Source organism: Cebus imitator, unplaced genomic scaffold (genome assembly GCF_001604975.1).
Source record: "Cebus imitator isolate Cc_AM_T3 unplaced genomic scaffold, Cebus_imitator-1.0 Scaffold227, whole genome shotgun sequence".
NCBI lineage: Eukaryota > Metazoa > Chordata > Mammalia > Primates > Cebidae > Cebus > Cebus imitator.
The window spans coordinates 423,734-495,822 of record NW_016107542.1 but is presented as its reverse complement, the minus strand read 5'-3'; the positions used below and the strand labels follow the sequence as shown (position 1 = coordinate 495,822).

Sequence of the window (72,089 nt, the reverse complement as noted above, 5' to 3'; positions counted from 1 at the left end):
AAAGAATAATTTCAGTATATCCATTAGTGAGTAAGTTACTTAACACGGATAGGAAAAAATAAGACTTATAGACTAACATACTAATTCACCAAGAAGAAAATACCTTCAACCCACAAATCACAGGATTTACTTGTCAGAACTGCATAGTCTATTTTAGTATTTTCAAAAGCTAACATCTGACCTTCAATGACTGGTACATCTGTAGCAATAAAAGTACCCCACATATGCGTTTTTAATACTATATGCGACAAGACAAAGATCTTGCTTGATTTTTCTTGTTAACAACAGTAGAAAGGGGGATGGGGTTATTAGGAGTATCAGCTATCCACTTAACAGAAGACGAATTTGAATGGGAGAACAAACTCTCACCTTATGCATTTGATGCATGCCTTCCTGTGGGAAGTCTGTGGACCCCATCGTGGGCATAGGATGGGAGACACTTGGAGGTCCAGGACTTGGCCCCATCATGCTGTGGACGGAACCTGGGGATGGTCCTGGTCCTGGACTAGGTCCAAGAATTGGCCCAGGGGAAGGCCCCGGCCCCGGCGACGGCCCTGGGTGGGGCATCGCACCAGGGTCTGTGGGCGTGGACATCTACTTCTCCTGTCTCTGCCAGTCAGTAGAGTAACGCTAAGTTGAAAAGCAGAAAAAAGAGAGGCATGTTTTAAACATGATGTTAAGATCAGAATAAAACAGTTGTTAGCATTTGATGGTGCCATTTCTGTAACAAACATCAAACAGAACTGCCCTGCCTGGTCCAGATGTTTGAGTGAGTGTGATATATATCCGTCTGCCCTAGTCTTTATGAAGACCACTTGTTTAAAAAAACACATACTCTAAATGATTCCCCAGAAAGATATAAATCATCTAAGATACAAAAAGACTCACTGGAGAAACTCAAATTTAACACATAAGCAGAATTCTAAACAAGTTTGAAATTTATTACTGCAGTCAACAGATGCTCTCCATTACTTACGGGTTTGGACACCTTACAAGTCATTAACCCCCCCAAAGCCATTAAAATACAGAACCCTTTAAAAAGTATCCAACCAAAACTCATTTTCATAAGTGAGTGGGCATTCAGAACTTCAAGGTAGTTAAACAGGGAAAAATACAATCTTCTAATTTGGGAATGGAAGAGGAGCCCCAATCGTGAAAAAAGCAAAAGCTATAGGAATCAAACAAATATGGGTTCAAATACTCATATATGTAGTTATTAGTTATGTCATTTAATGTTTCTTCTTTTGAGATTTCAATGCAAAGACACGTGTGGAAAACACAGCTGTATTCCCAGCACAACAAACAGCCACCCTTATTTAGCATTATTTCCCCCACAAACTACACTATACCAGAAGTGATCAGGAGGGACAGAGTTTAAAATGTGATCCTCCTGCCAGCTAATTAATTGAAGCAGAGACCCCTCAGACAGTTAAAACCAGGGATTTGTCCCAGACTTGGCTCTAGTCAAGAATCCTTGAGAGAAGTCATCCATGACTACTGGATCAGAGCTCACCACAGACGTGGTGTGGAAATTCTGGTTCTACAATTTCAGCAGAACAATATTCCACCACCCACACTCTAAGGCTTCTTGGCATCCCCACTGGAACTGCCTCATAGTGTGGGTACAACTGCATCTTGGATATGGGCCAGAATGAGTAAATAAGCTGTTTTTCAGATTCTGATAGAGATCAATGATCCCAGCCAGATCGCTGAATACCACTAGCAACAGCAATTGTTCTATATTATGTTGTTACCTTGGAGGCACACACCTGTACATGCAGGAACTTTTTGCTGTCAACCTCACAAAATACAGAACGAGATACCCTAAGTGACTTGCTTACCCATTGTTTAGTGGCAGAGATGGAATGAGACTGTGGTAGCCTTATCGCCATCGCAGGGCTCGTTACCCACAGTGGAATGACGGGGTGGAGGGCCAGTATAAAAAACACATTCTTTCCATTCCTGGCGACCCATCACTCTCCCTGAATCTCTAGAGTATGAGGGCCACAAAGGCAGGGCATGCTAAATTTCCCTTGCACGCTCCCAGCACATCAACCGGCATGTACTCATAGCTCAAAAACTATCTGATGAATCAACTGTAGAGGAAATTTCAAGGGCCAACTATTAATAAAATCAATTTTTTAAGTTTTAACCTTATTTTAATTGTTTATATTTTTAGAGACAGTCTCTCTCTATTACCTAGGCTGGAAGACAGTAGAGAGATCATGGCTCACCGCAACCTCAAACTCCTGAGCTCAAGTGATCCTCCCCCACCAGCCTCCCAAGTAGCTAGGACTACAGGCAGCGCCACCATGCCAAGCTAATTGTTTTATATTTTGTAAAGACAGAGTCTCACTATGTTGCCCAGGCTGGTCTTTAACTTCTAGCCTCAAGTGATCCTCCCACCTTGGCCTCCCAAACTGCTGGGATTACGGGTGTTAGCCACTGTGGCCGGCTCCAGTTAATTTTATAAATAAAAACCACAGAGTGAGTGTTTGAAGTGTGTTTCCATAAAGAAATCTTTAAAGTGTAGGCAAGAATTTAGGCCATTTTGACAAACAAATTAGAGCTAAAACAGGAAGCGGTCAAAGGCTACTTCAGAGTAATCATAAGCAGGGGAGCAAGACAGGACTCAGGGAACCCAGTACAAGTGGCTTTGAAACAACAGGGGAGCCTCAACAGTGAATCACAGCCTTGAATTCACTGCAGAGCCCAATGTTATTATTTATTCTTTGTGATGAATAAAGCAGACGGAAGTAACTTTTTTTTTTTTTTGCTTTCCCCCACCTCATGCAGGTTCAGTCAGCATTTTAAATTTAGGAACCTGACGTCAACTCAGGGGTACTACAAGTTATAATGCTCTTTCATGTATATCAGCACACTAACACACCCTTTTATTTTTTAGTGAATAAACGGAAATTGCTTACTTCCTGTTATGGTTTACATTGATATCAGCTTCAATAGGTATTAAATACCACGAGTTTGAACAATGAAGATACAAATACTGAAGTTAGTGAGGCTGATATTCCTACTTTTAATATAACTGACATGTATTAAATATGAAATTCTAATATATATTAGCCTATAACGCTACTTTCCACATGTATTATCACCTCCACCTGGGAATGTCAGAATGTTGTAATTACTCATATATGGTCCCATAAAAATGCTCTTCATTATTTTGTTAAAGGAAACTATTAAAAACGTCTTAGAGGCAGAAACATGTTAGAAGGGAAATGGAAAATTACGGGCATATAATTGGAATGTTAATATAGGAACATGTTATATAGGAAACTATTTAATAAGAAGAGAACCCTCGGATGCCTGGAATTCAATGAATGTGTGTGGCTCAGACTAACAGTACAGTTCAACAAATGAAGAAATGTGCCCTGTGCCCTATAACTAATGAATGGCAGAGATCTGGACTCTTCACGGAACTTGATGTGATATTCACTGATGTCCCACTGGGAGCTTAGAGAGCCAGGTTCTGGTCTCAGGGTCACCACCAACTCTGGGGCCCTGGGAAAAGTGCCTTTTCTCTGGGGTCTTGACTTCTCTAGGCTCAGGATAGGAGTATCTCAAAGGTCCCTTTCAGCTGTCCATCCATGACTTGATGTCTGCTGCCTCCAGAGCACCTTGAACGCTTCATCCAAACTTGTGTGTTGGAAAGTCCACTGACGGACTTCCAAGGCAAAATCAGGGCTGCCCTAGGATCTGCTGTGGCTACCATCACCCAAGTATGCCCAAGGGAGGACTCTTAAAGACGCGTCCTACAATCCTGGCCTCTTGTTCTTCCTCTTCATTTCAGGTGGCAACTTCATTTTACAGTTCAAATATATAGTTAAACTTTCCCATAGTATGAAGAAACCTGGGGAAATAAATTACAAAAAGGTGCTAGTCTCAAGTAGTCTCAAGTAGCACATCATTACTAAGTTAGTATGGTTAAGGTTTAAAGTACAGTACTGGCCAAATCTGCTTCTCCTTCACCAGCCCTGCCGGTATCCCCTGTGCTCTCTGCCCCTTTCTTCTCCAAAGCCCTAACTAGACAACAGAGATAGGGTGGTGATGATAGCAGTAAACACAGTGCGGCGGGCTGGAGGAGAGGGCTCAGATGGACTTCACAGGGCGGTGGTAGGTCTGCTCACATAGTAACACTCAAAATCTACTTTCATTTTGTGTTGGGGAAAGGAGGGAGTTTCACGTTGTCACAGAAAAGAACTGCCTGCTCCACTATTATGTGTATGTGTCTAACAACATAATGACAAATAAGTATCTGGGGAGAGGGGGACACAGCAACCTCCCCATACACATGCACTGCTGGTCCCCTATCCTCCCCCAGATCAGGACCCCCTGAGGGCCAAATCACGAGGTTCTTAGGCAAGAACTTCTCAGCGGTATACTCTGTCTTTATTTCATTCTTACTTCCCACATTCCTACCTTCACAACTAGAGAGTGTGTGTTTTTAAAAAGAAGAGGCCCCAGAAGAGCTTCCCAGACCTCCAAACACCACAGTCATCCTCCCTCAGCCCAAGTCTCCATCCTCTGCCTTAGCTGAAAGGCTCAGCCCAGCCATCTGCATATTAAAAGGAGTTCAACTTCATGGAATTTTAAGGGTCACTTCTCCAACCATGACAAAACTCATGTCTTACAGTCTGATTGTAATCAACAGAAACACCAAAGACCACCCCCCACATATGGAGTAATATTTGAACACACCTACATGTGCTTCCTAATAATTCTAGTGACTTGAACTGAAAAGACATTTTGCCACACCCCCATTGAAAAGATACGGGCAGTAAGACAGAAAGGGAAAACACGGCTTGCCCAAAGCAACATCCGCAACAGGAGAGAAACCTCAGGCAGAACCTTTTCTCCCTTGACTCCCAACCCAACACTGAGCTGTTATACGAATCAAGCAAGCCATCCACCAGGATAGAGTTTTCACCAATGTGCAGGGGTAGAAAGTAAAAGACAAAGAAAAAAAATCAGAAACAATGGGAGGGATATATTGCAAAGACTAGGCTTGGCTGTGATCATATATTAACTTACAACAGGCTAGACAAGTAAAGGGAAGCCCTGGAATATGAGATGAAGACAATGCCATAAACTTGTATGATGTTTTACTTACTTATTCCCGCCTATACCGAGTATCTACCAGGTACAAGGCATGCAGGGGGTACAAAAATGAATAGAGGGCTTACCCTGGAACTCTGAAAGTCTGATAGGGAAATAAGACTTGTGTCTAAGTAGCAACAAGAGAAAAATAATGAAATCCTGCAGGACATGGAGGGGTACAGCTAAACTATCCAACACAGTCATAGAGAGGGAAACATTACTTTTAGCTGAGAGGATAAAGGAGAGAAAGGAATTAGGGAAGGTGTAATGGAAAAGGTAGCATTTCAGCGAGGCCCTTAAGTTAAAAAAAAAAAAAAAGTTTCCTAGAAATTTTTGTTTTCTAGTCACAGTTTCGGGAAGCACACCGACCTTGACAATATCTCTTAAATTGCTCTTCACCAAACTTCTTAAGAAAACACAAGGAAATCTTGGATCTCCAGCATATCTTTTTTCACCACTCTCTTTACAGAAAAACTTTGAGGTCCAGGTTAAAGGTGGAATATCAGAAATAAAAGTTAGGTCCAGTCCACATCTCTAAGAATATCCCAGTCTTACTAAAGTATTCTGGCAGTTATGGGAGAACTGCAAGGCTTAGGAGACAGTTAAGGTAAGAGTTCTTTTTATGTCTGTTTGCTGACTCAGAACATCTCACCTGACCTGAAGGGCTGCCTCTTGTTTTCCATGTGGCTTTCTCTAAAAATGAATTGATAATTCACCCACAAGAAGTAGCAACATCTTTATAACTGGGCCTCAACTACTGTTATTCTTAATGGGGAAGCAGTGCAGGGGTAAGGAGAACAGCAATGCAGATAAAGGAAATAAATCTACCCAAAGTATCTTTTTTAGAGGCCAAGGTTGTCGGGATGAGCAGTGAAACATTACCAAGGCCCATGCTGCTTCTTGCTCTGAGCTGTGCAACTTTAAACAATGCACAATGTGATTTGTACCACAGATAAAAATCGCACTCGGTTTTAAAGTTAACATTATAAGTTGCTCCATCAAGACCCTAGAAAATTACTGAAAACATTTCTTCAGCATTCTTGTGATTATTCATGACACTTTGCCATTCGTTTCAAAGTCAAATATGTTTTTTAAAAGTTGTTGAATTAAAACTTTGCTTTCTTCCTTGGGCTTCTGTGAACTCTCCATCTTTCCAATTTTAGTATATGTGCTGCTGAAGTGAGCACCTCTCCATCTTTCAATGAGGGAAACAAATTAGGATGTGTGTGAGCTGCTGCCCTCACTCTAAATAAACTGCCTTGGGAACCGTCCTTGCCCAGAGTCAGACCTGGCAAGGGCTGTGAGGCAGCTTTGTGCACAAGAGAAGATAACAACAAACTCGGCAGCAGCTAATTAGTCCCCCATGAACCCCAGACACTGCCTTAATAGGATCCTGGCTCTTAACATTACCACCCCTACAGATACCATGAGTTGCCATCTCAAAAGAGTCTACCTGTGATACAATTTCATGGCCTCTTCCATGAGGACTGACAATGATCCCACAAAGGAAAAACTGTTTTAAAAGGGAATTCACGAGAAAACCCAAAGCGTTAGGAACCCTTTAGCAAAGCATCCTGTACTCTAGGACTCATGTCCATTGGTAGTTAGTTATAAAGGTAATCACAGATGACCATCACTTTTTAAATTCAGTGGAATCCAAGCTTCTGGGCAATTGGTCAAAACAAAAGCTAACGAACTGAACCAAAAAAAGCCAGTTTCAAATCATGGCACCCTGAAAGGTAGTGTGTCATGTATATTTACACGTACACCTGTCTCTCCTAGGCTAGGCCCTTTTGCAACTCATTTTGGATGTTGATAAGAATCAGCAATAGCCACTTCCTTTTCTGTCTGCCAAGATAAGTTTATTTATACATTAAACATATAAAAAGAAGAGTCTGAAATACATATTTTAAAAGCCTGTGGTTGAAATGGCACCTTTTTACTTAGCAGTAAAACTCAACCATCATAGAAGGAATGAACTAAAGTCATATCATAGGCACTCATTAATGTCAACTGGCCCTTACTTTCATAGCAGCAACAAAAATTCAACAATGAATTCCAAGTTCATTGCAGTTAAAATGGATAATAGCCATTAATGATGTTAAATGACTTTTTAAAAAAATCAACAAATGAGTTCACTTAACCTCTCCGAGTTTCAAGCTCCCTACCTATAAAAGAGGCATAATAGTAGGGGCCTACAACTGCAATTTTAATACGAATCAAATAAAATATGAGACATGAAGACACCCTGTGAGCTGTCATATGCTCGAATTCGTGCCAGGATCCTTCTAAAGCCTTCAATTCCCACTCTGGACTTGAATCCACAATTTGCCAGATTAACCTAAAATACTGCTTTGTTCATGTATTCCCTTGCTCAAAACTTCTGAGACAAGCCTCCAATACAGATTGGATAAAACATTCATGCTGTAGCCTGCAAGTCAAGTCTTTCCACAATCTCTGACTATATCTTCTGAAATTCTCCTCAACTGGAACTTCTTGCTCCAGGCAATCAGGTCAAAACAGGTACATTGGTCTTTCCACGTTCCTTCAGGCCGGGTCTCTGTGATCTGCTGGCTTTCTTCTGATCTGGGATGCTCAGAGGCCACCACCCCCACCTCTGCCCTCTTCCTACAGCCATCTTATCCCACCTCAAAGACCTTATCTATCTCATGTACTCAAGAAAGCTCAGGCTGAGCTGATCTCTCTCTCCGTATCACATGACCCATGCAGTTTAACATTCATTATTTGTATTAAATATGCTATTATAAATATACTATTAAACGTTCAGGTACATTCTTTAAAACACATAAATTCTCAATTACAAATCATCTATTTTTTACAGAATTTTGGACTTTGCTTAATTTTGGACTGTTGCTTTTAGTACAGCACAACAGCAAGCCACAAAATAACTGAATATGTGCAAAGCTATTTATTACATGTCCAGTTCAACAAAGCAAGGGGGAAGATGGGACAGGGCTTTCCTTCTGGACATGCAATTTCCGTGTGTGATAACTCATCTCCCAGTAGAATGGTAAAATCTGAAATATATCACATCAAGTAGGTAAAGAAATATATATAATTATCCTGAACCACAAAAATACATTTTAAGTGCAAACTGATATAGAATTTCCCTTGGATAACCTGTAAGCCAACATGTGACATCCCTTTTTGATTAGAGATTTTTACCATTTTTAAGTAATTTTGACTCCCAAATTCTGAATTTAGTTGTTTTTCTTTTTGTAAAGGAGGGAGTTTCAATTATATTTAATGGTTTTCAAACTTTAAATATTATTTCAACTTCAGTGGGTCCCATTCATCAACTTACAAAAGGGCCAGCCCATATTTAAATTAGGCCAGTTTCTGAAAAGTTTCTAAAACATTAGTGCTTGCATAGATGTAGATGACATATTGGCATAAGATTGATGCTTCAATTGATACTAATCCACGTAAAAATATTGTAGAATATTGTGACTTTTTAAATGTTTCAAATCTTACAGGTACATAGCCAGACTATAATTGTTCAAATATCCTAGAAGTCTTAGCTATGTAATAAAATATCCTAATTCATACTAGGCTTCAATTATATAATAATGTATTAAAAACCCAGAAGTCCAGAAGGCCATTATGTCAGCATTTCAGGGCAAAGTCGTGTATTCCATATCTAAAGCATTATTCCAAATGTATATATTAAGGAGGTGTTTATATCAAACATTCAAAAGACTAGCTATTTTGTTCCCGAATTTCATTGGCTCTATTGTATGTTTTACTGAGGTATAATTATTCAAGCATCTTTGATATCTTTACAAGTTTTATTACTCCTAGCCTCTTTCTAGGAAAAATGCTATACTAACATGGGTAATAAAGTCATAACAAACAGTAAGAAAACTGCAGTTTTGCAAACCCAGGTTGCAAGATTCCATTTAACTTGATAATAAATATCTTAGGCAAATAAATACGCTCTTTTATAATGACTCTGGCAGAACATAGTTTTAGACTCCCATACCCCCTAGAAAGTATAAAGTCACAACTTTCTATATATAAAAAAAAATCACTCCAGGCCTTCCTAAATAAGCTAACAAATAAATTACCACCATGTGTATTTTCTATTCACAACTACTTAGGGAATCACCCATGACTTTAACAATCGGCTAAAGATTAGAGTTCCCTAATAAGAACTCTTCCAAAAATGACAGAAAATTCACATCCTCTATTGGCCAAAAACATCGCCAAAACACAACATTTAAGGGAAAAAACAATTTAGAAGATAATTCTTTTACATTAAAAAGGAGAAATTAGAAATAGCCCCCAAATGTGGCTTTCTTACTAGGGAAATACTCTCAACTGTTCACAAGAAATATAAGAGAAGAGAAATGTAATTCACGTATAGTTTTCTAAGGTAACTCATGCTAAACAACCAATTTGTCCCTATCGTCCCTTAAAATCATCTTGACCAGCAACAGTGAGAATCAAATCTTAAAGTGGTTAAATCAGGACCTACCAACACTCCCTCCACTTGCAAATGCTGGGAAATAGTCCTTAGTATTACATTTGTGATAATTCAATTCTCCTCATGGCTGCATGTCAAGATGTCATAAATAGTGATTTATTATTTCTCTAGAGTATCAAAAAGCTGCTGACCTAGGAGAATTTGACAAAGGCCTTGTTTACAAAGGAAGACTTCTAAAGAGGAAAAAAAAAAAACACACACAGGAAAACACTGGAGAACAGCACCACTTTTATAAGTCTTTTTATCCTCTTGCTCCAATACATAATAAACGTCAAAATATTACAGTAATATAAAAAGTGTCACAATTACCTTTTAGAAAAGGATGAGATACGATTTTATACTGGCCTGTATAATGATTTATCTTAAACTTAAAGCAAAAATTTTTAAAGACTTATCTGCAAAAGTGTTACTTTCTAGTCATACCATGGTCAGGAATACTTTAAACAGAATTCAAGCATTAACAGAGGCACTTATTTTTTTTTTTTTTTTTTTTGGTCAATTCTAAGCCTCAGGTGTTTGTCAAAGCACTTTTCAAGAAACTTGACGAGAAACGCTCAAAAACCACTTTACAAACGAACAAAAGAAAAGATCTAAGGCTGCTTTGAACATGCTCTTGTGGTGAATATTTTCTGTGAAACACCACAGTGCAGTTAGTTCTGATGCTGGGCTGTAACTGATATAAGTCATAAGAGAAAGGCCGGATTGAAGGAAGCCCTCCCTCCTCCCACCCTCTTCAAGGTTTCTGATACCCCACATTCCTCATTCATTTTAAATGTTCTTTACCAAAATGACATCTCTCTGATGCCCCAAAGGTAGAAGGACCTCTGATCTACTGGGCTGTTTTTTATTTTTTATTTTTCCCCTCCTACCGAAATAAGTATCTTTTGGACCTAACAGGTGTCTCTAAATCCCCTCTTTACAATAGCAAACATTTGCACTGTAAGGAAGCATCTGAGGAAAAAAAAGTAAGTCCAGGAGAATAAAAGAGCAATTAGATTCCTAAAAGAAAAAGTGTGTCTCATTTTGCATAACAATGCAGCCACCAGGATTCAAACCTGCCACGCCTCTTAACACTTCACCAGTGTGCTAGAGGTAGCCTGGAAGCATAAAAGTCCAGTGCTGGCCAACAAGCTTCCAGTAGTGGCCCCCCAGGTAGCAGATGGAAAATATCACTGAAAATATTTGAATGCGAATATGTAAGTATACACATACATAGCATTGGGTATGGCTTTTTAAATTATTATTAGCGTTCTCAGTGGTTTCGGAGTCTTTGGTGTTTGGATAGAAATTTTCTGCTACTCAACAGCCAAGCAATGATCTCATTATTTATGCAAGCATTCTGTTCAGATAAGCAACGCACGCAACCAGGTGTAAATTTTAAGTCTTTTGAAATGGAAGTTTGAAATTTAACTCTGCTATTACAAATTTAACAGTTCTGCTATTCCGTAACGCAGAAATGTTAAAACACTCACACACACACACATTCAATGCAGCAAACAAACTGTATCCTTAATGTCTTCCTTGTACATGCCTACATAATGACCAGAAAAGAAACAATGATGACATCTCTCCAAAAAATTACTAGCCCGGGTCCCTTTGCTTTCTCCAAAGCACCAACCTCCATCAGGTCAGGGAGGAGGGAAAAAAAAAAAAAGAGACAACCTTGCAAAACTCACCCAAAAGTTATATAAACAAAGGAGGGGAGAAGCCCAGTCTAGGCTTTGCACCCATGTGCTACTAAAATTACATAACACCCGGTGCAGACATTGAATAAGGAACGGATTCTGCAAACACCCCCACTCCCTCGACTCCCAAGCCTTCCCCATTCCCTTAAAAAATCCAAACGCCTGGCAAAAGCGAGTGGACGACTTCGAATATTTATTTTATTACTGGAGTAAATCCTGCGAGAGTTGGAGGTACGTTTAGGCCCGAAGTTTGAATGTGCAACAGCCCCAGGGTGCAGCGACTCACTCTCCGGACCCGGAGGAGAAAGAACTGACAAGCAACAGCAGCCAGCAAGGCCTTCTCCCCCTCACGGTGCCTCCCGCTGGAAAGTTTTCCACGCAATCGATCGGAGGACAAGGAGCCCACTTCCCCCGCCTGCCTGACTTTGCAGGAAAGGCGAGCCGGGAGACCGGAGGGGGCTGGCAGGGAAAGAACTGGAAAGCTCCGCACACAGCGGGCGGCAGGGCGGCGCAGGCTCCTTACCTGGAGGACGCGGAACAAAAAGGGGCGCGGGGTTCGCGGCGCTTGGGGTGGCGGCGCGGCCAGCGGCCGGGAACCGGTCTCCGCGCCGCAGCCCTAGGCCCGCGCCACAGCCCGCGGCCCGGCCCCCGCCGCCGCCGCTTCCTCTCTCGCGCGCGTCATGTCACGGCGATCAAACATGTCTGTGTGCTGTGTGCGCTTCGCTGCTGTGACTTCCTGATTCTCCGCCGCTCGAGCGCGCACACACACACTCACAGCCACACGCACACGCCACCCCCACCAGCCCTCGCCACCAAACCTCGCCTTGTCCTCCCCGGGCTCCAGGGGAGGGTGCGGGCAGGAACGGCTACCCGAGCCGCTGCTCCAGACGCACTGGCCCCGGCGCGCACAACACACACTCACACTCACGCGCAGACACACTCGCGCGGGCCGGGAGGGCGCGGAGACTCGAGCCGCGGGAGCTCGCCGCCCCCTCCCACCCCTCCACCCTACTTAGCCGCCCTGCCAAACTTTTTTTTTTTTTCCTGCCTGATCCACGTCCAACTTCCCTCCACCCCACCCCACAAGCAGCCCAGCCAGCCCCGCGCTCACCACCATCCGCAGCAAACGGCAACCCAGATAAAAATAATAATGCAATCCAGGCGGCGGAGGCGGAGGCAGAGGCGAGCGATCAGACATTGGCAGAAGGCGATTTCCCCGCGTGTACCGGAAACCGGCCCAAGTGCCCCGGCCAAGGCGCGGGTGTCCCCCGGAGCCCGCACTGCCGGGCCCCGCCCAGCGCGCTGTAACTGCCCCCAGGCTGCGAGGCCTGGTGCGGTGCACCCGGGGCACTGTGCTCAGTGTGCGCCCTGCGGCCGAAGGGCGCCGAGGGGCTGGCGCGCCGGACCGGTTATTTAGGGAAGTGCATCGCGACACCTTTGCAGATGGCATGGCCATGTTTTGCAACGCAAACGGGAGGAGGGAAGACGGCCGGGTGGAGGGGGAAAGCAAAGGAAGGGGTAAACCAGGTTGGGATGGGAATAAAGCAAACTCCTAAGCAGGGAGCGAGAAGGCAGGAGTGCGTGTCATCGCTGGGAGGAGGCTCTTACCAGGTCTCCCCGCCTCCCGCCCTCGCCACCCCCTATTCCCTCCCCACCGCAGCCCTTCCCCTTCCCGGGCGAACGCCACCGCCGCTGCCCGGTGGTGCGCGGGTCCTGTTTGTGACAGTCAGGCAGAGAAGATTATCCGGATCATGGCCTCCCTTGGCCCACAGCCGCCGTAGCTCTCCCGGGTCCCAGCGCGCCCCTAGCACCCGGACGTTCGCAGGCGCCCCACGCCCGCAGCTCCCGCGCCCCTAGCCAGGGGAAGACGCGAGGCAAAAGAACCCAGACACAGGGAGAGGGAGGGCAGGGTCACGGAGCCCGGCAGGCATCTCCGACCTCCTTGGGGGCCTCCTCCTCCCCTCCAGCAGTGCGGCCCGGGCCGGACATCTCGAACTTCAGCACCCGAGCCTGCGCTGCCGCCAGTTACCAGGGGCAGGGACGTCCGCAGCGCCCAGGGCGCAGCGCCCCTGGCAGCCCCTTTGCCTAAAGGCCTGCCTACCAATCAGGGTCCCCATCCCCGCCGGAGGAAACGCAGAAAGTGGAGGTGACACCTCAGATCAGGCACGCACCGGCCCCGCGGCAGTGGCCGCCGCCTCCTCTGCGCGTCAGCTCAGGCTTCTCCCGCTGTGATCCGCTCACGTCTCCGCAGCCGGAGCCCTTTAAACAAGTCCCTGGGAAGCGGGTGGCAGCAGCGTTCGTTGGCGCCCTGCCGCCAGCCTGGGCTCCTCGCCCTCCTTTCCCGTTCCCCTTCCAACTCTTCCGGGGAGGGTCGCTCGGGATGAACAGTAGCGTTTCCATCCTCCTCCCCGGTCCCCCAGCCTTCCCCTCTCCTGCTCGCCACCCCCCACCCCGCCTCGCTTTTAAGGGGATGGGGGGATTGCCACCTGGCCGAATGTGTGTGTTGCAACCTTGAGTTGGCAGCGCATCTCTGACTACCTACTCAGGATCAAGGCTGTGGTGTTTTGGGATTTTTTTCCTCCTTTGCCCCTTGAAGTAGTAATTATTACTGTTATTATTAGAACAGCAAGGTTCGGTTGAAACTTTCTCGTTTCTTCCACCGCCGCCTGGGAGCTGTTAGAGCATTCCACCTGAGGCCCGCGGGGAGGAGGCGGGCTTTTTTTGTTGTGGCGGTTGGCCCGCCTGTTTGTTTTGGTCTCCGTGCATGCACAATAAATAATAATTAGGGTAATAATGAATAATCCCGGGCGAAGGCGGCGCGGAGCCGGAGGGGTTTGCGCGGCGGCTGCAGCGGGGCGGCCGAAGGGAGGGGAAAGAGGAGAAAAGAGTTGTAAGTTATATTTACCTTGCTCGCGAGGAGTGTGCTGGCTCAATCTCTTCCCTCTCTGAGTCACCCAGAGTACAGAAACGGAGGGAGAGAGGACTAGATTATGAATATGACTTCATTGATGACAGCCGTCCCCTCCTCTTCCTAAACTCGGGCTCCGCCCCGCGTCCCACCCTCGCCTCCTCCGCGGGCGCCGGAAGACGCGCCGCAGTTGGCCCCGCGCGCCGCTCCTCCCTGCCCGCCCGGGCGCGGGTTGGCGGGACGCGCCTGTCACTCGCCCAGCTCAGCGACTCCGGGAGCGCGGGGGGAAGAGGGGGCGGTGTGCAAGAATGTGGATCGAGACAGCTCTACTGTATGCGTGGATCCGTGTGTGTCTGCAAGGCGCCGGCTCTCGGGCCGTGTTTGTGCCTGGAGCAGGGAAACTGCGTAGGATGCAGAAAGCCCCAAACCCTGCTGGAGTTGGGCGCCCGCTGTCCCTTCCTGGCAGTCCTCTTCCTCGGGCGCTGCGGGGCTCCTCCGGGGAGGCTGGGGAAGGGGAGGAGGCGAAGCAAAAAGGGAGGGCAGCCGTAGTAATAGCGCGTAGTAGTTTGGGGGTATGTGGAGAAGGTGCTGGAATTTAACTGTGCCTCCGCCTGCCAGTGCGAGCCTGCAGAGAGAAAGGGAGGGGACTGGGGGGAGGGCTCCGAGTGGCACCAAAGCTGTTTGTGGCACAGTGTTGACTGTGGAAAAAACGGGCATTGTCGTGCCGGCTGAAACTTTTTCTCCCCCTTCCCCAAGGCTGTCACGATAAATCTGCCCCCTATCCCCCGTATAAAAGGGAGGCGGGCACAAAGAACATTCCTGCTAAATCTGTCTCTTCTCTGAAGGGACTGCAAGCTTCCAAATGCCAACGAGGGAGAAACGGCTGAGAGGCTGAACGCCTTATAAATAAGTAAACCCGCCCTAACCTCTCTGTTTACTTCGTGGACTAGACACAGCACTGTAACCTTCCCTCACCTGCCATCTAAGCTAAAATGTGTACAGAAATATGGGAAAACAATCCCGTGACAGCGGGGCTGGCGGGTTAGGGGGTGGCTGAAGCATGGAATCTGGTTTTAATTTAAGAAGGGGAATAAATCTCTTATTCTCTACAGACCGTGGTCTCTTCCCTCTAACCCCGAGTTTAAGACCAATTAAGGCTACAAATTGTAATCTGCTGGCAAGTCGCGGTTTTGAGACCTCTTTGCTCCAATTTTCCTTGAAATACAGTACTTTGGCCGGACCAATAGGTCAGTGTTTGGTGAGACAATTTTATTTTTAGTTTTATGAAGTGTGAAAGAATGTTAGGAGATTTTAAATCAGGGGCCTATTATTTTAGACTCAGATTAATGTAGGTGCTTGACTCTTAAAATTAAAACTGTTCCTATGCAGTAGTGTTATGAAAAGTATGATTTATCCCTTATTTCGTAATGTAATGGCTAAAATTAGTCATTCAAAGTGCACTGTGACTATCTGGTTGAGGATTTTTCCCCCAGAGTAAAATCTTATTTTAAGACCATTTTACTGTTGCAAAATTGGCTCCATTTGAGCAACTGGGTCTGAAATACAGTTCTAGGATGCTTAAAACTTCAGGCTGGATAAGTTGAAGACAGGAAGTAATGGAAAGAACACCAGATACTGCATGCAGTCATTAAGAAGCAAGAATTGTTTATGCCGCTGGTCCACTGCTGGCTGAAGCAGAGCCCACCAGGGCATCATTTTCATGATGGCTAGGAGTGTTGGTGACCATCCACCTTATAGCTTTCTAAAGTCATGTTACTTGCTTGTTAACTTTAGCGTCATCATTTTCTGTCTGTCTTGAAGTGAACCTCAAGACAACAAAAGATAACACAGCTAAGAGAAACAGAACATAGTATGCCCTGAAGGATCCATTGTGAGAACTTGCTTTTCTGCCTGAGGATATGCCAGTATAACTATTAACTGGGACATATATAGTGAAAGATTTTAAAACAAGATTAGTAGTGTAGTAAAAGTGTAACATAAATACTTTTAACTGCCTAAGAAGTTGCAACTAATAATATAGCCGGATAACCTGTCTCTAATAAAGAGCTTTAACCTAATGGCAATGCTTATTACATTGAGAGTATTAGGTATCAATCTTTTAGGGTCTGATGTCTTTCCCTGGTATGCCAACCTCACATGCCAATTTTCAGAAATTGATGACTTCACATTTATTCCCCTGCGAATAAATGCCTTTTATCCCCTTAAGGTTCTACCTCCACTTACCAGGCAAATCCTCAAAAAAACAAAAACAAAACCCAATTGACTAGTAAGTCACTGAAGAAAGAAACTGCCCATTCCTTCTGGCATTTTGTCAGAGGGAAAGTAAAGAAATGTTCCCTTTGTTGTGTGTGTATATTCTTCAGCTCATATAAAATTTTGATGTCGTACTTGGAGGGGTTGGTATCCACGTATTATATACACACAGCTATGGGAACTGAAAATAAAATATACCATTGGGAACAGAGATTATATATAGATATTGCATCTCCCTCTCCCATCACATTGGTCTAAGAAAGCCCCACCTTTCCCCATCACTCTTAAAGTCTTTCTTCTAAAGATTTGTCTTGCTTGTAGTTTGTACCCCAGCAGTTAGGAATTTTATAAAATAAGGCCTAAACTCAGGAGAAATGAAAAGGCAGCATCATTCATTTGGTACAAAAAGAAGATTGTAGAACATACAGCATGAGTTTCATGTCTGAGCTAAAATGAAATTTAACAATTGAAGTTAAGGAGGAAAATGATGGGTGTTTTTGGTTGTTGTTTTGTTTTGCAGAAAAGCATACAAAAGCAAATGCGGTTGGAGGGCAAAAGGACTCCAGGAGGCTGCACAGGGTGCCACATTCACACGAAGCTTTTCTTTTTCGGACTTTGATGAGTCATAATGTGTTCTCTGAACTTGCTTTTCCCTTTCTAGTTTGGTATCAAAAGATAGAAATCACTTTTTCATGTCTGTATGGCCACATTCACTAGTTATGTAAGTCTGCTTTGGTTGGCATTCTGTATAGATATTGGGTTTAAAGCTTAATATCTAGATACAGCACCCTCGTAAAGAAAAATTCCATGTACAAAGTTAGGAAGCTTCTAGTCCCAACAGAATACCACCATTCCTCCAAAATACCACTCAAATTCTCTTTATGATGATATCACTCTTCAGCTTAAAATCCTTTGTCTATTCCCAATCCATTTTACAATAAATTTCAAACTTATTTGCCTATTATCTTAGACTGGGCTGTACATAGACAGGTCCCTACAAGCCTTCTTGACTCCCCACCCCACCACCAGCCAAAATGCCTGGGGTCAGAGAAAACCCGCCTACCCTTTGGTTCCTAAGTGACCACACTGGACATTCTTCCCTCTGACTGAAGTGCAGGCCTCAACCCACATCCTCAAGACTCTGCTATGACCCAGAATCCTTCCAGTGGTCTTCCCTTTTCTCCCCAGGCAGAGGAAGCTGCTTGTCCTCCTCTGCTCCCATAGCAACCAGTGTATGCCTCCACTATAGCACTTATCACTTTGATGCAGTTTTTTGTTTGGTGGTGTCCTCTAGATGGTTCCTGCCTGGAGGGTGTTTCATCTTTGAAACCTCAGCAATTAGCCTGATAACCTAGCACATTGTGTTGTAAAAAAAAAAAAGAAGAAGAAGAAGAACTGTGTTGAAGGAAAGGATGAGAGATAGATAATAAAATTATCTGACATAGAAAATTTAGCAGGTCTTCACTATTAGTAATTATCATGTTAATGAACATCATCAGTAAGTGTTCTGAATCTTTATCTGCCAAGTTGAAAAGCTTGGAAAATGTTTTTGGTTTTTGTTTTGTTTTGTTTTGTTTTGTTTTGTTTTGGGGAGGGGGAGGTGGGAAGATAAGGAGAAGCTACAGCTCTTCTAGTCATAGAAAGAGCACTGACAAGGGCCATGGGCTGTGGTTCAGGCCTGTAATTCCAGCACTTTGAGAAGCTGAAGTGGGCGGATCATGAGGCCAAGAATTTGAGACCAGCCTGGCCAACATGGTAAAACTCTGTCTCTACTAAAAATACAAAAATAAGCTGGGCGTGGTGGCGGGCGCCTATAATCCCAGCTACTCTGGGAGGCTGAGGCAGGAGAATCATTTGAACCCAAAAGGTGGAGGTTGCAGCGAATTGAGAGCCCCATTGCACTCCAGCCCAGGTGACAGTGTGAGACAAAAAGAAAAAGAAAAAAGAAAAGAAAGAGCACTGACAGGAAGTTTTGTTTGTTTTTAAATTAGTGTTGGAGTAACATGAATGCATACCTAGCAATTGTTTAATAGAGTAGTAATAATTATAATTGTAGCTCCCTTTTATTTCTCTTTTAAATTACATGCCTAAAGTTGTGCAGAGACTGGTACATATGTTGTTTAATCCATTTAACCCTATGAGCTACATGACTTCATCTCCATTTTACAGATAAGGAAACCGAGAAGCAAGAAGTAATTTGCCTAAGGCAGGGGTCTCCAAAGTGGAATGACCAAGAAAATGTATTGTGATACAGGAAGAACAGAAGAAATTCTATTTCTGTTTTCTTTAATGATTAAAACAAATAATGATTCAAGGACAAAAAAATAGCTTTATGTATATTTATTATACTCATTGACCCTTGACCCTAGAGTCTTTACATGGTCCCTAAGTAAACTGGTCATGTGTCATGTAGTGTTGCTGAAGAATACTGAAAAACAAAAAGTTCCACAGGCAGAAGGGTGATACTGGCACCTTCTGGTTCTTTCATTGCCATTGACATCTTTTTAAGCATTGATATTGCCTCGAGTTTGCAGGTTCCACGTTAAATAAATCCATAAGATTATAGCATCTAGTTTTAACCAATCAACTGTCTTATTTGGGGAGCATGTAGCTTAAAAAACAATTTCTGTGAAGAAATAGAAGATTGAGATAATACCAATAATATAAGCACAGGTGAAAATCAGGATCAAATTTGCCGGTTTAACCTCTAAGAACTCTTTTCCAGCCAAACTGAGGAGTAAAACAATGATAGTCTAATTAGATCTAACAGGAAATAGGTCAAAAGCATTCACAATTTTCCAGGACTATTTGAAATTTGGATTTATATTAACTGTCATGAATGAAGAATTCTGATCTAAGCATGTATTTTTCCTTGAGATACTATTGATTTTATGATATCATGATTAGCAAGATAATTGAAAATTTTCTGTTATAGTCATCTAATTCTTTTACAATTTTTATTTTGTGTATGTTTTATAGTGCACATATGTTAATATTGAATACATGTATTATGAATAAATATACATAAATCATGCTTTTTTTTTTTTTTGCTTTTTAACTGTAAGGAGAATGTGATCAAACAACTTGGAGATGACTAAATGATGAAGTCAGAATTTTTAACTAAGCTTGGTAGAACTCCAGACTCAGAGTGATCTGTGTTGCTCATGTGAAAACTGCCCCAAAATTTGTCATCAGTACAGGGTTCTTAATCCATGATGGAGGGTTGATGGGGGTGGAATACAAATGATCTTTGGGGCATTTAAGAATTCCCTGAAACTGTGTTCAAAATTCTAGGATCATGTTCATGTACGCTTTCTGCAGACAGGGTATGTACATTTCATCAGATTCTCAAGGGGATCTTCCCCGAAACGGGTAAGAATCACTGACCCAGAGATATCAGCAGTCTCAATAACCTAGGATAATTTTCTGATAAATTAATCCTCTCCATAACTTTTATAAAACTAAGTGTGCACATTTTATATATCCAAACATATCTACCCTTTAAAAATCCTAACTCAGTGTTTCTTTAGATAAACCAAATGCATTCTAACTGCCCAATGAAGGATTCCATTCGTCTTCAGAGATGGGCTTTCTGAGGATAAGTTTATTCTAAAGAATTTCCTCAGTAATGCTGCATTATATATTGTTGACTAGACTAGAAAGAATTTTTTGTGTTGTCATCAAGGTTTTGACACATCTTTGGGCAGTTGTACATGAAGAATCAGAACATGAATTTGGGTTCTCAAATTTTCTGTCATAAGTTGTTCAAATATTTTCACTTTTGTTCGGCCGGCCATTGTACCTGCTACCCTTTGATCTGTGCTGTGCTTCTCTGATTGATAATGGCTTCTGTACCACTGTGACACTGTAGCTTACCTCTAAGCCCCTCAGCTAAATCCACATATTCATCTCCCATGCCGTTATATGGGATTTTATCGCAGCATTTTACTTTTGACCACCTTCAGCTGTTATTGGGTTTATCTTTTCAGTTACTAGTCATTGCTTTTTGTTTGTGTGTGACCCTTTTCCAGCTTGGCTTATGCTATGTCACCCACCAAATTCTTACTTCAAGTTCAGTACACAAAAGCACAATTCACTATTGTCTTTTTTCCAATCCCGTTTTCTACACTTGAAGTTCTATGTAAATTCAAGAGATGAGTAGAAAATAAGCCAAGAGTATATCAAAGGGGAGACAACTACTGAAATTACATTAGATGACTATTTAAAAACCAGAGATAAATATTCTGCTTTGGGGAAAAATAAAATTAGTTTCTCCACAGGTAGGGACAAAATACATTCCACAATGGTATGACTTTATTTTAGTTTTCAATGGTGTTCGCCAGTCAGAATTGATGAATATATAAAACAAAAATAAGAAGTTTCAGGAAAGGGTTGCAAGCATCTGGATTCTGCATGGGGGCAAGGTTTAATGCTGGGCAGGAAGCTTTGATCTCCCCTCCAGATAAACTCAACTGAACAGTCATTGACTTCAGTGAGGGTTGGGCAGAAAGGAAAAGCTCTCACTTGGTCTGGAACTGTGCATGTGCAATTGCTTATCTTCCCGGAGACATTGTGATATCTGTTGGAATTTTACTATTATGAAGACTATTTGGTACCTTTCAATAGTAGACTTTCCTTAAACATGGGGGAAGAACAAGGAATTCTCTGATCAGATTAAAAAACATCACAATATACAACCGTTTTTGGCGGTGGTTTAATTCTTAGGACTTAGGGTTTGGGGGTATATTTAAATCTTAAAGAGGTTGACCTCACCCTTTACCTATATTTTATTAAAACACTTAAAAAATATATCCTCTTATCAGGGATGGATTTTATGGTGTGATTTATCAACTGACATTACCTGTAACCACAGTTACCTAATATTCTGCAGTTCTCTTGGCCCATATCAATGTTAATTATTTTCCCAAGAACTTAAGACCAGAATTTTGAGCTATTATTTCTAATGCTAACATAATAAATAACTGCTTACTAATTGAGGAAAATAATAGTGAAAGCATAATTTAATGATATAAATAAACGACTGTTCTTTTAAATAGCCTTCTAATGCTATCACCACTGGTCTTTAAGCTATTACAGACTGTTTATCAGTCTTACTTAAAATGATATCATTGAAACTTCTTATAATAACCACTGGTTTAAAAAATACATATCAATCTTAGAACTTCTGGTTCCATGCACAAAGTAAGCATAATACAGTAAAACACATGTTTGAATGGATTGCCCAAGATCACCCACTAAGATTAGAATCGTGGTGTCCACATTCCCAATCAGTATTACCATCTACTATACAACAGTTTCCCTTAAAAGAAGAAGAAAAATGTCTCCAGGATCATGTTCTGCAACTCAGTGATAGCCATCAGTGACCAACTGAAGAAATGGGCTCAGCACCATCCATTACATGCTAACAAATTTATTTCCATAGACCGTGGCTTGCAAACTTTTATTAACTGCTCAAAGTAAGAAATGTATTATGTATCATGACCTATTACATACATACTTACACAGTGAATTGGATCAGTCAGGGTCCAACCAGGAAAACAGAAGGAATTTAATTCAGGGAATTTGTTACATAGATGATGAAAGAGCTAAGAAGTTAAATAAAGTATTGAGTAGCAACAGTAAGAAGTCACTTATCCCCTCTAGGATTTGAGAAGCCCAGAGATAATTAATGAGCCCCAGAGACCAGGGTCTTGTAGTGAAACCTGAAACCATGATAATTCTCAGTTAGAGTAATGAAGATACAACTGTTGGTAGAGATGCAGCTACAAGCAGAAAGAGAAGAGAACATTCCCTTCCTCCTGTGTTCCAGCTGTCCTGTCTCTTGCTTGTAAGCATTTCTTAGAAGTCAGCCTCTCATGGGTTGACTGCAGCTGACATAGGAAGCTGGAAAGTGCAGCCCACAAGAGTCCCCCTTCCCCTGCCTTAATAGAGCTGAGTCAAAGGAAGAATGAGTTATGAATCTGACAGCCAACAAACAGTAACTAAAATGAAACTTTCTAAAACAATACTTATCCTGACTAAATGCAATGCCCTCTGAGGTTAATATTTTCTGTTCTATTTCTTATTCTTTAAAAAAAATTTTTTTTTAACGCAACTCACCATGGCTTATAACTCATAGTGAGTTAAAAATTCTTTGGACCAATAGGGGATACACAAGTTAGAAACTTCTTGCTCTGGCCAGGCATGGTGGCTCACACCTGTAATCCCAGCACTTTGAGAGGCTGAGGCAGGTGGATCATGAGGTCAGGAGTTCAAGATCAGACTGGCCAACATGGTGAAACCCTATCTCTACTAGAAACTACAAAAATTAACTGGGCATGGTGGCTTGTGCCTGTAATCCCAGATACTTGGGAGGCTGAGGCAGGAGCATTGCTTGAACTGGGACCCGGTTGGCGGAGGTTGCAGTGAGCCAAGATCGTGCCACTGTACTCCAGCCTGGGCTACAGAGCGAGACTCCACCTCAAAAAAAAAAAAAAAAAAGAAAGAAAGAAAATATGTAAATATTCTGCTTTTAGGGCAGGTTATTAAAACATGGGTCTCATAATCAAGAGTTTATGGGCTGTATTCTATAATTATTAGGCAAAAAAAAATTCGAATAGGTTCCAATACTTAAAATATCTTTTTTGATAAATGAGTAATAGATATTTAAATTAAATTAAATATTAAATATATTAATTTTTTTTTTTTTTTTGAGACGGAGTTTCGCTCTTGTTACCCAGGCTGCAGTGCAATGGCACGATCTCGGCTCACCGCAACCTCCGCCTCCTGGGTTCAGGCAATTCTCCTGCCTCAGCCTCCTGAGTAGCTGGGATTATAGGCACGCACCACCATGCCCAGCTAATTTTTTGTATTTGTAGTAGAGACGGGGTTTCACCATGTTGACCAGGATGGTCTCGATCTCTTGACCTTGTGATCCACCCGCCTCGGCCTCCGAAAGTGCTGGGATTACAGGCTTGAGCCACCGCGCCCGGCCTTAAATTAATTATAATAAATATCAAATAAATAAATTAAATATAAATTAAAATTAAATAAAAAACAAATAGATAATGGTGGATGACAATAAAACATACAAATCAATCTCGGTTCTTCTTTTTCCACAATTGACAAATAGCCAGATGTTATGAATATCTATCAATTATTTCTACTTTGAATTCATGGACATCATAATAAATCAATATTAGATACAACTTTCTAATATAATCATTCTTTGTAAGTTATTTTTACAAAGATACTGGTGGTATACAAACTAGTTTATCACGTATGAACATGCCCCAATGACTATGCAAATATATTAAATGTAACAATTTAACAAAAATTGAAAGCCAGTTAATAATGAGTACCTAAAATTGCATATGCAATAATTTCAGACTTTTGGAAATGTAGTAAAATGGACACATTTACCTTAAGTCAAATTAATTACAATAAAATTTTTTAATAATTACATTTTCGTGTTTTATATCACCTATGCTAAGAGCAAAATTTATAAAATTCCCCACCTTAGTGAGAGTTTAGACTGTGAAATTTGCTCTTAACACTTCTAGGGCCTAATGTTTCAGTAGAGCCATGATGGTTTCTGGTCATAGTCAAGAGTATAGTATATGGTCTTTGCTGATTTGCAGTACAGCATTCAGGGCATTTTTGAAACCAGGAAAACATATCTAGAAACTGTCTTCATCTGAGACTTAAAGTACTGCATAAACATTGAAAAGGAAGACCAGTTATTAGGCACCTTAGAACCTAAACACCTTCTTTTGTAGGGTTGAATTGTCAATTCAAAGCATTAATTACACTCTTTTAAGACAGTTTTTCAGAGCAGTCTTAGGTTTACAGTGGAATTGAAACGAAAGGAAGGTACAGTGATTTCCTGTATACCTTCTGTCTCCAACACATGCATAGCTTCCCCCATTATCAACATGGCACACCAAAGCAGTACATTTGTACAACTGATGAACCTACATTGACACATAATTATCATACAATGTTCATAGTTTAATTAACATTCACAGTTAGTGCTATGCATTCTATGGGTTTGGACAATGTATAATTATATTTATCCACCAGTATAGTATCATACACAGTACTTTCACTGTCCTAAAAGTCCTCTGTGCTCTGCATATTCATCCCCTTTGCCTCAATCATTGATAACCAGTGATCTTTTATTTTCTTCATAGTTTTGCCTTTTCCAGAATGTCATATAGTTGGAATAATACAGTAGGTATTTCAGAAAAAATAAAGTAGCTTTTTTCAGATTGGCTGCTTTTACCAAGTAATATACATTTAAGTTCCCTCTATGTTTTTTCATGGCTTTCTAACTCATTTATTTTTAGCACTGAATAATATTCCTGTCTGGATATACCATAGTTTATGTATATCTTGGATATACATTATACAGTTACATTTAATGTATATACATTAAACCATTGTCTGGATATACATAAAACTATGGTATATCCAGACAATGGTTTAATGTATATCCAAGATGTCCTTTACCTTCTGAAGTTTGGTGGTTGCTTTCGAGTTTTGACCATTAGGAATAAGGTTCCAATAAACATCTGGCGTGCAGGTTTTTGTGTGAACATTAGTTTTCAAGTCCTTTGAGTAAATACCAGGAAATGCAATTTCTGGATTGTATGGTAAGAATATATTTCATTTTGCTAGAAACCACCAAACCATCTTTCAAAGTGGCTGTAACATCTTGCATTCACACCAGCAGTGAATGGGTGTTCCTATTACTCCACATCCTCGCCACATTTGCTACGGTCAGTGTTCTGGATTCTGGTCATTCTAACAGATATGAAGCAGTATCTCACTGTTGTTTTAATTTGCATCTCCCTGTGAAATATGATGTGGAATATGTTTTCATATGTTTATTTGCCATCTGCAGATCTTCTTTGGTGAAGTGCTGTTGTTATTTGGAGCATTGTAAATCAGGTTGTTTGTGCCCTTCTTGTTGAGTTTTAAGAATTCTCTGTACATTTTGGATAACAGTCCTTAATCAGGACTTTTGCAAATGTTTTCTCCTAGTCTATGGCTTGTCTTCTCATTGTCTTGACACTGTCTTTTTGCAGACCAGCAGTTTTCAATTTTAATAAATTCAGATTATCAATTAATTCTTTCATGGATCGTACCTCTGTATCTAAAAAGCCAAACCCAACATTGTCTAGATTTTCTCCCATGTGATCTTTTAAGAGTTTTATAGTTTTGTGTTACATTTAGGTGTATGATACATTCTCAGTCAATATTTGTGACGCTCTGTGCCTAGATTCTTGTTTTTTCATGATTAGTTGTCTATATTTATTGGGTCCATTTCTGGTTTTTTTATTGTGTTCCTTTGATCTATTTGTTTATTCTTTCACTAATATCATACTGTCTTGATTACGATAGATTTGTAGTAAATCTTGAGTCAGGTAGTGTCAGTCTTCTAACTGTTCTTCTCCTTCAATACGGTGTTGGCTATTCTGAGTCTTTTGTTTCTTCACATAAACCTTAGAATCAGTTTGTTATTACCTACAAAATAATTTGCTAAGCTTTTTATTAGCATTGCATTAAATCTATAGATCAAGTTGAGAAGAACTGACATCTTGATAATATTGAGTCATCCTATTTATGAACATAGAATATCTCTCCATTTATTTAATTCCTCTTTGATTTTTTTCATCATAATTTGATAATTTTTCTCATATAGATTTTGTACATATTTTGTTAGATTTATGACTAAGTATTTCATTTTAGGGGGTGTTAGTATAAATGGTATTGTCTTTTCAATTTAAAATTTCACTTATTTATTGCTAGTATATAGGAAAGTGATTAACTTTCGTATATTAACCTGTGTCCTGGAACTTTGCTATATTTGCTTATTGGTTCCAGGAGTATTTTTGTGATTCTTTCAGATTGTCTATATAGATGATTATGTCATCTGTGAACAAAGACTTTTATTACTTCCTTCTCAATCTGTATACCTCTTACTTCTTTTTCTTGTCTTACTGCATTAGCTAGGACTTAAATTTTTTCTTCTTTTTGAGATGGAGTCTCGCTCTGTTGCCAGGCTGGAGTGCAGTGGCATGATCTCGACTCACTACAGCCTCCACCTCCCGGGTTCAAGCAATTCTCCTGCCTCAGCCTCCCGAGTAGCTGGGACTACAGGTGCACGCCATCACGCCCAGCTAATTTTTGTATTTTTAGTAGAGATGGGGTTTCACCATGTTGGCCAGGATGGCCTCGATCTCTTGACCTCGTGATCCACCCGCCTCGGCTTCCCAAAGTGCTGGGATTACAGGTGTGAGCCATCACGCCCAGCCAGACTTAAATTTTTAATCAGTGTTCTGAGTTGTCACAACTGTTCCTCTTTCCTGAATAACATCCACCATGCCCTTTCTCCAGGAAAAAAAAAAATTAGCGATGGATGCACTGCTAGGCTTAAAAACAATTGCCACATGTGAAATCTGATATAATATTGCCAATAATGAAAAAGGAAAGCTACTTGGAAAAGCCAAAGAACACTGAGTGATGTAAGCATCAACATTTGCACATTTAAGTCTGGTGCAGTGGCTCACACTTGTAATCGCATCACTTTGGGAGGTTGAGGCAAGAAGATTGCTTGAGTCCATGAGTTCTAGGCTTCAGTCTAGATTGTGATTGCACCACTGCACTCCAGCTTAGGCAACAGAGCAAGGCCCTGTCTCTTAAATAAATACATACATAGTTTTCAAAAAGCTCATTAAAAAAAAAAAAAAAACCTTCCATCTTTAGACAATTTATATATTGAGGAAATGTGGAAAGTACCTATGAGGAAATACTGCTGACGTCCTTTCCATATCAATTTTGGAAATAATCCATAACAGGCTTATTGATGGCAGGGCTCAGCAACCCTAGGGGATGGGTTGACCATTGACAAGAGAGAATGTGGCTTCTAGTCTCCCTTCAATATGAACTCCCTTTCTTCAAATGAAGTTCCATCTTGGGCAAGTCAAGTGACCTTGGACATGTCAAATCACCTGTGAGCCCTCTTATCTTCATTTATAAAGTGAGAGAATATGCTCTAAAACATTTCTAAGGATCCTGCTGTCTTGAACTCTATCTCAGTTTCCTCATCTGAAGACTGGGGCTATTATAATGGCATGTAACACAACGCACTGTTGTGAAAATTATAAAAGACAATAAATGCACATATTATGCTTCCAACACAGGGAAACATTCCGTAAATGAAGCTACTATTATTTTTTTTAACTCCATCTGTCTAAGAAATTAGAGTGATTATTATCTGTTCTTTTTTCACTCTTAAAAGTCAATTATTTTATAATCTAGTAAGTTGCATTGGTCTTTTTGTCTTAACACTTCTCCTTTTTCTCAGGTAAATTATGATCAGTCCCTTCCATGGACTTCACTTCCACCTGACTTTCTGCATCTTCTTCGCCAAATCCCCACCTTTTAGGCCTTCTTGCTCAGTCCACCCTCCTTTGAATGCCCTTTCAGAATCATTGGTCACTCCCATGCTCAGAAAACAAGGTGTCATGCCTGGTGTGATGGCTCATGCCTGTAATCCCAGCATTTTGGGAGGCCAAGGTGGGTGGATCACTTGAGGTCAGGAGTTCGAGACCAGCCTGGCTAACATGGTAAAACCCCATCTTTAAAAAAAAAAAAAAAGAAGAAAAGAAAACAAGGTGTCAAGTCTTCACTGCTCTCCAAAATTTTAGTTCCATATCTCCAATTGCGCCAAAGCCATGCATATTTGAATGGTTTTCCTTCATTTTACCATGTCTAAAGCATAATTCCTCATTTTACTTAAAATTCATGTCTGCCTCAAGCATCTCTTTTGTTGTCAGTAACTCTTATTATTTGCATGTATTTTTTGTACAGGTAAATTATATTACCAAATATTCGATCAAAGAAAAAAACATCTTAAATTCCACTGGCTCAACCCAATCACTGTGCTAATTGAGTTGCAGTTCTTGCCAATCTTTTTCGCCATGTGCTTTTTGTCCCATAATCACAGTTTACAATTCCCATTGTATCTTGCTTATAATTCTAAGTATTCCCTAAGGATTTTCAGTGTTAAAAAAAAGCCTTCATAATAGATTATTGTATAACTATTCTCTGTTTCTAGTAATTCTGCCCCCAGCTTAATCTTATTCACAGTACTGTTTTATGCATCTTTCACGTACTCAGGAATCTTGGGTATTTTGTTTTGTTTTGTTTTTTAAAGAGGCATCTCATTCTGTGGCCCAGGCTGGAGTGCAGTGCAGTGGCACAATCTTGCCTCCCGGGTTCAAGCAATCGCCCCACCTCAGCCTTCCCAAGGAGCTAGGATTACAGGTCTGCCTCACCACACCCAGCTACTTTTTGTATTTTTAGTAGAGATGGGGTTTCACCATGTTGGCCAGGCTGATCTTGAACTTGTGACATCAAATGATCCACCCACCTTAGCCTCCCAAAGTGCTGGGATCATAGGCGTGAGCCTCCACGCCTAGCCAAGACCTTGGGTGATTCTTTACTGTTCAGAAAATGAAGAAAATGAAGGCTCCTCAGTAAAGCACTGAAGGCCCTCCTCAAACCAGAATCCATCCTTTTTAGCCTCTTCTCCTACGTAGGCTGAACTCCACTACTGATTTATTCCAAACATCAAAACGGTGATTGCCTCAGTGCTCTCCTTCAAACCATTCCTCCTACATATAATGCCCACCTCCCCTTCTACACTTCTTTTAGTACAGGTGCTGTTCTACCCCTCCCCGTCACATGTCCCGAGGCTACCCCAGCTGACCCATGCATTGTGGTTACTCTCTTCTCTCTTTTGAACAATTTCCTCTTGTTATAATACCTGAGCTACTCATTTGACAAGCTCCAAGACCTTATCTTCTACCTTAATATGTCCTCAGAGTTCAGTACAAAGAGCGTGCTCAATAAATATTTATTAATGATGATGATAGTGCCCACTGTCAGCACAGCTGTTCTGCTTTCTATGATAATGAGAAAGCATTAGGGAGAAAATTCACTCTAGTCCTCCTTAAATGCTGCCAAAAGTCCCGCAAGAGTCACATATATCCTAATCAATAGCGTAGACATAATCAGTGTGGAAGGAAGGAAGGGAGGAAGGGAGGAAGGAATGAAGGAAGGAAACAAGGAGAGAAAAGGAAAGAAAAGAGGGAAGGAAGGAAAGAAAAGAGGGAGAGCAGAAGAGAGGGAGGGAGGGAGAGAAAGAGGAGAAGAGAAGGGAAGGAGAAAAAAGGAAGGAAAGGGAAGAAAAAAGGAATGAAAAGAATCAAGGCTTATTTTGCATTTTCACATAATATATTTTATTTATGATATAGCAGAGATAAATATGAAGCATTCTATTATGAAATGTCTTGAGACTCAGACAGCTTTAACAGTGAGTAGCAGACGAGTCCAAATTGGGACCCAGGCTTTGTAAACCCAGCCAATGCATTTTAGTCATATCATAAGCAGTATAACATGATGACTGAAAGCTTGGGCTCCCAGGTGGTGTTGCCTAGGATAAAATTTCAACTCCACCAACTACTAGTTGCATGATTACGGGCAAGTCATTCAATTTCTGTGCCACAGTTTACCCATCTGTGAACGAAGGCAATAGCAGTGTTGTTCTGAAAAATGTTTAACAAACGGCTTTCACCCTAAAATCTCTGATGTGTAGCATATTTTAATTTTCTCCCAGAATAGCTGATTTCAAGCTACCAATAGGCTCACAAAATTCCTGAAAGTGTAACAATCGGCACTTAAGGGTACCATCCTTCCAGGGTTGCTGTTAATATTCCCTGAGTTTGTACATACAAAGCACTTAGGTCTGGCCTTGGCACATCACACACTCAGTCTGATAAATATTCACTATTTTTGTTATACCGTTTTAGCTTGCTTTCTTCTATGGAAATGGAGGATAGAAATAGTATTATTGAAAAAAGCAGTTGCCTTGCTTTTAGTTCATTTCAGCCTCTTCCTAATCACATGCTTTACGTTCACTACTGCCAAGCAGCCCCATTGACTTATTTGAATTTTCTTTCCTTTTCCTTAATTCATTTTTTTTTTTTTTTTTTGGAGCATTCTAAGAATCAGAGGACTGGCTTAAAGCCACATACCAGGGCAAAAAAACAACCAAAAAAAACAAGTTATAGAAAGTAAGGATAATCCCAACTGAATAATTTTCCCTGAATAATCATTTTAAGAAAGGCTTAAATATTACCTCAAATAACTAGATATAAAATTTGTTTTGGATACAATTACTTTTTGCCCATTTTGAGGGAGACTATGAATTGTCCTCCACCTACCCTCTTTTCAAAATAATTTTATTCCCTGGTGTTCTTCTGACACAAAATAAATAAGAATTTTCATTAAAAAGCATCTCGAATTATATTAATCTGAACAGTGTGACTTTATACTTTTTTATTTCTGTGGGCATATCCATGACTTCCACTTATAAAATATCTGCTTACGAATATTATAATTTGCTGGGTGTTTCCTCAGAACTAATACTTAGGCAATAAACATTGGCTATCTATGGGAAACATGTTGTTTTTCAACCAAATGTTGGCTAGCCAATAGCTCTGTTCATCAGCTAAAAACAATGTCTTGCTCTTGCTTGCTGGGATGTTTTGTCACTCCGTTCTTTTACAACTTTTGAATTCACCGTTTTCTTCTCCCACTCGTAAAATTGCAACTTTGCTTTTGTGAACTTTCCTGTGTTCTCAGCCACTTCCCCCACTGTTCCTTTCCTCCTGTTGCTATTTGTTACCTCTCTTCAACAGCTAGAAAATCTTTAAATTACCAAGAGTGCCTCCTTTTATCACTGGAGGAATGGAAGAGACATTGAAAAGTTGAGGCTACGATCCCTGCAAGCCACCTGCTTGAATTCTCCCTCTCTAGAGAAAACAGAAGTCTCTTCCGCTCTTCTGCCTCCCATGTCTCCCCCTCCCCCACAACAACCCTGGCATGTCACATAAGTGGAATCATAGAGTATTTGTCTTTCTGTGAGTGGATTATTTCACTGAGCATAATGCCCATCAGTTTCTTGCATATTGTAGTATATGACAGTTTTTTCTTCCTTTTTAAGGCTGAATTACATTCCATTTTATGTAAATACAACCTTGTGCTTACCTCTTCATCTGTTAATAAATACTTGGGTTGCTTTCACTTTCTGGCAATTGCACACAACGCTGCTGCTGTGAACACAGGTATACAGATGCCTGTTCTGGTTCCTGCTATCAGTTCTTTTGGGTGTAGATCTAGAAGTGAAATCTCTGGATCATATCGTAATTCTATTTTTAATGTTTTGAGGAACTGGCATAATTTTTTCATAATGGCTGTACCACTGTATATTCCTACCTCCAGCATACAAGGCTTTCTAATTTATCCACATCCTTTCCAGCACTTGTTATTTTCTGGTTTCTGACTTTTATTTTTTTAAATTGATAGTAGCCACTCTAACGGGTATGAAATGATATCATCTAACATTTTTATATTACTGATCTTCATTGAAAACCAGTATGTTTCTAAGCAAAAAACGAAATGTTAAATTTCTATCATTCACCATATTGATCTTATGCCCATAATTTTCAGAATCCCTTGAATTCTGGTTGTTACTGCCGTTTTCATTTTTGCACTAAGGCACATGACTTGGTGTCCAAGACAAAATCAGAGACTGCAAACTCTATTTGAATTCTGTGATGTGCTTGCTAACAGCATCTCTCCACTTTTTCCATGGTCAATGCCATCCTGCAGGACCCTCCAGGCTTGGTCATACCTCTCCCCAGCTGGGGGGCAGTAGGCCACTTCTCCCTGCACAAGGAACCTGCTTATGGTTGACTTATTTCCTTTTTGTCAGCATTATTAAGGCATAATATATACTTAAGTGTAAAATTTGATGAGTTCTGACAAATCTCTGGAGTATTGAAACCACCACCACGATCATAATATAGAATGTTTTAAGGGGTTATTATTTGATTTCTCTGTCTTAATGAATTCAACAAAACACAAACCTGGTATATACACACTATTGTTAACAGTAGTATAAACTACTGTTCACAAGCAATAAACAATATCACTCCCATATCTGTATCCTTGTTCTGTTCCTGCTAAAAGATTCTTCAGAATACAAAAGGGAAATCAGAAAGGTGTAGAGAGGAGCCCATAGGAGAGGACAGGAGAGAAGGAAGAGAGGAGGAAGTAGTATGTTTATTCTAACTTAACATATCTACATAAGAATAACACTAGACTATTACTATGATTTTGTTTTTTCCTCCATCTATAGTAAATGGCTATGTCCCTGTGGTCTGAGTAATTTATCTTTTGCAAAACAGTTCTTTTTGTTTTTTTTTGCCTAGTATCGTACCTATGGACTCGTAAGTAGGTTAGCTGACTTGCTTGCTTTCTTCCTTCTTTTCTTTTTGTTTGTTTTCAGAGATGCTACTCTCTGAAATGTGGTTATTTACTTCTTCTTGATTAACAATTTACTTTGAAATGTCACTTCTCAATGGAGGAGCATTTATAGTGGTCACATCAAATTCACTTATTTTCTGAGTTTTATTTTTTATTCAACAAATACATTTTATTTATTTATTTATTTATTTATTTTTTTTTTTTGAGACGGAGTTTCGCTCTTGTTACCCAGGCTGGAGTGCAATGGCGCGATCTCGGCTCACCGCAACCTCCGCCTCCTGGGTTCAGGCAATTCTCCTGCCTCAGCCTCCTGAGTAGCTGGGATTACAGGCACACGCCACCATGTCCAGCTGATTTTTTGTATTTTTAGTAGAGACAGGGTTTCACCATGTTGACCAGGATGGTCTCGATCTCTTGACCTTGTGATCCACCCGCCTCGCCTCCCAAAGTGCTGGGATTACAGGCTTGAGCCACCGCGCCTGGCCAACAAATACATTATTGAGCATTTACTCTGCATAAGTATATTCCATTATTCTTTCAGGAATTTTATTTTACATCCAACAAACTCTTTACTTAGCATTTACTATGTATCAGGCAAGTCTTTCTCTTATCTTGCTTAGAGCTAAATTAGAAACTAAGTTTTTTCCTTTTCCTGCACTATCTAGGATGCATTTGTATATATGTAGTCCATAACTGTATGCAGCATTTGTTAACATTTTCCCTCTACACAAATAGCATTGTGTTCTTTAGTTCAAGCAAGACTTGGAATATGTCAGATTTTTTTTCCGGTTTTCTTCAGAGCTTATTATTTGCCTTTATGTATTTTGCAATTTTCCTTAAACTGTTTTAATTAGAGGTCTCAGGTCTTTTAAGTTATCTTGGTATCTATATTTAAAGACTTCTATCCCAAATCTTTTTGTCTACATAAGTCAATCAAATTCTGGCACTTCTGAAGTTTCAATCTTGGGACTTAATTCTAACACTAAAATGATGCCTTGTCCATTCTGATTCTTGAGTCTCCAATATCCAGTTTCCTCTGAAATCCCAATAGTTCTTTGTGTGTAATAGGTGACCAATAATGACTTATCTTATAGAATTTTAAAAGTCAAAAGAACTTTGTGGATCAAAAACATAGGGGTAAATTGTCATGATCTTGAATTTGGCAATGGTTTCTTAGATATGACACAAAAAGCATAAACAACAAACAATAAAGGAATAGATGGAACTTCATCAAAATTAAACATTTTTATACTTCAAAGGACACTATCAAGAAAGTGAAAAGACAGTCCACAGAATAGGAGACAATATTTGCAAATCACATATCTGGTAAGAGTCTGGTATCCAGAATATAAAAGAACTCTTACTACTCAACAACAAAAAGATAAACAACCCACTTTAAAAATAGGCAAAGATATTGAACAGACATTTTTCCAAAGAGGTATATAAGATGATAGCACTGATGATGGTGTCAAGGCTTTTCAAATGAAGCAACTGAGCAAGAGGCTTAGTGGACGGATTAATTGATCCACTGATTAAATTTTTTCTGAGTGCCCCTTTTGTGACTAGCACTTTGCTAGGCTAGGAATTCAGTAATGGACAAAAACAGATGCTGCCCATCTCTCATGACACATGCTTGTGAGAGGGAAATAGACACTAACCAAGTCATCAACCAACTGCAGACTGAGGTGAATCCTATGAAGTAAAGAAACACTTTTCTATGAATGTGCAGAATAAAGAAACTTAATCTAGACTAAGGTTCAGAGAAGGCTTCCTTCTCAGAGCAGTTTTTGAACTGAGATCTGTGGAATGGGTAGGACAGATGGGCAAGCAACGTAAGAAGAGAGGCCAGAATGTACAAAGCCCATGGCAGAGGAAACATGACATTCAAGGGCATTCAAAGACATGCAAGAAGAGCTGCATAAAGAGGAGATGAGGCTGGAGAGACAAGCAGGGCCTGGTAGGACCCCCTACATAGGTCCTGATAAGGATACTGTTCTTTTTCCTATGGGTAATAGGAGTAGGGGTGGATCATGGTTTTCTTCATCCTGGCAGTCAAGAATGGACTGGAAGGGGCAAGAGTAGATGTAGAGTGAAGCAGAAGTTAGGAAGCTTTTGCGGTCATCCAGGGAATAGATGATGGTGTTTGATGGTGATAGAGATGGGGAAAAATTGCGCTAGACCTCTAGAACACGAGCAGAGTTAAAAAAGAGAAGACTGGCCAGGCAGACCAACACCATGCACAGAGACATGGAGGCATTAAAGCACGAAGCAGAAGTTGAGTTTGGCGAACCCTTAGGTCACTATGGCAGGATCCATGGAAAGGCCATGGGAAGATGTTGGAGAGGTCTACAGGAATCAGATCATCATGGAGCTCATTGGCAAGTTTGGACCATATCTTGGTGGACATGGGAAACTGTAAAGCCATTTAAGAAGGGAAATGGGACTACCAGATTCACATTTTACAAAGTTCATTCCAGGGGTGGCAAAGAATAGATTTAAGAAGAGTAAAGAAAAGATAATCTTGAATATTAAACCAGGAAACTGGGTGGTTGCAACTGCTCAACATGAGAACTAATGAGGATCTGGACCACACAGTGTCCTTAGGATGGGAGAATGGGATGCATGTAATAGACAGGACCAATTGGTCATGACAATAGGTGTGATTTATTAAGCCCATGGCACATGTACAAACCCGTATCTTCTCACCTACTGTCTCATGGGTCCTTGCCTACTTAGTGGCTATGGCACTGAACAAATGAAAAGATGCCATTGGAACAGACAACATTCTGCTGCCAGAAGTTTTCATTTTGATGTGACACTGTCACCCATCTAAACTACCAGTTCTTTAAGGAGAAGGATGATGTTTTATTCCCTATTTCATGCCTCACCTCTGTTGCCATGTTTGCCTCAAAAGAAGAGAGAGGCTCAATAAACTACATGAACAAATAAGTATCTGACTTCAAAAGGCCTATTTCTCAGTCTACTTGCCACACTACTAACATCAAGGGGTAAAAAATAAACACATGTTAGAGAATTATGGAACTCTGAAGGCCTCACTGCCTAACTTGCTGATGTCTTAGCTACCTTTTAAGACAAAACATTGCCCTCATTCTGCTCATGTGCATAAAAATCTGTCATTCTCATCACCAAGGTGTGTCGGTTTTGACTGATGTTCCACTGTCAGATCTATTGACATGCGCACAGTGGGGAAAACCAACATGTGATTTAAATGAATTTAAAAAAGTATCTCAAGCTCAAAACACCTATGAATAGACTGTCACATCAACATTCAAGAAAAATGGGTGCAAAAGTTTATTTGAACTTGTCTTTCAAGTTGTGTCAACTCCGTCTCAAGGGTTCTACGACAAAATGAAGGATGTCCTTTTTTCTCACAATGTACCTGGCTTGTCTGATATAAATTCTATTTATCAGACCTCCTATCTTCGATGACATAAGCAGATCCCATTGGAAAATCTGGTTCTGAGACTACTTGCTCAGAAAATTTTAGTCTCAGAAAATTTAGTTAAGACATAATTCCCAAAAGGCAAGGCTTGGAAGATATTGGGGATAGGGATAAAGCAATTAGACGTAATTCCGAGATTAGAACTTATATTACCAGTGTTTAAAGCTTAATAAAGCCTTTAACAAAGAACAGTTAGATAAGTCTCAGAAAGGAATCAGAGCAAAAGACAAAAAAGTTTGATGTGTGAACACTAAATAATCTCTAAATATGCATCGGTATGTGTATAAAATTTATACATGCCTATCAGCCAGTTTGGTCTGCTAATTATGATACAAAAATATGGAAGAAAGGTCATAAAATTTCTTTTAGAATTAATTTGTACAATCCAAGAGATACATGCTAACATTGTTGCATGGCAAAATCTTATAGAGCTATAGGATTATTATTTCCCTTCATGGTCTAAGGCTACTTTGAAACTAGCTGGCCTTCCTATTGCTGATTTAGGAGGCAGAAATGGGAGAGTATGGTACCGATAGGTGTTCAGAGAGAAGTAGGAAGAAAAAAGACCGGGTTAATGTATGGGGTGACGTGGAATATTGTGTCCTGGGCTGTGTTAGCAAGCAATCTTGTCCTCTGTCTTCCAATTAGTAGGAGTGAGAACTCAGCCACCATCAGGAGCTCTGCGGGCAGTGAAGACAGGGGGGTCAGGGTATCTGTTCTCCTGATTGAGCTTCCAGGCAGCATGCCTCCACCCAAGGCCACAGTTTTTCTGGAGGCAGGGGAGGGGATGTCATTTTTTTTTTAAATTGTACTTTAGGTTCTAGGGTACATATGCAGATCGTACAGGATTGTTGCGTAGGTACATACATGGCAAGGTGGTTTGCTGCCTTCATCCCCCCCATCACCTATATCTGGTATTTCTCCCCTCATTATTCCTCCCCACCCTCCCCACTCCTGTTGTCCCTCCCCTAGTCCCCCCCTACTGACTGCAGTATGTGATGCTCCACTCCCTGTGTCCATGTGTTCTAATTGTTCAACACCCGCCTAAGAGTGATACCATATGGTGTTTGGTTTTCTGTTCTTGTGTCAGTTTGCTGAGAATGATGGTTTCCAGATTCATCCATGTCCCTATGAAGGACACAAACTCATCATTTTTTATGGCTGCATAGTATTCCATGGTGTATATGTGCCACATTTTCTTTATCCAGTCTATCGATGATGGACATTTGGGTTGGTTCCAGGTCTTTGCTGGGGGTCTTGTATCGTCACTTGCCCTGGGTTCTGCTGAAACTTGCTCCTTCCTCACTCTCTCATGCCTATAGCTGCTAATGGTCCTCCACAATTGCTGTCCCTGAAATGCTTGCAGTGGTGAAGATCTACTCTGTCGATTTCCTTGAACTATGCCCATACCTTTGTAAACGTCCTTTCATTAACATGCCTCAAAACCCTTTTGAAGGTACCGGCTGCTTTTTGCTTGGAACTCTGACTGACGCAATTGTCTTCTAACATAAATGGAGCATTAAGCTCTAACAAGGTAATTTTGGTAAATTTCAAGGATATAAGGCAACAGTTCCTACTGACCTCTTTCTTTGGCCTCAGTAATAAAAAAAAATCTTAAAATATAATCTGTCGTTAATTATTGATGGAATAATGTTATCCTCATTAGTGCCTGCTCTTCTCTGGTAAGCCCAGCTCCTCAATTAACTTTAAACAAAATTATGGAACAACTTTATGGATTAAGTTTTGAACGCGTTAAATTTGAGATGCCTGATGGATAGTCTAATGGTAATACTTTCTAAGAGTAAAACGTGAAACTGTTTGCCCTTGAGACAGTGAGTTCCACATTGCAGGCAATGTCCAGGCAGCAGCTGGAAAAGCAATGAATCACTTGTTGAGCTTCCTGATTTTAAGGTCTTTTCCAGTGGGTACTTTTAGGATTTTAAGCCATAATGTTCTATCACCATAATATTTATTATGAAAATGTTGGCTGTTCAGTTGGATATTTTAATAAAATGGTACATGAACAATATACATACATCTGTATGTATATTTATGCACAAAAATCTTAAAGAATGTTACTGTATTCAGTATGACATGGTGGAAGCTCTGGTCTCTAGAGAGAGCTAAACCTCTGTCTCCCTACCAGCTCTCAACAGAAAGCTGTATGTTCTGTGGAAGTTACCTAACATCTCTGAGTCTCAGTTTTCTCACATTTTTCTCATAGAGCAATGGTGAGAATTCAATGAGCTAACATCTAGAACAAATTTAGGTACTCAATAAAGGTTTCACATTCACCATTAAACTGTTCTTCCTGTTACATTAATTAATAGTGCAAAGATAAATAAGAATGTGTTTAAGAATTCTTTTCTAAATGGAAAAACCACAAAGTATGATCAACACCTCTACTTTAGCATCTCACAACATGACATGACCCGGCAGATACACTGTGGAAGAAGGAGCCTTTCCCGAGAGAGCCAATATTTTAAAATACCATAAACAAATTATCTTTTTATAGTGCCACTATCCATCTTATAGCCATTTTGTACTTAAAACATCAAAAAAGTATAAGCCAGGCATTATTATCTCTATTTATAAAGGAAAGAATTTATAAAGGGCAGATAACTCATTCATTATCCTATAGGAAGTAGTCTTTCCACTAACTCATTGGGACATTTTACTCTGGTTGGGAAAACAAGACGAAAAAATTTAAAAAATTAAAAAATCAAATTACATATAGCAGCATAGACATGTTACATGAGTTAAGCCAACTCATTTCTAAGTACACTTAAGAATATGTGGAGTGGGAAAATCTCCCTGCTCCATAAATTCTTGGGTGGGGTAGTCTGGCAATAAGAGAAACACATAGCCTGTAGGTTCAGCACACCAGCAGAAACGAAACCAAATCCTGACCCCTTCACATCCAAGTTGTGTCACGTTGGACAAACTATTCAGCTTTCTATGCCTCAACTCCTTCATCTGCAGAATGGAGGTTAAAATAGAACCTGCCCATTGGGTTATGATGAGGTTTAAATGAAACAATCTAGTTAAAGTGCTACTGCAGAGAAAGTGTTTAATAAATAGAGCTGCTAATATTACAAGACAAAGCAACAGCGTTCTACTGGAGAGCTAATTTGCTGAGATCCACAGAATTGGTTAGTGACAAAGAAGAGACTAGAGCCTAGTTCCTGTCCAGTGTCCTTCTGCTATGAATGAACCATCGCTTAATTAGGTTTTGAAACACAGGTGATAAGAACTTCAGCTAAAAGAAAAAATGAGGGCTAGATAATACGCTATCTATCTGAAATCTATGGATGTTGCTTTTCTCAGAAGCAGACACGTCGCAAGTACCTATGAGAAAACATAAACAAATCACATTCCTTCCAAATGTTCCTGTCTTCCTTCTATGTGGGAGACTGCCTCACAGTTAAACACCTTATAACATGGTTCACTTGTGATTTCAGTGACCAAATCCCCTTCGACAGGTATAAAAAGGCACAGGCTTACAACACGTTTGGCTCTTACCGTGACTAATGCCACAGTGAGGCATCAGTGTAGACAGTTCTGGCAGGACAGAAATGGATGAGGAGTTCAAAGAACCAAAGTAAAGCCTGCCATCATCTTCGAGACTAGCCTGTGCTCAGTTTTATACACACTCCTTAACTACTTTGAGTCACCAGGGACTCATCACTCTCAGCCTTAATTAAGAAAGCATTTTTCTAGTCACGTGTTGTAACCAGGAGAGCAGTAGTCTTACAACCAGTTACCATAACATCCTTGGCTAATAGGACAGGCTCTTTAACAATGCATTAAGGCTGAATGAATTTGGGCAATCAAGAATAAAATGATAGTGAAACTTTAAACAAGAGTGTGCTTAAGATGATTGTTCAGGCTTTTCCCTGATTACTTTTCTTCTGTCAGAAGCATTTGTTGTTCATTTCCTTTTAAAAATCATTTCACATGGATCCTAATCAATTGCAGTGAGCACAAGTTGACCCAAAATCTTTATTAGGCTCTTGTGGCACCATCTTCCTGACTTTTCTTGGAATAAAAGTAGAGCCTCCCTGGGTTTAGAAACTGCTTTTCTGGTTAATGAGGACTGAACAGTTTAATTCCTAATTACGGTAGTCCCTTTTATAATGTCATGTTTCTAGGAGATTGGAACATTTGCATCTTTAAACGCCAAGCCAGCAAAAACAGTTGTAGCATATATTAAACTCTGAGTAATTATAATATTCTATTTAATTCCTTCAGACGAGGAGAGAGACTTCCACATGAACTGTCTGCAGATTCCCAGAGAGCAACAGAGGAGAACATTCCAGGATAATGCATGTAAGATAGGACCGAGTTGAGAAAGCTGCAGTTCTGAGGACCTGCATATTAACACAGGTGATGCAAGAGCCTCGGAGATGCCTTTCTCAGCTCTATCAGCCTGAGGAATCTATTCATTCCTCCTCTTTCTTAAAGAATAGGACGGCCTCCAGCTGCTTCTCTGTTAAACATAAGGAATTTAAAACTCACCGGTTTAGAGGGCCTTGCTTAGATTATATGTTTGGATTTCAGCCAAAGTATATGGTGTTGATATGGAATTTTCAAAGTATATTACCCAGCAACATTCCTCTGCTGATTACTCCTTTTTGGCCCTGCATACTCAGTTTGTATTCTTCTAGTTGATTCCTCTCGGTTTTTATATTATTCCAGTTACTTAACTTCACCCTTAAAACCAGGAAGAGTTTGGTAATCACTTTTTCCCTTTAGCAAATATGATGGGCAGTAGCTGCCATCTCAACAACGGCGACAAAAGACAGAAGGAAATGATATATCCTCCCTTCACCTTGAGTCACTTTCCATAATCAAAAGTGACCTTGAGTGACTTTTCATGCTAATTCAGGCAAGACTTACTTTTAGGAAGAGGCCAGCATGGTATGACGCTTTAGCTTGATGGCCAGCATTGCCACCTGTGTCATCTTTGAATCCTGGCTTCCACATCTGTAAAATGGATAACTCTCTGTAAAGATCAAGAGATAACACATACAAAGCACCAAACTTGGTACACAAGGAAATGTTTGCTACACATTAGTTGCCTTTCCCTTTCATTTTAAGGTGGTCAGATGTGTCACTTAAAAGTCTCCTAAGGAAAGAAAACCTGCAGTGGAAACCTCAAAAACTGTTAACCAGTGAAAATGTTTTTTGGTAAGTGATTACAGAAAATTGGAGAACATTCTAAATATGAAACTTGTTTCATGTAATTCACCTGAGGCCTTTTAGGCAACAGGTGGCAAGAATCGCCTATATAAGAAATGCATGATCCAGCAAGAGATTAAGCACTTGCCTGCTTACCACCAGAGGACAACAGCAGGCTGTAATTATTGCGTAAATGCTCCTTATGAAATACTGGCCTCGGTGATGTCAGAACCCAAAAGAGGTATGTGGTACTTTTTTCCCAAGAGCACCCAAAGAGGGAGCACAGTGTACTGGAAAGAATGTTGGCTTTTGACTCCACATCCTGTTACCTATTTGCTAACTGAACGTCTCTGAAATTGAGTTTTTTGGGTGTGTGTTTAATCTGTAAAATGTGAAAGGGAATTTTTTATTGCCTCGCAAGATGATTTGAAGCAGAGATTCTCAAACTTCAGTGCATGCACAAAGAACCTGAAGACCTCGTTGCAATGCAGTCTGGTTCAGGAAGCTTGCAGTGGAGCCTGAGATTCTGCATTGCCAATAACTCCCAGGAGATGCCAGTGCTGCTGGTTTGAGGACTACATTTGAGAAGCCAGGATTTAGAGGATTGTATGAGATATTATACACGTAAGAAGGACTTGTAGACTCTTGGGTACAACAGGTAGAAGGGAATGTCATTAATAGCAGCAGTATTCACATACGGTATTCGATTTAGAATGAAAGGATGTGAAAGTCAGTAGTGTTACATATTGGCTTTAATATGTATTTTCTCTAATACGTAACACTACTGACTTTCACATCTTTTCATTTTTCTTTTCAGTGCTTCTAGCAGTACCTGTTCAATAATTAATTTATTTTATTTTATTTCACTTACTTAACTTCACCCTTAAAACCAGGAGGAGTTTTGTAATCACTTTTCCCTTTAGCAAATATGACGGGTAGTAGCTGCCATCTCAACAATGGTGACAAAAGACAGAAGGAAATAATACATCCTCCCTTCACCTTGAGTCACTTTCAACAATCAGTGCTTCTAGCAGTACCTATTCAATAATTAATTTTTTTAGTGTAGTTAAGATAGGGCCTATGGAATATACCAAGCTTTGCACAGCGTATATATGTATTGGAAAGAAGAAAAGGAGGGATAAAGGGAAGGAGGAAGGAACGGCGAAAGGATGAAAATACATTCTGTTTTATAGTACAGGTGGGTGTCTCCTCTTAGAGAAAAGGGAATGTCACAGAAAAAATGAAGGCAGACCATTGTCATATTACATTGAATATATGAGGACAATGGTAAGATTAGTTTAAGATATTTACATTGATGATGGGGGAATTTAGGGATGGTATTATGAATAGATATGGCTTGATAAGTTTCCAGAAACTATCTGCAGATTCAACTATTTCAGAGGTCCCCAATTCCCAGGCCATGAACCGGTACTGGTTGGTGGCCTGTTAGGAACGAGGCCACAAGCAGGAGGTGAGCTGTAGGTGAACGAGCATTATCACCTGAGTGCCACCTCCTGTAGGATCAGCAGCAGCATTAGATTCCTGTAGCAGTGCAAACCCTATTGTCAACTGCACATGTGAGGGATCTAGGCTGTGCATTCCTTATGAGAATCTAACTACTGCTGGATGATCCGAGGTAGAATAGTTTCATCCTGAAACCATCCCCAGACTGCCAACCTGGTCCATGGAAAAACTGTCTTCCACAAAAGTGGTTGGTCCCTGGTGCCAAAAAGGTTAGGACTGCTGGTATACTCTATCTCCCCGAGATAGATATAAGAACACAGAGAAATTATTTTTGTCAAGAACATTTTTTTTTTTTTGAGACGGAGTCTCACTCTGTTGCCAAGCTGGAGTGCAGTGGCGCAATCTTGGCTCACTGCAACCTCTGCCTCCTGGGTTCAAGTGATTCTCCTGCCTCAGCCTCCTGAGTAGCTGGGCCTACAGGCATGCACTACCACGCCCAGCTAATTTTTTTGTATTTTTAATAGAGATGGGGTTTTACCATGTTGGCCAGGATGGTCTCAATCTCTTGACTTCATGATCTACTTGCCTCGGCCTCCCAAAGTGCTGGGGTTACAGGTGTGAGCCACCATGCCCGGCGGGAAGGAACAGTATTTTTAGATCTACATCCAAGACCACAGACCTTATCTATAAGTAAACAGCATTTATTGAGCACTCACTGTGTGCACAGCACGATACCAAGTACACTTCCTTTTTCCAAGGAACTCAACTTCATGATTGTGTCACTGCACAGCCAAGTGGTACCAGGACCCGAGAGCAGGGCTGCAGTGTCTTCTCATCATTTTTGGCAAGCTGGCTTTACCTTCTAAGTTTTAAAAAGACACCAGAGGTAATCCTCAGTTACTGTCTAGTAATATTTGGACTAACCGAAAAAAGACAAGCATTTAAAGTTGAATTCCCCTCAGGATCCTTTATTCAAATGATACCTCACCACATCACCCAGTCTCAAATTGCACCCTCTCTCACTCTGTCCTCACATGAGCCCCCACTCCTGCTCATGTTCTCCCTAGCACTTGTCAAACACTCTGGAGTTTTCTTAGTTGTTTTGTTATCATCTGTCTCCCTCAGTCAGACACAAACTCAGAGAGCAGGGATGGGTTTTTTTTGCTCTGTTCACTGTTGTATCCCAGCAACTGGACATGCATCTACACATAGCAGGTGTTTAGTAAGTATTTGTTAAAAGAATAAATAAATAGGATTTATAGTAGTTAACTGCTTTAACAACATTTTCTTAAAGCCCATTAGAGAAGGGACTGTGTGGTTTTATTTTTCCAGAGTGCATCCATGGAATTCTGGAAATCATTATTTAACTCATTTTCTCCCAAATAAATAACTTTCTGTTTTGAATAAAGATGGGAGCCAATATAACGTATCCAAGACTTTATGTTTATTTGACAGTGAACATGAATAGGACACTTTTTTTTTCTGTGCCCCTTCCAGAAGCAAGGTGCTCATGGAGCCATGCAGGGGGCTCCCTGGATAATTACTTATGAGAGAGCTTCCTGGAGCATACAAAGTGACTGCTGAGTATCTAAGGTATCTCTTTTTCCCTTGTCTTGGTGACCAGGAACCACAGGAACAAAATTGGGGGAGTTGGTTAATCTTTCTTCAGGCATTCAAGGAGAAAGAGCACCTCTGATGGGACCTTATCTCCCATAAACATCCTGGATCAAGGGTAACCTTCAGCATCTCCTAAAGCAGAAAAGTGTGGTAAGAAATGCCAATCCCAGTCGGACGCAGTAGCTCATGCCTGTTATCCCAGCCCTTTGGCAGGCCGAGGCAGGCAGATTACGAGGTCAGGAGATCGAGACCATTCTGGCCAACATGGTGAAACCCCATCTCTACTAAAAAAACAAAAATTAGCTGGGTGTGGTGGTGTGTACCTGTAGTCCCAGCTACTCGGGAGGCTGAGGCAGAAGAATTGCTTCAACCCGGGAAGCGGAGGTTGCAGTGAGCTGAGATCACACCATTGCACTCCAGCCTGGTGATAAAACAAGACTCTGTCTCAAAATAATAATAATAATAAAAAATTTAAAAAAAAAAGCCAATCCCTAACTCAAGGTTTCCCAGGGCTGTGTCAGGTGAATCCCAATCAGGCCTCAATTGAGACAGTGCTTCCCTCCTTCAGTAGACCAGCTATTTTTTGATGCCTTAGAGTTACTGGCCTTCAGTTTAACTCCCGGTTCATTTGAAAGCCATGGAGATGACCACGGTTCACTGTCTTAACCCTTCAAGGATAGCACTGATGGTACCTAACAGAGCAGAGTGTTACGGTGACCTGACCTTGGAAATGGTTTGGTGAGAGCTGAGCTCCAGCTTGTGAATCCTATTTTCAGTCTTCATGCAGTTTTAAGATTTAGCCCAATTTCCAGACCATCCCCGACCCAGGCTTGAAAATGGCTTTATTTCATGCTTTGCGGCAGGAGGTAAGTGGGTTTCTATGTGAAAGTGATGGTGCCAAAGACATTTATGAACATTAAAAAATGTCTGAACATGGCTTAAAGCCACTCAGCCTATTTCTCATCCTGCGCCGTGCCTTGTGGAGCGTATGCAAGTTCAGAGCTCTCTTTGAAATCAGTGGCAGTTATGAGCTTGGAGCAACTCTGTGGGGCACTGAGCAATATAATAAATGAACCCCTTTGAAGACCAACCATTGTAGCTGGGCTTTTTTTGTGCTATCCAGCACAGATTTCTCTGGGTGTTCCGTGGGGCGGCGGGGAGTGGCCCACCAACACAACATTCTCTGGTTTTCAACTTTGGTCCTGACAGGTGGGAGGGGTTTAGTAAAGTAAGTGCTCCCATATCCTTAAAGAATTGGCCTAAACCCTTTTGCTATTAATACCTGGGATAAGACATCCCGTGCCCACATACCTTCAGTTAAAACAAAAGCCTCCTTTCATCTGCATGTGCTTACTGGTCTATGCAGCAACAAAACTAGCAACAATAACAATAAGCAAAACAAAATAAGTCTGCCAGGAAACAAAGCAGACTTATTTGTATATCAGGGATTTTTCCAAGTATTTATTTAGTTAAAAGCAGAGAATACAATCTGGGATATTCTTCATGTTTCTCCTGTGACATTGCAGGCCAAGTTGATAATCTGATACAAAGACAAAATTTCCTGAAGATTCTTAAACGAGAATTAAAGCTTTTTTATTGACTTTTGACTAGATATTTTGAAATGGCTAGTATCCATATTTCAAATAGTTCAATAAGATAAGTATGTTCAAGTTGCCTTTAAATATAATTAAGAAGACTGAATTGGCCAGGTACAGTGGCTCACACCTGTAAGCCTAGCACTTTGGGAGGCCGAGGCGGGCGGATCACAAGATCGAGAGATCAAGACCATCCTGGCCAACATGGTGAAACCCTGTCTCTATTAAAAATACAGAAATTACCTGGGCGTGGTGGCATACGCCTGTAGTCCCAGCTACTCGGGAGGCTGAGGCAGGAGAATTGCTTGAACCCGGGAGGTGGAGGTTGCAGTGAGCTGAGATCTCGCCACTACACTCCAGCCTGGTGCCTGGTGACAAAGCAAGACTGTGTCTCAAAAAAAAAAAAAAAAAAGAAGACTGAATCATTTGATCCTATTTTTCAAGTACAAGTGTGAATGATTGCTTGAATGCTACCATGCTACCTCCTGCACTGGATGCAGATTCAACTAATTTTTGCTGAATCTCTTCTTTATTTCTCACAATCACACTGTGAGATCAATATTGTTAACCCTACTTAGTAGATAAAAGAATTGAGGTGAGAGTTCCAATAGCAAAGAGCTGGTGTCAGAGTTGGTATCTACACCTAGATCCTTTGACCCTCAAATCCAGCCCTCATTCCACAGCAGAATTTAGCTACTTGTCAAGCTACAATAATCTGTCCCTCTCTGCAATTAAAGTAACATGTTATTTATCCACAGTGAGAAGTATTTGAGCCAATACTGAGTCAGGGCCAAGTCCCTGTAGGGGGCCTGATCAAGAGCGATTGTAAGAAAAGTCAATAACAAGTGAAATGGACTTCAAGGAAACATTCATTTCTATATACAAATGTGGTATAAGAAAGTTCATTTTACTATCTTTGAAACTATTTCTAAGATAAAGATAGATAGAATAATCTTTATAGTTATTGACAGGCATAAGAACTTTCGTGTACTTTCTCATATTCTGCCTCGTTCTCAAACCATGCTACGTGAATATCAGATGAAAAATAAGTGAAGTATACTAAGTGGAAACCAGAGATAAATTATTCCAAAGGCACACCACACTGAAGATGAAGGCAAAATACAAAAATAAAACAAAAATATCAGTTGTAAGATAATAATAATAACTAATACAGTATGTATTAAGGACTTATGGTTTGCCAGACATAATACTAAACATTTTTACACTGATTGTTTCATTTGATTCTCACTGCATTCCTATGGAGCATGTACTGTTATTTTTGCTAATTTATAGATGAAGAAATCAAAGCATAGAGAAGTTAATAGGCTCAAGATCAACCAACTAATAGATGATGGATGCTGAATTTGAAACCATGCATTACGGCTTCAAGACCATCCAAACACGCAAACACACTGCCATTACTCGTGAAAAAAACAATTGTTTCCTGGCATTTGGGTCTAAGAGAAATGGATCTTCATGCCATTACGAATGGAACATAAACGATACTGAGGATGGTGCCTTTCCTTTTGAACAGCCTCCATGATGCTAAAAAGGCTGAGAGGCCTATGGCTGTTTCTTGTTGGGCCCCTCAATGCCAGCCAAGGCACCATGCCAAAATGCAATTCAGTAAAAGTGAGTAATAGTAAAAGAGGCCAAAACAATATGGCTCAAGTATTTAGTTTGATGGTTTACCTTGATCTTGAGATATAATCTAAACTATCTGGAGAGATGGATGGACTTCATGTCCTTCAGGCAATCCTCCATGGAGCCTCCTTAGCTGTAAACCTTCCTTGAGCACTGCTCTGCTGAAGGAAAAAGAAAAATCATAACCATATAGAATGGCGATCATAAATCTGGAGTGAAACTAATCTCAGTTGTGCCTTCAGTGTTACTTAGTAGTCTTATTACATGTGCTTCTCCTGTTTCCCTCAGCTGCTGTTCTAAACTTTCTCCACTCTTCAAAACTCTCAATCTTCTCTTTTTTGGGATGACCTTGCTTCTAATTTAGAGACTAGCAACTATCAGGAGTGGCTTCTTTCATTTCCCTGTCCATTCACCCATAAGCCCACCTGCGCCTGCATCGACTTTTTCTTTGTCCTTATTTCTAGCAAAACACAATTTTCCTATCAAAGGCAAGCCCATCCACTGGAGCTATGAAAGTTATTCTACCTTGAACATAGAAGGGGTTTTGTCTGTTTAACTTCTATGTCCAATGGGACATAGAAGGGACCCATTTATTTAGAACCCTTATACCTCTTCCTCTGATAACTATATTTTTTAGAAAGTGAAAGTTAAATTTACTATCTATGATTTCACATCACCCACTCACTCTGATCCATTTGAACCCATATCACTGCAGAGATAGTCTTGCTTCACCCTCTAACCCAGTGGAATAAGCATTGTTAATAATCTGACTCTTCTTCCATTCTTGGAGCTCTGGCTTTATCTATTTTCTCTCTCACCTGGCTTACCTCCTGCTGCACTGACCACTCCTTATCCAGTGCCTTGGTTCATTTCTGTTTCTTTGTCCTCCTTTTAAATGTCAGTGTCTTTTTGTCCCTCTTTATTTACTTTTGGGGGGATCTTGTCCCTACCATTTTTTAACATCTAAAACTCCATCCTAAAGGAGAAGTCAAATTATCTTTGTTTGCAGATAATATGATCTTATATTTGCAAAAGCATAAACATTTCATTGAAGAAATATTAGAGCTGATAAATTCAGTAAACTTGCAGTATACAAAGTCAGAATACAAAAATGAGTAACATTTCTATATACCAACAGCAAACAATCTGAAAAGGAAATCAAGAAAGTAATCCCATTTATAATAGCTACAAATAAAATTAAATTCCTAAGAATTAACTTCATCAAAGAAGTGAAAGATCTCTACAATGCAAACTATAAAACACTGATGAAATAATTGAAGAGGACATACAAGAAATGCTTCATATTCATGAATTAGAAGAATCAGTATTGTCAAAATGTCCATACTGTTCAAATAATTTTTGATTCAATGAAATTCCTATCAAAATACCAATGACATTCTTCACAGAAACAGAAAAAACAATCTTAAAATTTATATGAAACCACAAAAGACCCAAAACAGCCAAAGCTATCTTGAGCAAAAAGAACAAGATTGGAGGAATAACATTACCTGACTTCACATGATACAACAGAGCTATAGTAACCAAAACAACATGGTACTGGCATAAAAACAGTCGCATAAATCAGTAGAACAGACTTGAGAACTCAGAAAGAAATGTATATATCTATAGTAAACTTCTTTTTGACACAGGTGCCAAGAACATACATTGGGGAAAGGACAGTCTCTTCAATAAATGATGCTGGGAAAACTGGATATCCATATGCAGAAGAATACAACTGGACCCTATGTCTCACCATATTAAAAAAAATCAAACCAAAATCAATTAAAGACTTAAATCTAAGACCTCAAATTATGAATCTAATGAACGAAAACATTGGAGAAACTCTCCTGGACATTGATCTATCAAGAAACACCTCACAGGCACAGGCAACCAAAGCAAAAATGGACAAACAGGATCACATAAAGTTAAAAAGCTTCTGCACAGCAAAGGATACAATCAACAAAGTAAAGAGACAACCCATAACAAATCAAAACTACAGTGAGCTATCATCTCCTTCCAGTTAAAATGGCTTTTATCCAAAAGTCAGACAATAACAAATGCTCGTGAGGATATGGAAAAAGGGGAACCCTTACATACTGTTGATGAGAATGTAAATTAGCACAACCAATACAGAGAACAGTTTGGAGGTTCTTCAAAAAAGTAAAAATAGAGCTACCATATGATCCAGCAATCCCATTGTTAGGCATATACCCCAAAAGAAAATAAATCGGTATATTGGAGAGAGATCTGCACTCTCACATTTATAGCAGCACTATTCACAGTAGCCAAAATTCAGAAGCAACCTAAGTGTCCATCAACAGACAAACAGATAAAGAAAATGTGGTTCATATACACAGTCCATAAAAAGGAATGAAATCTCATTTGCAACAGCATGGATGGAACCAGAGATCGTTATGTTAAGTGAAATAAACCAGGCACAGAAAGGAAAACATTACATGTTCTCACTTATTTGTGGGAGCTAAAAATTAAAATAATGGAACTCGTAGAGATAGAGAGCAGAATGATGGTTCAATAGAGGCTGGGAAGGGTAGAGGGGGATTGGGGCTAGGGAGTGGGATGGTTAATGGGTACAAAAAATAGAAGAATGAGTAAGATGTAGTACTTGATAGCACAGTAGGGTGACCAGAGTCAATACTAATTTAATTGCACATTTAAAAATAACTAAAAGAGTATAATTTTAACACAAAGGATAAATGTTTGAGGTGATGGATATTCCATTTATCCTGATGTGATTATTATGCATCATATACCTATATCAAAATATTTCATTTTATGTACCCCATATATACGCCTTCTATGTACCCACAAAAATTAAAATTAAAAAGAAAAAATAGGAAGAATAAACAGAGTACAGCAAAACAAAAATAAATCTCTTTCCTAAGCTCTAGTCCCTTCCATACCAACTATTTTCTAAATAGTTTCATTTGGATATCCTACAGGCATTGCAAACGCAGTACGTCCAGAATTGAACACGCTAATCTCTGCTTAGGTGTCTATTCCCAGTTACTCTACAAAGCCTATTCTTCTTTCTGTATTCTTTGCATTATATTTATTTATTTATTATTATTTTTTTTGAGACGGAGCCTTGCTCTGTTGCCCAGGTTGGGGTGCAGTGGCACGATCTCGGCTCACTGCAATCTCTGCCTCCCAGTTCCAAACAGTTCTCCTGCCGCAGTCTCCTGAGTAGCTAGGACTGCAGGATATTTTACATGATATTTATACTCTTTGTACTAATGAAGGTTTAGACCCTCTACCCAGTTTCCCAAGCCAAATGTTTGGGAACCTTTGATTCTTTTCCTACCTTTTAAACACCATATCCTATTTATTCTTCTTCTTGCACCTCTCCCACATTTTATGGGCTATGAGGTTACTTGATTAAGTCCATGAACTTCCTTAACTACTGCAACACACTGCAAGACATTTGCCTTACCTCCAAGAATTGCCTTCCCTAATTCTCATTTCACTGTGGCCCTAGAATTCAAAGACAGATACTTGATGTTACTACCTTTCTTACTATTGATCTTTAGCATCTTGTAACTCACAGCACACAATTTAAAACCTTTTGTCTACCTGAAAAACACCTAATCATGTTTCTTCTTCCTCTGGGACGTTTTCCAGGACGGATTTAGACATGTTATCCTGATCTGCCACTCAACTTTGTGGATCATCCAATGCTCGTATTTTCATGTTTGCAAGTCTGATTCTCCAATTGTTTCAATGACTTGATAGCAAGTCCTTGCCTTCTTAACTTTGTATCCATGGCGTGTAGTATACTTTTAGTGAATGAAGAAAGTGTGTGTGTGTGTGTGTGTGTGTGTGTGTGTGTGTATTTTTAAGTATATAATTGCAATGACTGGCAAAAAAATCACCTGGGAATCTCAAAGCATGCCCTGCCAAAATTAAAATCAGAATGCCTACTCGATTACATATGTAACTTTTGAGACGCACTTAAGAATGTATCCTGACTACAATTTATGCTATAGAAAGAATGTGTTCCACCACTGGGACATGCACACACTTTTAAGAGCTCTGTATTATGGTGGTGATAGTGCTTAATGTTTTTGACCAATAGACTCCAACGATCCCCATGAATTAGCTGCAGTATACATTGGAAAAGAGATGAGGTGAGGTCTGTGTAATACTCTGCTGAGACACTCTTTGTTAAGGAGACCAGTTTCAGTATCTCTAACAATAGAACCTCAGCTCCCACAGATTTTTCAGACATTCTTCTGAGTCCATCAAATGCTGAGGCTGAAGAGACACAAGCCCCTTTCCGCGATTATAGCCGTCACCACTGGCCTGTATACAGGGTCAGGGAAGATGGGCAGCATTTTCTTTTTTAGAGAGGTGTTCGTTACACTTGTTGTCTGAACTTTCCCTTTAATTTCTCTCACAACAAGAGACCAAAATTAATTATTTCCTCATAGTAACTCTTTCTCCCTCTCAAGGGAAATATTATATTCAAATTGGAAGTATTATACTTTGAGTAATGAGAAAATGTTAGGATTTACTAGAAAAGCTAAGAGAGCATTTGTATTCAATAGTTGCTGTTTTCCAGCGCTATGGAGGGAGATGACTTGGCATGGACTCCTGTTTACGAGCTGGGTAACCTCAGGCAAATCTTACCCTCTGTCTCTCATCCTTTGTTTCCCGTTTAACACTGAAGTTTGTGTTTCAGGGGGAAAAGAACGTCTAACTTAATCTGCCTATTTAGGGTCTTTTATTCCAGTCTTTGTGAAAATTCAACCCTCACCTAATCTGTTACTTCAGTCAATATACAATTAACATACTATTCAAGGTTTATTGGCTGATAACTTCATCATTGCCACATTTTTTTCAAATTGATTTAATAATGGATGAAGCTAGGCCTAGAACATGCTTTATGCATTTGACTTCTATCCTGGTTTAGGGCCTCATTAAAATTTGAACTTTGATGGTTAGCTTGTATTTTAACCAATATACTAATTCTCCCTCTACTTTTTAATCCTTAAAAGAAAATCAAAATTTTAATTAAACAGAATCAGAAAAAAATAAGTAATAGTTTAGAAGGATGCAAATAATAGGAAAAGAGGGGAAAAAAGCAGATTGTCAATGACTCTGAAAGAGAGAAATGTGTGCTATGGTAAATGGTATATATTGGTCAAGACTAAAATAACTTACAATTTTTTAAGAAAGATGCTCATACTTTTGCTTATTAGTGTTGTGAAGAATCAGTACTACAACTGGTACAACTAAACAAGGGATGCCTTTTTTTACCTGCTTCACAAAATTGTTATAAGAATTAAATGTGGGCCGGGCGCGGTGGCTCAAGCCTGTAATCCCAGCACTTTGGGAGGCTGAGGCGGGTGGATCACGAGGTCAAGAGATCGAGACCATCCTGGTCAACATGGTGAAACCCCGTCTCTACTAAAAATACAAAAAATTAGCTGGGCATGGTGGCGCGTGCCTGTAATCCCAGCTACTCAGGAGGCTGAGGCAGGAGAATTGCCTGAACCCAGGAGGCGGGGGTTGCGGTGGGCCGAGATCGTGCCATTGCACTCCAGCCTGGGTAACATGAGTGAAACTCCGTCTCAAAAAAAAAAAAAAAAAAGAATTAAATGTGGTAACATATATGAAAGCAATTTACCGATTACAAAGTTCTCTATAAATGTCTAGTGTTGCCAGAGCAGCCATTTATTAGAGACTGTCAACTTCTGGGTCACTAATTTCTATGTGGCTTCATGGGCTTTAATTCAATGAGTTTCAGGAAACAATACGCCTTGATCAGTGCTACAGAATTTGCCCACATAAGAATACCAAATATACCACCTGCAGGGTATTTTATTTGCTTTAAAGGCCAAAGATCTTTTTCTTATTTTAAAAAATGCATAAGACTTTGTTTTTGAAACCATAAGTGGCACTGACATCTCTCAAGACTGAAAGCGCTATTGTCTCGTTTTAAGTTGCCTCTCCTTCTTATTAGGAGAGGATGTTGTTGGCAGGAATGAATAATTAGGTAACTCTTTGTGGGCACATTTTCTTCAAGTCCCAAGGGGAATGTACAATTGTAACATCTCCTTGGATTATTTCACAAACATATGGCAAATGAAGCACCTGAGCCAGATGTACAAGCATATTATAGTATGTCTGTTTTAACTTAAAACTGTGAAATACATCAGATGGTGAAGTTATTTTGGTTGTGAACATCCATCATGGAAACAGTATGGAAGCATCTTTTCTTTATTGTCCATTTTACTTGGACTGGAAATAATCAAGAACAAAACAGTTTGGAAATCATCATTTGCAGTGCAAGATTCCAGGTAAAGTTCAAGACTTAATGAAGTACATGCTCTGGATTTAGTGGGGCCTCAGATATCCCCACATGCCTCTTGCCAATACTCACTGCTGGCAGGCCTGGAGTCTCAGATTACCCATGCTTATTTTCAGGTCTTTCCCGCCTCCCCCATCTTGTGTTTTCACTCCTCTGGAGATGCATATAGGTTATTTAATAGATACTGTTTAAATAATGAGAATATATTTTCTACTGATTCAGTAGAGAGTTTTTGCTGTTTTTATTTTTAACCCTATTTTATTTATTTATTTATTTTTTTGAGATGGAGTCTTGCTCTGTCACCAGGCTGGAGTGTGGGGGCCCAATCTCGGCTCACTGCAACCTCTGCCTCCTGGGTTCAAGCGATTCTTCCGCATCAGCCTCCGGAGTAGCTGGACCAAAGGCACGTGCCACCACACCTGGCTAATTTTTTTGTATTTTTAGTAGAGACAGGGTTTCACCATGTTGGCCAGGATGGTCTCGATCTCTTGACCTCGTGATCTGCCCACCTCAGCCTCCCAAAGTGCTGGGATTGCAGGCGTGAGCCACTGTGCCCGGCCTTTTAACCCTATTTTATTGTTACAACATTGGTTATTTTACTGAAGAGTCATCATCTGGCATTGGCTTCTTGGAATCATAGTAATCTAAGCAGAAATACCCATCCCATTTGCTAGTGGGAACACTGTATTTCAAAATGAATGGTATAATTTTTAATCTGACTTAGTCATGTTTCAGAATTAGAAGCTATACATGCCACAGAACTCTCAAGTGTACAGTAAGAAAAGAAAGAATACCCAGGCATGGGCAAGTATATTTTCCCTTCAATGCATATGTGCAAATTCCATTAGCATTAATGAGTGCTATGCACATGTACTTAAGAGAATGTGGACCAAGTCACAATATAATCTATTTCTTTATCCAAGTTAAAAAAAAAAAGTGATGGGGGTAGGGGTCTGGCGAGGAGAGCTAGCATTGTATTCCTGAGCTTTTCCTGAGAATTAGAGTTACACAGGACTGAAAGTATGCAAACAGTATGGTGGCGGTGACACCAGGGAAAAGGCACTTACTTTTTACAGCCAGTATGGCATACAGCAGAGATTTGGGGGTTGAATTACTATGGTTGGCAATGTTGAAGCTGACAATAGAGGTCTGCAGAGTCCTGGATATTCTGGCTTTGTGTTGCATCAAAATAAGGAAACAAAATATTTATGAACTTAATTCTGCCTCTCAACTTTTCCCCCTTTGTATGGCAATTCTCTGCATGATGATGTGTATAGATGTGCAGTTCAGATGTGTTCCTAGCCAATATAGCATTTCATAATGTGGTGCACCTGTGTTTTCCTGGTCACCCTGTTGTCACCAGGGTGTGTTAAAGCACTCTCTCCAAAATAATTGAGTAGGAGGCAGTGCAGGGAGTGTCGGGGAAGGGGACAGGATCTCTCCTCCCCCTTTATTTCTAATGTCTTCTCATTTGGAAAGCCTTGGAATGTAGATTTAATTTCAGGTGACAATGTCAGGTTTATCCCAGTTCAGAGCTGTTGATAAATCCTGGTATGGGACTGCGGTGACCCTGTGTGCCCTCATACTTTACCTATCACACAGGGAGGCAGCTATATTTATAAAACACACATCTGATATTGTAGAATGGCTAAGGTCAGGACATCTGAGCCACACATCAGGCATACAACCACACAAAAGTGCATCACGCAGAGGCACCCTTTGCAAAGCTGCTAACCCAAGAACGCCTCTCCCAGATTAGTAGGGCCTCCAATGTATTAATGACCCTCAACCTTAGCAAGCCCAGCACTCTGATGAGTCTGAGAAATGGACTTTAAGCATTGGAAGACGCCACAAAAAGCGAAACATAATGACTAGCAATGAAGGCAGACAACAAAACAAAAATACTGATTTTTGTGCCCTTACCTTCATTTCCCCCCTGAAGATTTAAACTTCTGATGGTAAAAGCAATAATATTCTGACCTTAAAGGGCTGAGGTTCTGTTGCCAGTGGTTGCTTAAAGGATCATTCCTCAGCGGCATTGTATCACCAGCCCTAGCAGCGGCGGCGGTGGCGACAACCACAAAAACTGGAGTTCAGTCATATTGGCATCGGATTCTGGAAAGGGGAGGGCAGGGAGAGAGGGAGTCTATTGGCCTAAAAAGCTGAAACATCTGCTGGAGTTATTAACAGCTTTTTGGCTGAGTTCAGCAGCAGGGCACCTTGTGGTTGATAGATTCTTCTCTCAGCAATTCAAAACAATGCAGTTAAAGCAAATTCCTCATTTTCAGAGCACAGCTTAATGAGGCATACAGTATTTTAAAAATAGTCACACTTAAAATGGTCAATAGCAGTGACTGCAATCAGTGGTTACCTTCAGTACTCTATTGCGTTGTTAACTTTGCCAGGGTGATTGCATAACATGGATTTTTCAAAAGACCGTGCAGCTCACGGTTAACTCACTTTGTAGGAATTTATATTATTTATGAAGTTTATGCAGATCATCCTAGGGTGTAAATATTGGCAAACTTGATCAAAACCACTTAGAGGCCTCATGGCTATCCTTTCCCAAATGTGTGCAGTAAGCCACTTTAGGCTCAGAAGTCCAATTCCAGGAAAGTTCCAAGGGGCCACATTTTGAAGATAAAAGGAAAGGAAACATGTGAACAGCCTGAGCTGGAGAAAGGACTGAGTTGAAAGTCAGGGTCGAAGGTTCTAGCTCTAGTCCTAATACTAACTGGCTGCGTGAGTCCTTGCGGGAGTCGCTTAATCTTTCTGCTTCAATTTCTTTCTGGATAAAATTATGGGGCCAATTAAAGGGTATGTCTCCAAATGTTTCCATCCAGCTCTGCCATCTTGGGAACTATGGAGTTCAAAACCAATTTTAAAGTATTCCCCTTATGATAGCCATGAATTGTAACCACACTGAAGACTGTTCACCAGTATGTGACAGTATGCATGGTATTTGGGTAGGGGCATCAGACAAACAAACTGCAAAGTTAAATAGCTCTGTCAGTCATTTCAAGTGAACACACCATATGCTGCAACAGACGTGGGCAAAGTACAACCAGCCCCAGCTGGATTTGCTAGCCTGTTAGTTTATCTGGCCAGATGACAGTGTCCAGCCCCAAAAAGGGTCATGCGCAGCTTTGCATCCTACTGATCCAGCATGCTAACTTTGGCAGAAGGAAGAGGGTGGCAAGGGAAAGAGAGGGCAGACCAGTGGTGGGTCAACATCTGTGACAAAGCTGAAGTCAGCCGCACTCCTCTTTCATCGCTTGCCTAGCACATGGAAAGACAGGAGAGAGAGTTTGCCAAGTTATTGTTTCCTCAGGCAATTGAATGATCTGATCCCCCGTTGCAGAGAAAAATCACAGAATGGTGCCCTCCTTTCTGCATTCTGGTCCAAGGATCCCTAAGGACAAAGGAAGAATTCTTATCTATTAAACATTTTTCTTGTTAGTTCTAAAATATGGTTAAATCCTGATAGGGTCTTATGAACGTGAGAGTGTTTCTAGTCTCTAATCACCAATTTCCACCATTAAGGCTAAGGGTGCATGGTCTAAGGTCAAATCGATTTGTCTGATCCTCTGCCTCAGTAAGAGTCTCAGGTTTCACTCAAACCTGCTGGCAGCATTGTACAAGTTCAGTGAATAAAAACAAATCAAAGCCTTTCCACACTGCCTGAAGGGCTCATATGGTGTGGTCCTTGATTCCTGAATGAACTTAAAGGGAAACCATCACAGGGTCCAGAGCCCTCATCCTGCAGGTGAAGAAGGAGATTGTCCTCTAGTTCCTTGCTGCAGAAGCTACTTGGTTGGTACTTGGCCTGACTTTTAGATGAAAGCATGTATCTATAGAAGAAAGCCTCAGACCACTCAGAGAAGCTGGGAGATGCTTCTTATGGCAGCTTAGACCTTTGTTGTCATTGAAAACAGAACTGATGACATGACTTGTCCTCCAAGAATGCCAGCCAAGGTGCTATGCTGAGGTTGCTGTTGCCATCAGAGACTCATCCATTGCTGAGTAATTAAATCCTGAACCCTGTTGAACCAGATCCAAATAGCTCTCAATAAGCCTCAGTTTTGGTGGCTATCAATCCCAGGATTGATCACTGGCCTCTTACAGGGGCATCTTCTGTGAACCTGTGGTTCTGTGGCACACAGGTGGTCCACTATGTGACTGTGGTATATGGACACTGAAATCTTGTGTAAAGGAGCCCCCAGTGTGTCTGCAATGGGAGGAATACTGACCCAGGAAGTTCTGCATGAGCAAAGTATATCTTCCACAAACTCCCATGGAAAGCCATACCTAGACTCTCCTTCAACGCAGACACAGATGAGGTGGGAAAGACCCAATCTCTGCTGAAAAGATAGTGACCTGGGTTTCAGAGGAAATTAACCATCCAGCTCCCAAATCCACTGCTGCCGAACCTGGGGTTGCAGATTGGCCTGAAGGCCCACATATCTCATGCAACTTGTTCAGCAGTCTCTTCCTGAAGCCCGAGGACACAGGCTGCTGCTGAAGACTGTGTGCAGCTCCCACCCCAGGGGACATTGAGTGAACAGACACAGCCACAGCCACAACCACACAATGACCTTAAACTGGCCTTTTATCGGTTCTTCAAGAGAATACTGAAATAAAGTTGATGGGAAAAAAATATCAATTTAGTGTTACACACTCACTCCAACAGATCTGTGTCAAAAAGCAAGTATAGACATGCCCTCACATCTGTGTCACCTAGAGCATGGCTGTTGATTTTCTAGAAATATGTGCATTTTAAACGCAATGTCACCTGTCAAGTCAGGGCATGCATGAGATCCAATAGCAAATCGTTTTTTTGTATGGTGAAAAACAAGCAATAGTATCTTATTTGAACTTTGCCATATGTGACAATTACCATATTAAAATATAATTCTAATTCTAATGCTTCAAAGACATGTGTTGTGTTTAGTAAAATTAAGAAGTAGAAACTAGAAAGCCCATGGCTATCTTTATTTTGGCCAATAGGCCAGTAGTTAATTTTGAGTGAGCTGCTCAACCTCTGTGTAATAATCTGCCTTTTTCCACGTAAAGTAAAACTAAGTATTGTTATCACATACTGTTATAAGACATCACACTTTTTTTCAGAGTTAATGTGAAAATGCTGGGGCTTAATAATAATTGAATTACAACCTAATATTTTATAATTGTTAGAATTATTACTCTGTAATCTGAAATGAGTCTTATAATTATTCATTACTTAGAGAAAGAATATTTCTTAGGGCTGCTACATAGATGAAAGATAAAGGAGATAATGCAATCTTGGTATTGCACAGCCAAGTAACAATATCCTTGTAGCATTCCAAGGGGACATTAGGGGCCACCTGCTCTAATCTCATTGTTAAATAGGGAAGATAGTCTTGGAGAGGCTAAGCCACTTGTCTAAGATTACACAGTGAAATTGCTCTGCAACATATTCTATTTCTCAATATAGTTTTAATAATAAAACTATATTCTCTTATAACACATGTTATCAAAGATATAGTAAGTAATTAAGATAGGACTCTAATATGGTATCTACCTTTTGTCTCTTTTTATATACTCCCCCTGACAGTACCTTTCTTTTAGCAAAGAGAAGAGTGTCTACTGCGGTCCAGAAAGAGTAGAAAATTTTTCTCCCAAAACCCTTCAGTGGAAAGTCTATATTGATATCCAATATTAATCTTTATCAATTCACCAATGAATAAATAAATGTTTTGCTCTGCTGAAATATACAAGAATAAACAGTAGCTTCAACCACAGGAAAGGGCTCTGGGAAAAAGATGCCAATATTGTTGAGTATTCCAGACATTTTGCTAAGAGCTTTTTAAAATATGTAGTTGAGGCCAGATGCAGTGGCTTACACCTATAATCCCAGCACTTTGGGAAGCCAAAGGGGGGCAGATCACCTGATGTCAGGAGTTCGAGATCAGCCTGGCCAACATGGTGAAACCCTGTCTCTACTAAAAATACAAAAATTAGCTGGGTATGGTGGTGGGCGCCTGTAATCCCAGCTACTTGGGAGGCTACGGCAGGAGAATCTCTTGAACCTGGAAGGCAAAGTTTGCAGTAAACAGAGATTGTGCCACAACACTCCAGCCTGGGCAACAGAGCTTGATTCCATCTCAAAAAAAAAAAAAAAAAAAAAAAAACATTTGATTTTAATTATCTAAAACCTATAAGGTAGGTACTTTTTTTTTTTTTTACATGTAAAGAAACAGAGACCCAGAGAGAGGTAGTACACTGCCTAACAGTACATTATTACTACGTCATAGAGAGAAACTTTGATTCCAGGTTTGCCTAACTTGACCTCTTCATTTACCCATATGTACAATACATTTGCAAAACAATATATGTTCAAAGAAATATACATAGTAAGTGTCGGGCATTATAGATAATGCCTGTCATGAGAGCGCCAAGGAGGTATCACTTGATATCCCTGGGAATGAGTCAATGATGACTCATGGCAGATTAGAGTGGCCAAGTATTATGTTTCACTGAAAATCTTACTTGAGCCAAGTCTTGAGGAATGGGTAGGATTCGATAGGAAAATAATATAATAGGGAGGAACATTTTACTTTGAAGAAATAGATTCTATCCGGAAGCGCAAAGTAAAGAAGCATAATTACATCATTTTAGTTAAAAAGAAAGGTTCCCTTTGAGAAGTCATAAAACAAGACCAGAGAGGAAGCTTGGATTTGGACTCTAAAGAATTAAATGCCAGAGTAAAGAGTTTGGCAATAGTGGACTGTGACATGTTACTTGGATATAAATTAGAAGAGAACCAGAGAAAGGAGACAATGTCTCAGATTTTACTATGATAGTCCAGACATGAAGCGGCTATGGTGATGGTGGTGATACAGTAAAAACAGACTTAAAGAAACTTTCAGGGCAAACTAAGCACTGTTCCCAAGAGAAATGGGAATTGATTGTAAATTAATGGAAGGATCTGGGATAATAAAAGTTGTCCAAATTGTTATGCTTGGAGTCATGTGTTGAACATTCTATTGTTTAACACTTACTATATACCTGGTGCTATTCTGCTTTCCAGAGATACAGCAAGTGAATCAGACAGTCACTCTGTGCTGTTAGGGAACTTATATTCTAGTGTATGATCTGGGGACTGAGATTTAGGATGATAAAAATAGGGACCTCATGAGGAATGACTGGTGTTGTCAAGAAGTTAATGAGTTGGAGGTGAGATCAGAGTAGCTCAGGTTAAAATGTAGATTAGGTGGGTGATGGAAAAGAAAGATATCTTGGTAGAAAGATCAGGGTTGGAAAAATAAATTAGAAAGTCCTGCAGTAGGTGTAAACCAAGTATCAAATCATTTCCAAGTTATAAACTGCTGCCTTCACAATCCCCTCTACATGCCCTCTTCATCTGCCTTTCTCATTAGACTTATCCCATCGCCTGAACTCACATTTCTTTAGTGCACTTTTTTTAGTGTCACTAAATTTTTGCCTCTCAAAGAAACATAAGATGTGAATAATTCTATTCGCTTATAACACAGGAAGATATCCAACTGTGTCAGATTGCTTTAGGAGAGTTATGAAATATTTTCATTCCATGTAATTCTTTAGGGCAGTGATTCTCAAACTTTAATGTGCATACAAATCATCTGAAGATCATGTTAAAATGCACCTACTGATTCAGTATGTCTGGGATGGGGTTCTCAGTTCTGCATGCCTAAGCTTCCAGGTGCTGCTGCTGCTGGTGGTCCTCAGACCTAACTTTGATGCTTTGGCAACATTATGTTATTAAATCTCATCTTGTCCTCTGCCACTGATGATATTGAAAATGACTGTTGTTGTCTCATAGGTATAAACATTGAAGTAAAGATGATGAAACCAAAGGAATTTAAACTCCGTGGAAGAAAAGACATGCACATTTTTTTATGTAGCCAAGAGTATGAAATTAATGGCCAAAAAGAAAAGAAAACATATTATGGGAAATGACTTCCAGATTGGGGGTATGAGAAAGTCCTATGGAAAAGCATGCTTTTCAGCAGGACGGGATTACGGTAGGCAAAGAAGGAGAGAAAAATAATTCACATTTAGAAAATGGCATCAGTGCCAAATTATTCTGATAACTACAGATTTATAGCACAGTTTTGTATCTTAGTGAAAAGGCCCTCTAATTACTCTGATCTCTCAAACTTTTCTGTTTTTTTTCTTTGTCGTTTTGTTTTGATTTCATGTGAACCCTAGGTCATCAACAAGTTTCAAAAAAATACATTGAGATTGGTTGGATTTAATTAAGTTTAAGGACAATTTGAAGAAGTTTTGACATTTCTCTAATGCTACATCTTCCTATTCCTATGTATATTAGTCTGTTCTCACTCTGCTGATAAAGACATACTTAAGACTGGGTAATTTATAAAGAAAAGAGGTTTAATGCACTCACTCACAGTTCTATATGGCTGGGGAGGTCTCACAATCATGGTGGAAGGAAAAGGAGAAGCAAAAAGATGCCTAACATGGCAGCAGGCAAGAGAGCGTGTGCAGGGGAACTCCCCTTTATAAAACCGTCAGATCTCATGAGACTTATTCATTATTGTGAGAACAGCATAGGAAAGACCTGTCCCCATGATTCAATTACCTCCCACTGGGTCCCTTCCATGACGTGGGAATTATGGGAGCCACAATTCAAGATGAGATTTGGGTGGGGACAGAGCCAAGCTATATTATTCCACCTCTGGCCCCTCCCAAATCTTATGTCCTCACATTTCAACATTTCAAAACCAATCATGCCTTCCCAACAATTCCCCAAAGTCTTAACTCATTTCAGCATTAACTTAAAAGTCCACAGGCCGAAGTCTCACCTGAGACAAGGCAAGCCACTTTTGTCTATGAGCCTGCAAAATAAAAAACAAGTCAGCACTTCCTAAATATAATGGGAGTACTGGCATTGGGTAAATACACTCATTTCAAATAAGAGAAATAGCCAAAATGAAGGAGCTGCAGGTCCCATGCAAGTCCAAAATCCAACAAGGCAGTAATTAAACCTTCAATTTCCGAAATAATCTTGACTTCATGTCTCACATTCAGGTCACAGTGACGTAAGAGGTGGGCTCCCACAGCCTTGGGTAGCTCTTGCCCTGTAGCTTTGCAGGGTATAGCACCCTCTCCTGGCTGCTTTCATGGACTGGCATTGTCTGTGGCTTTTCCAGGAACATGGTGCAAGCTTTCAGTGGATCTACCATTCTAGGGTCTGAAGAACAGTGGCCCTCTTCTCACAGCTCCATTAGGCAGAGCCCCAGTGGGAACTCTGTGTGGGGACTCTGACCCCACATTTCCCTTCTGTACTGCCCTAACAGAGGTTCTCCATGAGGACCACACTCTTGTAGCAAACTTCTGCCTGGACATCCAGGCATTTCCATGCATCCTCTGAAATCTAGGTAGAAGTTCCCAAACCTCAATTCTTGACTTCTGTGCACATGCAGACTCAAAACCATGTGGAAGCTGCCAAGGCTTGCATGCTCTGAGGCCACAGCCTGAGCTATACCTTCGCCCCTTTTAGCCGTGTCTGGTGCAGCTGGGAGCAGGGAACCAAGTCTCTAGGTTGCACACAACAGGCGGGTCCTAGGCCCAGCCCATGAAACCATTTTTTCCTCCTAGGCCTGTGGGTCTGTGATGGCAGGGGCTGTCTATAAGGTCTCTGACATGTCCTGGAGACATTTTCCCCATTGTCTTGTTGATGAACATTGGGCTCTTTTTTACTTACACAAATTTTTGCAGCAGGCTTGAATTTCTCCCCAGAAAATGGTTTTTTTCTTTTCTATTGCATTCCAAATTTTTATGCTCTGCTTCCTCCTGAATGCTTTGCTGCTTAGAAATTTATTCCACCAGATACCTTAAATCATCTCTCTCAAGTTCAAAGTTTCACAGATCTCTAGGGCAGGGGCAAAATGCTGCCAGTCTCTTTGTATTTCAAGAGTAACCTTTATTCTAGTTCTCAACAAGTTCCTCATCTTCATCTGAGACTACCTCAGCCTGAACCTTGTTGTCCATATCACTATCAGCATTTTGGTCAAAGCCATTCAACAAGTCTCTAGGAAGTTCCAGACTTTCCTACATCTTCCTATCTTCTAAGTGCTCCAAGTCTCTAGAAGTTCCAAACTTTCCCACATTTTCCTGTCTTCTTCTGAGCCCTCCAAGTGGTTCCAACCTCTGCCTGTTACTCAGTTCCAAAGTCACTTCTACCTTTTCCTGTACCTTTACAGCAGCACCCCACTCTCTGTGGTACCAGTTTACTGGGTTAGTCCATTCTCATGCTGCTAGAAAGAACTACCCAAGACTTTGTAATTTATAAAGGAAAGAGGTTTAGTGGACTCACAGTTCCATGTGGCTGGGAGGCCTCACAGTTATGGTGGAAGGCAAAGAAGAAGCAAAGGCACATCTCCCAGGGAAAAGTTAAAAGCTTTTTTTCCTAAGGAGGTAAATGGAAAAAAGAACTATATAGATAGTTGATATAGAGGCTAGGAATTTTGTTTGCTTGATCTTTGTAGATGGAACTGAGGAAGCAAATTCTCAAAGTAAGTTGACTTATTATTAATCTCCAATTTACTTGTAGTTTCTGTTCCTTGATTAAACCATAGGATTTGCCTAAAGTTCTGTGAATTTATCTTGTTCTTCATTTATCTCCTAAATATTTACATTTTCCTCCAAAAATTGTTCAATTGTGTTTTAACACTTTCCATCTTAATTATCCTACTCCACAGGGATAACCAGAACTGAAGTAGACAACCTAGAACAGGAAAGCACTTTGCATCATTTTGTCTAATCTACTCTCTCAAAGTTGGAATTCCCTTTCAGCGTCTCTGACATATTTCTAGTGATGCTACATTGCTACTTCAGAAGGAAGGCAATCACTCTGCGGAACCATAACCATACCAATTTCATGTCTGTATTAGGTCAGCTGGGATGGGATTCACTGCAAGTAATAAAAGCCTCCAAATGAAAATTGCTTAAATATGGATAAAATGTATTAGTTCATCTAAGAAGAAGTACTGAAGTAGCCAAGCTACGGAGATTGCAAGGCCAGTGTTTCAACACAATGTTTTTCATCTTTCTACTCAGTTAACCTCAGTGTATGAGCTAAGCTCTGCTTGTCACAAGATGGTTGCCATTATCCCAGGCATCACATGCCATCATCGGACATCCAGCAGAAGGAAACAGGCCATCGCCTGTATAACTCTTTTTTTTTTTTCCCTCAGCTGTATAACTAAAATAGTCATAGAACCTACCTGAAAGGGTTATTGTTAAGATTAGCATTAATACATGCAAAGCACGTGGGAAAGTGCCTGGCCTCTAAGCAAGTGTCTGGCCTAGAATAAGTGCTCAGTAAATGTTTGCCATCATTATGCATTCGATAGTTCTAACTGAGTTACGTGTCCACCCCTTATTTGGTCACTGGCAAAGAGAATGAGGTTAATGATTGGCTTCGGTAAATCAACAGTTATCCTTGAAATGGGGAATAAAGTTTGAGTCTAGATAAAGATACAGGAATAAAATCTGGGTGCTGTTAACAAGGGAGGTAGAAGGGGTGGATGGCCCTTGGTGGGCAACAATGTCCAACACACAATGCACAACTTGCCTTTGCTTTCATTTGGTTCCCTGTCAGTTTGCAGAGAGCAAGTAATGTTGGGAGAAGAAACTTGAGGCAGAGATTATGTTTAACATATACTACTGATATATTGATAATACACACGTACTCAGTGGATTCACGCTTAAATTCTATTAAGTGAAATCTGAAAACATAATTAAAATACCTAACAATGAATTACAATATCATCTGAAATATGAGTTTAAAAGAACTTCTATATCTTCAGCAATTTGCAAAGCTTTTTCTGCCTACCTTTCTCACTTACTTCTCATAACAACCAGGTGATATATGAGGAATTGGCATTATCGGTATGTTGCAGATGATGAAATTGAGATCGGGTTAGAACCTTGAGTATAGAGTAAAAAGCAGCAGAATTCAAGCTCGAATTCAGGCTACCCATTTCCTAGTAAGGAGTCTTTTTTCTCTGTCATAATGCCTTTCCTATGAAATAAAGACATTCTGAATTGTTTTCTTCAGCCATCATTAGCAGTGGCCCACTCCGATTCTGCAGCCAAGAATACGACGTGCCAAGTACATGCCAGTATACGTGAGCACACAGCTGACCACAGCACTCTTAGCAGCATTCGTTCACAGAGAAGTGAACACATGCATTTTCGTGTCAATATTCTGTGAAAGGGTCATCTGGTGGCTTGCTTTCTTATGAATGTTCTTTCTTCAAGTGCTCAGCGTTAATTGCTAACTCCTTTTTTTTTTTTTTTTTTTTTTAACCAAAATTGGCAATGGATTTTTGGGATACATAATCACACAGAATATGATGTATGAGAAACCTTTTCACAAAAATAACTGAGCGCTTAAGAAAACAGTTTCATCTTAAAAAGGTAAAACATTGTTGGATAAATTTCTGTGAAAACTATGTAAGATTGCCAGGAACTTTATTTCTTATTTTAGGAAAATCTTAATACTCAATGGGGTAGTAAGTGACTCTTTAAAAACTTTCATAAATATTGTGATAGATAGTATTTGGCATGCTTTATAAGACGGTTACAATCATTGCTATTTACATCACGATATGCTCTATGTTTTTGCCAGACGTTCCAGCTGGGGCCCCTGCCCTCTGGACATCTGGTTAAATGCTTCTGCACTCCGTTTCCATGGCCTGTGACAGCCAGAGGCCTTCCTATAATTTCTAGGTGTTTCTAGGGCTTACGCTTTTATGATTCTCTTTGTCTCTATACTCCAAGATCCTGGCAAAATACTTAATGTCTGCTCCAAATGAGTCACGTATTAGGCTCCAGTCTCTTTGCTGGTTTCTTGAAACACAAAAAATACACTTACTTTAAACATTTTATGAGTTAAATAACTCTGTGGAAGATTCAGAGGTTCACTGTGTAGAGTCGCATTGACACTCATATAGACTCCCACTGTCTTTTCAAATTCCTATATGGAATAAATGGAATATTACTCCTCCTTTCTCAAATACAACCGATCTCCTAAGCTCCAGTTCTCACGTCACTTTCTCTTCCTGAGTACTTGTCAGGGTATTTTCTCTTAACCAATATTCTCTTCCTAGAAGAAAGTCTGGTGTCAACTGTTGGCATCAAACATCGCTTTCTCATTTCTTTACATTTGTAACTTACTTGTCCATGTCTGAACCATTGTCAAGTATAAATAAAATATATTATTAAGAGTTTACTTGTCCTGGCTTTTCTTCCATTTTTTTCCCAGATGAAATCATAATTTAGATCAAGGGTTGGCAAACAGCCTATGGGCCAAAATCTGACCATGCCCAAATGATCACCATTGTCAAGGGCTGCTTTTGCCTTCACTACAATCATGGGGTTGAGTAGCTGTGGCAGAGACCATGTGGCTCACAACACTATAAACACATTGTCTGGCCCTTTACAGAAAATGTTTGCTGACCCCTGATTTTGGCAATTATCTTGAAAATACTTTACCTGTACCTAGGGCTTTATTGATCACAACATTTTCACACACCTTATTTATTTTAATCCCCTAACACCTCCGAAATACCTATTCTCCTCATTTTACACATGCAAACATTGAAAGGTTACTGGCCCAAGATCACAGGGGTCGTGAGTGACAGAGTTGGCATTAGTAAAATGACTTGTGTGTACACCCCCCAATGATGCCCTTGGAGAGGAGATGGGAACTCATCTTCAGCTGATGGAGGCGAGACCTACTTATCATTTAGCTCATTTACTTGAGGAGGGGTCATTTTTGTCTGGTCCTATATCATTTACTCCTGAGTTCTTGAGATAAAATTGCCAGCTCTGTTCCCTTCCTCTAATCTTTCAGGCAGTAGGAGATGTGAAAATGGAAATGAAATAACTGTTGATTAATCCTTCTTATTTTTCCACTCATCTGGAGTTGAATTAGAAGGCACAGAACTGCCTCAGAGTCAAAGAGCTAGGCACAGATGCACAGTCACTTCAGAGCCCAGCTGGGGCTTTGGCTTGGTTTTGCTTCTGGTTGAGATCTTCAGCTTGGCGTTCTCACTCAGAATTCAGTGTTCTTTCCACTATATTAAGCAGCCCGTTGAATAATGATAGCACAAATGAATGATTATGATTCCAGGAGGAAAACACAAAGGTAGGAAAAGACAAAAGACAAGTGGGAAATTAGTGTTGGTTTCCAAATCATCAGTTCTTTCCCTCATTGTAATGCCTGCTGCTCCTCACATCAAGTAGGTGGGAGAGTGTAATTCCTCGAATCCAGTGGATGCAGGGACAGGTTTGAGATGAAAGTGCTATGCCAACATTTTTGAGACTAGGTTATAAGATGCTGGCATCTCCCATTTGAAGGCTTACCCTGAGACACCCCTTCTCAGAACCTACCTGCCATACTGTGAGAAAAATAAAGCTGCAGAGAGAGGAAACAAGTAGGTGCTTATCCCAGCCAACAGCCGGCGTCAACATCCAGCCACGTGAAAGTGCCCTATTGGATGGTCAGTCTAACAGAAGCCTCCGATGACTGTGTGAGAAAGTGCAAGCAAGAAGCATCCAGACAGCCCAAAAAACTTTGAAAGTTAATACACTGTTGTTCCAAGTCATCACATGTTGGCACAGAGTTTTATGCATCTATAAATAACCAAACAAAAGTTTACGGATAAAAAGATAACTTCATTATGTATAAGCAAATGAAAATATTTTATGAAGTTAGTCCAATCCACTATGGAACTCATCGTCCAATTACATACAGAAAAGAGAACTCCTCAAAGTTAATGTGACAAAACAAGCTTCCTTATGCCTTCTTTGCTCTTTTTTGGGAAGTGCTAACAGTTGGAGTAGAGGTGGAGGTGAATGTGGGCAAGTAGAAGGGGTTCTTTTAGTATAATAATGCCTAAACATTATACACATTGTTAGCAAGAGAGTTTCCTTATGCCGATGGTTAGGCATAAGAATCTTATCTTACTCCTGGGAAAAACTGAAGATGAATAGAATGAAAATTTCAGAATACATTTCCAGGATAGAGCCAGGAATGAGGAGAGCTCCAAAGCTTTGATCGAAAGATGTCCCTGGTTGGGGGAAGGGAAAAGGGATAGAAAAGAGAAAAAGAGCATTTTGAGGAGACTCTAGGAACTCATGGATTTCCATCTGAAACTGTGTATGGTCTGAAAGGCAGTCCTATGAGAAAAGGGAAAAAATGTTTTGCTCTACCTGCTGTTATTTAGGTGTATTTCCAAGTGGATAACAAAATAAGACTGTCCATCATCTCACAGTGAGCTACACCCGCACTTTAAGGTCATGTTAGTGTCTGGATTTCAAGGAGCCAGTGTTCTCCACAGGAAGGAGGAGACCATCTTATAGAATGAGGGGTGCCTAAACACATCTCCCCTCAACTTTAGAAGGAACAAAGATGTCCCAGCATTATGTTGCTTGAGGTTTGAAAGGGGTGTGTTTGTGTGCATGTGCGTGTGTGTGTGTGTGTGTGTGTGTGTGTGTGTGTGTTCAAGAACAAGGTCAATTCTCTGGAACACTGGTAGAATAGTAAGTTTCAGTCTTCTCCAACATTTCCCATGCTACCCCCACATAAACTTGTTGCTTTTACTTTTTTCTCTCTCTTTGTCTTGGTGCTGGTTTTGCCACTGTCCCATCTAGATCTATGCTGCACTCATTTCTACCTAGCTCTGCACAGGGGAAGCTGACTTACAAGAACTTCATCAATGAGCTCCTTTGCTCTCCATCTCTGGTTGAGTTCAGCCAGGCGGGAGCCCTGGAGAGAGACTAAAGAGAAGGTGGGTAACAGTGAGATCAAGGTATTCATTCCCTTGATAACTATCAAGGAGATAACCTTGGGCCAGTGGTGTCCCTCGTCTAAAGGTCTCAGATCCTCTTATGGCAACTGTCTCTGAGTGACTCTATCATTTTAGGTTCCAGTAACGGCTTCTTCCCTTCCCCTCTTGGGCCTAAGATTGGTAACAGCTGTGCTTTTATTAGCTCAGTGTACTGTACTAACCCTATGGTTTCCCCACACCTCTGTACATAGTCTCATTATGAAATTCTCCTGGAATGATCCTAACTGGAGCATGCCATCCATTTCCTGCTGGGAACCTGACTGATACACTATTCTATACTATTGGTCCTTCACGACTTATTAATATAAATTTAGTTCAACCTTTTCCTCTACCTGAACTATTTGTGATTTTAACTTCAATGATGGCATTAAAAGAAATTTTGTCCCCAGGAATTTTATGGATAAAGAATCAGATGGAGTTTTTGTTTGTGAGGGAGGAAAAGGCAAGGAAATTAGAAACGCTCCTCATGAGTCACATCTGAAGAGAGTGGACCACTTCTTCTAAAATTAATTTCATATAATACCTACAACTTACTTCCATTAAGGCAAGAGTTAAGCCAGTTGATGGCTAGGTGAGGGTGGAGGTCCAAGTGCCCTCCTCCTGAGGGCACAGGAGGAATACATGGAGACATGATGGTGGGAGGCGGCTAAAGGTAGTGGAGGAAACACACCAGAGACAAGCCTTTCCTGCTCCATGGGAAAAACTAACCACGTGTTAAGACTAACCACGACTATACACACAGCTTCTTGAAGTGGAAATACATATTTTCAACACGATTTCTGCCTTCTCTGTAGTGAATTTGCTAGCTTTGAAACCACTAGGTTCTCACACAATTTGGGCGATGTTGGTGATGCTGTTAAAGATATTCTGAATAATTCGTGAGTTTTTTTTTTTTAATTCAAATTCCTGAGTTTTTAATGGAAAACTTTGACCACAAACAGTCAATATGTTTGACATCCAACATATGTCTTATATGTTGGAAGACTTTGTGTCACTCATTGTCCCTCCAAACTTCGAGTGGCCCTCTATTGCTTGGGAAGCAATGTCCCAGAGCTTAGCCTGGCATCCAGCATCCCATGGTCTGGATTAAGGTTTCCTTTTCAGCCTCACTTTGATAGCTAGTGCCTCTCTCCTCTCCTTTCTCTTTATTTCTCTATACAGCTTAATCTTTGGCTGAATCAATCAACTTCTTGATCGCCAAGATTCTGTACGAGGTCCCACCCCGGTGCCTTTGCTCAGTTTCTCTGCTAGCTGAAAGTCTCCTCCTTTACATGCAAAGACCCCCACAACTGGATGACAAGCTCCTAGAAGAAAACGTACTTGCTTTCTCCATTTTGTGTACCTCTCCAGCATAGCACAGTACCTTGTACATTCTAAGTATCCCCAAAAGAATTTGCGAAGTAAATTAAAGTAGCTGATCCAAATGGCAATTTTTCAGGAACTGTTTCTAATTTTCTTTGCTTGAGAAAAACAGGCCACGTTAAGGCTCAGAAGAAAGAGCGATAGTCTGTAAGGATTCCATATCATCCTAATCTTCAACTCTTCTTTCCAAAGCAACAGTATGTGTCTATCTATCTACCAATCTATTCATCTCCATCTCTCTATGAGATCACAGTTATGCGTGATAAGAACAGGGATTCATTCTAGATTAAAAAGCAGTCTTTAGTATCGCCATTTGCTGGTGGTAAGTGCTCAATAAATACAGACGCTGTTGAAGATGGATAATGAATAAGCTTCTTAGGGTGCTTTCTATGATTTCTCTGTACTTATCTGGGCAAAGAAGTAGGACAAATAGGTCCAGAAGAAAGCCAAGAATTGAAAAGGTAGAGCTGAAGATTAAACATTTTTTGAGTTAGAAAAATCTACTCTTCTGGTATTAGATGTTCCAGAGAGATTCTTTCAGCAAGCAGTTAAGGTTAGATGCGGGCCAATGGCTAGTGAAGTCCCATGGGAGGCCGCAGGAAGGCAATGGATAAGCAGCACGGAAAATGCTACTTCCAAA

The 72,089-nt window shown here is 40.4% G+C and overlaps 1 protein-coding gene and 1 long non-coding RNA gene across 6 annotated transcripts in view; both read right to left on the bottom strand.

The window, feature by feature from the left end:
* The window catches only part of SMARCA2 (SWI/SNF related, matrix associated, actin dependent regulator of chromatin, subfamily a, member 2), a 180,284-nt gene extending 166,014 nt beyond the window's left edge, over window positions 1-14,270 (bottom strand). Inside the window, exons 1-2 of one of the 5 annotated variants that reach the window (XM_017496952.2) lie at window positions 14,213-14,270; window positions 370-630 (exon numbers count right to left, since the gene is read on the bottom strand). In XM_017496952.2, the coding sequence (XP_017352441.1) occupies window positions 370-594 (225 nt within the window). In that variant the 5' untranslated portion in view covers window positions 595-630; window positions 14,213-14,270. Of the gene's footprint in view, window positions 1-369; window positions 631-11,830; window positions 12,056-12,125; window positions 12,258-12,418; window positions 12,702-13,478; window positions 13,693-14,212 lie in introns of those variants that run through there. The other 4 variants (XM_037727292.1, XM_017496954.2, XM_017496955.2 and 1 more) reach the window with 4 other exon arrangements.
* Window positions 14,271-21,971: 7,701 nt separating this feature from the next.
* On the bottom strand, window positions 21,972-56,292 carry LOC119466770. Its single transcript, XR_005195233.1, has 4 exons — window positions 56,109-56,292; window positions 47,903-48,015; window positions 41,253-41,339; window positions 21,972-22,441 (listed from the first exon to the last, which is right to left on the bottom strand). It is a non-coding gene; the product is annotated as an uncharacterized LOC119466770 (long non-coding RNA).
* Window positions 56,293-72,089: the final 15,797 nt, after the last annotated feature.